The 63,179-nt window shown below is 41.5% G+C and overlaps 1 protein-coding gene across 3 annotated transcripts; it reads left to right on the top strand.

Moving 5' to 3' along the window:
• The first annotated feature begins 3,142 nt into the window (after positions 1-3,142).
• LOC147639931 (ferredoxin C 2, chloroplastic-like) lies at positions 3,143-31,054 on the top strand. Of its 3 annotated transcripts, XR_015262196.1 has the most exons (7): positions 3,148-3,455; positions 4,714-4,777; positions 4,920-5,008; positions 30,043-30,111; positions 30,199-30,243; positions 30,375-30,481; positions 30,624-31,054. XR_015262196.1 is itself a non-coding variant. In XM_086775453.1 (6 exons), exons 1-6 carry the CDS (start codon positions 3,198-3,200, stop codon positions 30,417-30,419), a joined length of 570 nt encoding a protein of 189 aa, XP_086631579.1. In that variant the 5' UTR covers positions 3,148-3,197; the 3' UTR covers positions 30,420-31,054. The 3 variants fall into 3 exon arrangements, 2 of the variants coding, with proteins under 2 accessions (XP_086631573.1, XP_086631579.1); XM_086775453.1 differs by having other exon boundaries at positions 30,375-31,054; XM_086775447.1 differs by lacking the exons at positions 30,043-30,111; positions 30,199-30,243; positions 30,375-30,481; positions 30,624-31,054 and adding exons at positions 9,173-9,334; positions 9,459-10,019 and having other exon boundaries at positions 3,143-3,455.
• Positions 31,055-63,179: the final 32,125 nt, after the last annotated feature.

The following is a 63,179-nucleotide window of genomic DNA, read 5'->3' as shown; positions in this document are numbered from 1 at the left end:
ATACAATATACTCTCCAATTGTGTAATTGAGTCTTGCTCTTGCTAATCTCTCTCCCTAATGCATGCTAGTGAGTGTGTGAGTAAAGTGAGGTGAGAGGAGGGACGAGTACCCATAGTGCAACGGGGCGGTGCGACAACACTCGCGGGAGGCGCGGTGGAATTCGTTCTCAAGGAGTTGTGGAGATTGGAGACCTCAAGGGTTACGAGCTCGGCCATTGGAAAGATCCTCCTCACGACAATTGTGGTTCACCAGGTAATCTCTTTTTGGATGTGTTTCAAGGAGGGTTAGGGTGAGCCATAACATGCACATACCGACAACCATAATGATGCACATACCGATAGCCATACTGACGCTCATACCAACTTTGGATAAAATTTATACCACTGCACATACCGACGACAACCATACTTGTGCACATATTGATAGCCATACTGACGCTCATACCAACTTTGGGTAAAATTTATATTGACATTAATACCGATGGTGGAGAAAGATAAACCCGAGAGCAGTTCTCCTCTTTTCCCCTTTTCAATATTCAATTTTTAAAAAGCACATCTTCTTCCTCTTCTGTTACGTAGACCCTCTCATCATCCTCTCCCTTGCACGTAGGTAAGGGTTTCCTATGTGTTAGGGTTAGGGTTTTTTTAAAAGTTTTACATAGATTTTTGGTCTCTATACATATAAAGAGCATTATGCATAAGACTTTATGCAATAGTCTTATGCATAGAGTCTATATACATAGAAAGAGTGTTATGCATAAGACTCTTTGTGATAGTCCTATGCATAGAGTCTCTATGCATAAGACTCTATGTGATAGTCTTATGTATAGACTTATGCATAAGACTCTATGCATAGAGTCTCTATACATAGAAAGAGTGTTATGCATAAGACTCTTTGTGATAGTCCTATGCATAGAGTCTCTATGCATAAGACTCTATGTGATAGTCCTATGCATAGAGTCTCTATGCATAAGACTCTATGTGATAGTCTTATGTATAGACTTATGCATAAGACTCTATGCATAGTATTATGAATAGTGTATGCGCAATCTTATACATAAGACTATATGCATTTTTTTCATGTAAAGAGTATCATGCATAAGACTCTTAAGACTCTATGCGATAGAGTCTATGCACAATCTTATGCATAAGACTCTATGCATAGTCGTATGTATAGGTTTTTCCTTCATGGTCTCTATGCATGAGTCTATCCACAAGACTATTCATAGGTTTTTCCCCATGGTCTCTATGCATGTAAAGAGTATTATGCATAGAGTATATGCGATAGTATATGCATATAGCAGAAGACTCTATTCACCATAGTCTTATGCATAGAGTCTATGCACAATATTATGCACAAGGCTATATGCATAGTCTTATGCATAGGTTTTTCACTCATGGTCTCTATTCATGTCACACTAAGGAAAGACCATTATTAGAATATATTGCATAGTATTGCTCATGTATCATCTTATTATGGTCTCTATTGATGTCACACTAAGCAAAGACCATTATGAGTAGGCAAAGACCATTATTAGAGTCTATTGCATAGTATTGCTTATTAGAATCTATTGCATAGTATTGCTTATTAGAGTTTATTGCTTATTAGAGTCTCTCTCTCTCTCTCTCTCTCTCTCTCTCTCTCAAAGAAGGGAAGTAATCTCTCCCTTTGTTGCATGAGGATGCCAACAACAGTGTGCGGGAATGTGGAAGAAGCCTGATTATTAATATAAGCATGATAGGTCTCCATTTATAATTCTGGTTGACACGGTCATTTTTAGTAATGGTCTGTTGCATGATGATATTTCAGAATTATTTGTAAATTGTACAAAAATATGTCTTTGTAAATTTTTATTCCATGGGATTTTTTGTCATCATAAATAAAAAATACAAAGAGAAGACTTTAATGACAGCTCGGTGTGGAAAAGGAATGTCTTGAAGAATTCGGTCATGTGTGATCGTGATTTTGTCCCGCTCTCCAAAACACAAAAAGGAAAAGATGTCATATTTATGTAGTGTTCTCATATATATGAACTACTATCTTGACATGCTATGTGGTCCAATATTTTTATGGTCTAGTTTTGATGTCTTATGCTCTTTTATTTTTATCGATCTGTAATTATAATGAATTTTATTTTTGCCAAACTTGTGATTTTATAAATCTATAAATTTATTGATATTTTTTCCAGAATTTTTTTCCCAACTCTTGATTTAAAAGCTAACATCACCCTTTGATTGACCAAAAAAAATCCTACAAGAAAAATTTAGAGAAATTATAAATTCATAAGTTTTTTATAAAATTGCTAATATTATAACCTTACGCACCTCTGAGATTTTTTTTTTGGGACTAATTAATACCATTTGTGTAATAGAGAAGATAATCTTATTACTCAAAAAACAAAAACAAAGATTCAATACGGCACTAAAATGTTTTTTGCATTTCTATTAAATATATTATGTGAGATTTTCAAGAATAAGAGTGGTTTTCTAAGGTTTCATTTTAGTATATGATGATTAGCGATTGAAAAGTCAATGAAATGATGACCCTCTATATCCTCTCTATTCAAGGCAATGAAATGATGACCCCCCCATTTCCTTTCTATTTGCATGCATTCACCCATATGCTTTCTATTTGCATGTATTTACCCATTTTTTTTGTTTTTCGAGCCGAGGTCAGAAGCAAGCAAGTTCTGAGACTCGAATAGAGAAACACTTTTAAGGTCTCACAATTCTCTATGAAAGGCCTCAAAGGGCTCATTCAACCAGTAGAGAGGAGGAGGAGGAGAGGGCCTGGGCAGTGGGGGGGAACTCATGTACTAAGGTTGTATTAATTATGAAGTGGCATTTTTTTGGGATCAATAATAATTATATATATATGAACTTAGAAACTGTCCAGAAACTGCAGTACAACTAAGCAATCCCCTCGTGGATGCACCACAGAAGCGATGATGGAGGCCAACATCCTGCTGGGGTATCAGATATCTTGGGAGCACTCTTGCTTTTTGATGGAGAATTTTTTGTGTAAAATTCTAAATGAAGACAGAAATGACTTGTAAAGATCTAGATCTAATTATGAAGTGGCATTTAATTAATACACCTAAAAAAAAAGTTGTAAGAATATACACCTACAAAATGTAGTGGTAGTTTATCCCCTTGTGGTGAGGTGGTAAAGAACATTTTTTTTTTTGGTTTTTGCCATGGCTGCTGCAACTATGGGCTGTTATGTGCCATTTCGAGGCACGGTGTCTCCCTTTCTCTCATGCAGGTCATCAAATACATCTTGTGGTGTTGGTCCGCCCAAGCTCATGGTGGTCAGAGCAAGCGTGAGGCACAAGGACGAGGGCGAATTCAGGACAACGGCCATCTTCGACCCCAGCTCTATCGATGTCCCTGTGCACACAGTAACCGTACACGACAGGACAACCGGCGCAGTGCACCAAGTTCAAGTCCCTGAGGTATTCCTTAAATTTCTAAGCTCATTCACACCCAGATTTTGATGTGGGTCTTTTTAGGAAGCTCATTCTGACATGGTGCCTGATGTGGGTCTGCCCATGAAGCTCATTTTGATACCAAGCTTGATGTGGGTCTGTCCATAAAATGGAATTTGACATGAAGGCTGATGGGGTCTGTCCATGAAGTTCATTTTGACATGAAACCTTGTGTGGGTGTATCCATGAAGCTCATTTTGACATGAAGCTTGATGTGGGGTCTGTTTCCCAAACTCATATTGACATAAAATCTGTTGTAGGTCTGTTCATCAAGCTCATTTGGACAATAAGATTGATGTGGAACTCGTCATGAAGTTCTTTTTGACATAAAACTTCACGTGGGTCTGTGCATGAAGCTCTGTTTGAGATAAAGACTGATGTGGGTCTGATGATTGATCATGAAGCTCCTGCTAATAAATCTCATATTGACATAAAGCTGGATGTGGTTCTGTTCATGATACTCATAATGACATAAAGCCTGATGTGGGTCTACTCATGAAGCTCATTTTAGTGTAAAGTCTGATGTAGTAGCCTGATGTGGGTCTACTCATGAAGCTCATTTTAGTGTAAAGCCTGACGTAGTAGCCTGATGTGGGTCTACTCATGAAGCTCATTTTAGTGAGCTCATTTTGATGTAAAGCCTGATGTGGGTCTGTTCATGAGAATCATTTCGATATAAAGGCTGATGTGGACGGATGTGAATTTGGATTGCATGGCTCAGTCCTACATTTTGATGTAAAAGATTTTAACTTTTGTGCAGTTAAACCCTATTTTTATGGCGAAACTCTCATGTTGGCAATGTAATGTCGGTTGAGGGTGCAGGAGTTGTGTAAACCTGAATGCAATGGATTCATTTCTCATGAGTCTGTGTGGCCCATTCTGTGAATCTTATCATGTTTCGCGGCACTGGCTCAGCTTCATATGGAAAAGGTTATCTTTTTGTGAGTCTTAGAAGCAGTTATTCACTAATGTGAATCCCTTTTCTGGGCCTCATGTTGGGCCTAATCGTGAGCCTAAAAAAATTTGTCTTCCAATTTGCATAGTAGTGACTCTCTATCCATCTTAAGGATCCCTGCTGTGCGTTTTATAATCAATGGTTTAAACTTAATTTCAGATGCAATAGGTTGTCTTTTGATGATTCTTAGAAGCCCCTAAAAGCAACTCTCTTAATAATGGTATCAATCTTTGATGGTAAAGGATATTTTGATGAAAATGACCAATGCAGGACCAATATATACTCCACACAGCCGAATATCAGAATATAAATCTACCATTTTCTTGTCGGCATGGTAAATAGACTTTTCTTTGTCGAATTAATAATTTCAAATAACTTTGTTGGTATAGATTTTTACTTTGGGTCAATATAATTCAAAAGAAAAAGGAAATGCATCACAAAATAATTAGCTACAGCCTTCATGCCTTATGTGTCAGGTTGCTGTACTGCATGTGCTGTGCGTGTCAAATCTGGGGAGCTTTATCAACCTCAAGCCCTTGGCATTTCTCCTGAGCTGAAGGCACAGGTTTGTTACTCGTCTTTACATGTGTCATGTATGTATCAATATGTCTGAAAGGCCAAACTGGCACATGAGAGTGTCAGAACTGTGCATGGAGATGTTGGTAGCATCAAGAATAAAATCATTCCGAAGTCAATTTCTAAGTGGAAAGGTTGTGATGAGGATAACACTTAAAAATGTTGAATTAGTTCAGCGCTAGTTTCTAGACTTTTCTTTACTAGACTTATTCACATTCAGGGGACAAAGAATGTTACGCTCCCCAGAGATAATGTGAGCCAGCTTAATTAATGAGGTTAAGTTAATCAAGAGTTAGTCCTATTTTTTAACTATGGAAAGATTATAATGGTAATCAAGAGATAATGTGAGCCAGCTTAATTAATGAGGTTAAGCTAATCAAGAGTTAGTCCTATTTTTTAACTATGGAAAGATTATAATGGTAATCAAGAGTTAGTCCTAATTTTTAACTATGGGCAGATTATAATGCTAATGACTTAAGACCTTGGACTACATATGACTTTGAGGCTCATTTATCATTTTGAGATTATTGAGGATTGGGAGTCATCAAGGACTCCCCTTGCCCTCTAGCCACATCTCCCTTACGACACCTTGCTCATTAAATGAAGAAGCAAATTTAGTATGTAAGTTTAATTAGGCAGAATTTGCCAAAAAGTGTAGGGCCAAGAGATGGGGCATTAAAAATGAGGCAAGGGATCCTCTTTGTAGGTGAAAAGTGGATTAAAAAAGGCACATGGTTGAGTCACTCGTGGTTCTACTACTCAATGCACGTGAAGAAACAAGGGTCCTCCCTTCTCATTTTGTCATGTGCACGCTCTCCCAAGTGTGATGTGGACATACTTCTACCCATTGGCCAGCTCAGAGGTCGAGTAATTGTTGGATATGTGTTTGTAAGGGCTATTGTGCTAGATCTTTGTAATATTGTGTAAGCCCAGCGGGGTGTGCCATGACAGATTCCACCACGTATCCAAGAGAGAGAAATATAGAGAGAAGATAGAGAGAGGGGGTTGAGGGAACTTTGCACAGTACACACAGACTGGGCGGGGAATAGGCCTCACCCCCTTTCGAGAATTTATTCAGGAACAATCCACAGGCTCGCAAGCCAGGATCAATACAACAATGAATACAAAAGCAAACAAATATGCCGATGTAGAATATCCGAGTCGAAGTTGATGTCGAGGCACAAGATTTCTGTTGTCGAGTACACCATATGGACGACCCACAAAAATCTCTCACCGAGCTAGTGCCAGGTTCAAGTCTGAGTCAGAGTCTGATGATCTCCAAGCTCGTAAACAAGACACACGGTAGATAAGTGTAGTTGATGAGGTATTTGATGTTTAGTCGTAAGGTAGATGTCGAATCTTGGAGTAGAAAACAATCCCCAACAAAGTTGTATAACAACCGTGAGGTGTTGATGAATGAAAGACGGTGCTGGAAGCTCTGCTAGGCAACGCGCGGGTGGCTGGCGAAGCAGGGTGGTGCACTGGCACTGGCAGCGTTGACTGGAGGCGGGGCTGGACCTCCCTACGCTGGTTGGTTAGTTGGTAGCGACCAGAAGGCGAAGGAGGCACAGGCAACTGAAGCAGCAAAGGAGGCACAGGCAATTGAAGCAGCAAACAACAGCAGTGTTGGTAGAAGATGGCGGCAACCGGAGCAGGTGGTCGCGCACAACAGGTAACAGCAGTGGCGGATGGTAGCAGCGCTTGGCAGAAGGCAGTAGAAACTGACGCAAATAGGCACAGATGGGCGGCAGTTTGGCGGCCGTCGGCGATGGCAACGGACAGCAACCCTAGCGATGATGAAGCTCTTCACACCTTAATGGCCAAGCTTTTGCTTTTCTCTTTTTCACTTTGCTTTTCCTCTTTTAACTTTTAATAATAAAATGTTACTCATCTTTTGTCAAAGTTCTTTTGTTTTTCTTTTTTGGCTTTAGGGCCTTGCTTTTTGGCCCTAGAGTTGCTTTTTGAAAAAGTGGCTTTTAGCTTTTTCGTCTGTCTTAGTCTCCTCTTGCCAGTGGTGCTCCTAGCTCACAGTCAACCCAGTTTGACTTCTTGTTTTTTTCTGCTTTTTGACCAAAATTGGTGCTTTTCCATGTGCCAACTCAATGGTCCCTATTCCAATGCCTTCATCTACTTGTCCAATGTCCGGGCACGGGCTCCATCATGTGAATAGTATCAACAGTCATCTCCTGTCTGTACCATATTACTCAGTAGGGACTGAGGGCCTCTTTTGTGGGTGTGCCCGCCCAGTTAGGAGTATTCTCCATTTTTCCTCATGTTCCATATTTTCCCTATTTTTTCTGGTCATGGGGGCTGTCTGCTGCTGCTGGTCGACATGGTCTGTTTGCTACCCGACTTGATCATGTGTTGGTCGACATGTTGCAAGAGCTGGCCGACTGGATTTTCCCAGTCGTGGGCCTCATTTATGGGCTGTTGGCCTGTTCTATATTGGCCGACCTGCTGCCCATAGTAGTATATATAGCACCTTGTTCCCCCACACCATTCTTGTATCATTTCTATATCGGATCTAGTGTATATAGCAGAGTTTATACAGCTTCTCTCTCTCTACACTTCTGCGTTTTCTCTCTCACAACTGTTTGTCTCATTTCCGTTGTGAATTCCGACATGGTATCAGAGCCCGAGGTGGCTTGAAGCTTGGAGACAGTGAGAACTTGAGGGTTTGTTGTTTTTTGGTGGTGATTGGAGAGTTTCTAGGCTGTTGGGGACTTGGAGAAACAGGTAGAAGGCGGCCTTCATTGCTGGACAGCCACCTTGCATAGTGTTTGTAGCCTTTTCTTCAATTTTTTTCTCACCCACCCTCCCTTTACAAGACCTTGTGAACCCTTGAGATGGCAGATTTGCTTGAGATGGCTGAGAAGCATGTGAAGATCCCTACCCTCCCGACATTCCCGGTGGACCAACAGTTGGACGGGACCAATTATGGCATCTGGAAGGTAATGATGGAATCTGTCCTAGAGTCTTGTGATTTAGCCGATTTCATTGTGGCTGGAGTTCCACGGTCAGAGTTGGAGGAGAGTGAGCTTTTACCTTCTACTAGGAAAGAGTGGGACGCTCGGGCACAATTGTAGGATTGTGTTAATGGCCATGTGCGCTCTTTCATCTTCCTTAATTGCACACCCCAAGTGATCAATCACATCAAACACATGACGCTAACCCGAGGGATTTGGCAGCACTTGGCTTCTTTGTATAACAGGGTATCACCCATGAAGCGAATTTCCTTGGAAGTGCAAATGTGAGTGATGAATCTTGCAAAGTATTCAACGATGTGGGAGCACATCAACAAACTCCAGGCTCTTCAGCAGGAGGTTCTTCAGGCTAGGAAGGAGATAGCTTCAAAGTATATGGCCACCACTTTGCTGTCTCATCTTACCCCTCAGTATTCAGCTTTCTATTCTTCTTTGATCACCAATGGACGGCTCAGCACATCACATGGGAGGAGCTTGTGCCGATGGTTTTGGATTAGGAAGAGCGGTTTACGGACCCTCCACAAGGCGGAGTGTAAACGGAAGGGCAACTGAACACGGAAAATCTAATCAATCATGAAATCTGAAAATACACATAAGCATGCCAAATAAAACAAGATGACAAATCTGCACGGTACACCACACTAGGGGCCAGCAGACGATGGGCTGACCCCCCCCCCCCCCCCCCCCCCCTTTTTTTGGTTAGATTACCAAAAAGGAGTCTGCTTCCAATACAACTTTGCGGGTGCCCAGGGTTCACCACTGGTTGCACCTGTTTCTTCCAATACAATATGAAAATAAGAAAACATAACATAAACTGAATTTGCTGACAATTCTTAGCACAAGTGAGCATTCCCGACATCAAGCACATGTAGGACAACTATGGACAGCCCATAGCACTCCCACATCAGCCCAAGACAACTCAACATTATCGTCTTCTACTAGAGCTCTGGCGTTGAGGCCGGAGGCAACGAAGTTCTCTCTTACATGGTGGCAGAGTTATGGAAGACAAGGTCTTCCAAAGCTCACTCGTATCGCTTTACTTGTCCTCTCACAGGTAAAGTTTTCTATCTTTACATTTTCCATACATGTGTTATGGACCTGGGACCATGGTTCATTGTCCAATGTCCATTGTAATTTGTCACCATTGACACGTCACATGTGACATGCAGGATTGCTCTGCTGGTGGATGCGAGCGCACTTGGAGCGCTTATTCGCTAATTCACACGAAGATCCGTAATCGACTCAGCACTGCACAGCTAGAGAGATTAGTCTACTGCCGAGCAAATATGAAGCTTGTGCGAGATTACCACGCTTTGGGGACACCCAAGCAGGTTAGAAAGTTGAAACTTTGGGCTAGCGTTTATACATATTACAAGCGAATATTTGTAATTACTAATTACTACTTTCTACGCTGTTAATAATGTGAACACTGAATTGCATTTTGTTTTTTAACAGACAGATCCATCAAAATTGAAGTTGGTCTCGGAGGGGAGTGCAGAGGAGACTGAGCAACAGCAACAGCAGCTTGTGAGAAACGATCAGGAGGAGATTATTCGCATGCTGCACAGAGAGCTGGAGAGTGTGGATCGACGTGTGACGAGGTCAGGTGCGCGCGGGCGAGATGCAGATCCAGAAGTTTCACGACGAGAGACCATTCGGCGAGGAAAGCTTCCTGTCCGTACTCCTCGGAGACGGGCAAATGAGGCTATTCCTCTCATTCAGCCTACGGAGGATGATGATCCAAGACAGCAGAGTATGATGGCAGAGCCAAAGTATGATGAAGAGGGCTACGTCCTAACAAATGGGGACTTGCTCTCTTCAAGAGTGTCATCATCCTCATCCGATGAGGAGTTTTGAGATTCAGAGAGTAGAGTCTCGAGAGTCGAGTCGAGACTCTTTGTTATTGCTTAGTGTTTTTTACTTTTGAGTCTTGACTCTTGACATCAGACATTTATGATTTGTTATTTGTATGCTCTAGTATGAGCCTTTTAGGTTGACATCAGACATTTCAAATTTGTTATTTGTATGCTCTAGTATGAGCCTTTCTACGTCTATTTTGTCTTGACAGATATACAATGTGCCATTGTGTCAAGTATATGATGTGTGTTTTGAAATTAGTACATGCAAAGTGGTTTATTTTGATTCTTGAATGTTTTATGTACCTTAAATGTAGAAAGGTGTTGAATGTCCTATTGTTTGCCAATGGTACGTATTTTTACGTACATAAAATTTTTTACTGTACGGAACACTGTACAGTACGTACATATACACAACGTACAGTACGTACACATCAACCTTGGCTTGTGCCAATGGTCTTGGACCAGGAGGAACGTTTCACGAACCCTCCTCACAGCGGCGGTTCGAAGGCCTTAATCAGCCAACGGTCGAAAGGCCAGAATAACAACAAGGGCAAAGGGAAGTCTTCACCAGAGAAGTCTTCTGAGAAGAAGCCTGACTCAGAACGAGAGAAGCTGAAGGCCGAAAGATCCTGCAATGATTGTGGCGAGAAAGGCCACTTCACCAGAGAAGTCTTCTGAGAAGAAGCCTGACTCAGAACGAGAGAAGCTGAAGGCCGAAAGATCCTGCAATGATTGTGGCGAGAAAGGCCACTATTGGAGGAAGTATCCTAAGCGGACTGGGAAGAGTGCTGATTCCTCAGCCTCAGCTGCAAAGACTCTTGCATTTGTGCACTTAGAGATGACGGACTCCGACGCTTCATCGTCTTCAAGCGGGGAGGCAGTTGGCTTCACCGCGAAGGATACCCAGGAATGGATTCTTGACAGTGGTGCTTCCAGGCATATGACTCCGTCCCGTGACTTCTTTTTGGATTTGAAACGGGAGTCAGGTCGCATCTTTATTGGCGACAACTTCACTATTCCGATACATAGTGAGGGCCGGATGGAGATTATTCCCGACGGCAAGGGGGGCAAGCATGCTTCCCGTGTTCTTTATGTTCTTGCTCTGGGTTTTTATCTTCTATCAGTGCATGAAGTATGCAAGACTGGCTTTTGGGTGGAATTTGAGGAGCATTTAGTTGCTCTACGGGAGTGTGAGACTGGCCAGGTTGTTTGGGAAGGCGGGGTGGAGAATGGTATCTACAAGCTCTATGCACTCTCCTCGTTGACAGGTTCTCAGGTCGGAGATTTGTGGCACTTTCGTTTTGGCCACTTAAATGTGGATGCACTTCGGCGAGCTTTCTGAGACTAGATGGTGGTTGGCTTGCCAGATGTTGATAGTAGGCAAGGGCGTTGCAGTTCTTGCATACGTGGTAAGCAGCACAGGGAATCCTTTCCGAAGTAGGCTTCCAGGCGGCGGGCTTCGAAACCATTGGAGTTGATTCACACTGACTTGTGTGGACCTCAGGAGACACCATCTTTGGGAGGATCTCTCTATTGTATGCTGCTTGTTGATGATTGTACTAGATTCACGTGGGTCTACTTTCTTTCCCAGAAGGACCAAGCTTTTGCACGGTTCAAGGATTTGCACGTGATGGTGGAGAAAGAGTCTGGATTTCAGGTAAAGACTCTCAGGGCTGACAAAGGAGATGAATTCTCCTCGACTGTATTTCTCAGATTTTGTGCAGATCATGGCATCAAAAGGGAACTGGCCAATACAGGATCGCCTTCGGAGAATGGAGTTGTAGAACGCAAGAACAGGACTGTGGTGGAGATGGCGAGGACCATGCTGGAACATCGTGATCTTCCTCGTCCACTTTGGGGAGAGGGTGTGGCAACGGTTGTCCATACCCTCAACTGATCTCCGACGACTTCAGTACCTCATATGACTCCATTTGAGGCATACTTTGGCAGGAAACCTGATGTCTCACACTTTCGTGTTTTTGGGAGTGATGCGTATGTACATATTCCGAAGAAGCAGAGGGGGAAGCTTGACTCCAAGTCCCGCAAGCTTGTATTTGTGGGGTATAATTCTCTTTCCAAGGGATACAGTTGTATGATCCAGATAGGAACGAGATTGTTGTCAGCCGGGATGTGGTCTTTGACGAGCATGTTCCAGTATCCACTGTCGAGGAGCCGCCACTTCTTAGAGATCCAGAGGAGTCTGATGATGATTCCCAGACCATTATTCCAGTTGATCAACCTCAGTCAGTACAGGAGGTTGAGCCTGCAGCTGGAGTAGAGCCCCTGCGACCACAGGGGGCTCCACGATCTGTTCGAGTACTTAGGTGGTGGTTGGACACCCTTCGGGAGTCAGGTGTCACGGAGTTACCCTCTGAGTGGACCACAGAGGACGGCCCTTGAAGATCACACAGAGTCTGAGATAAAAGCAGTACAGCGGAGCTTCTCCAGGTAAACTATGCTCTGATGTCTCGTATTATGCGGGACAAGGAGCCCACTTCCGTCAAGGAAGCCCTCTCACAGGATACTTGGAGGAAAGTCATGCAGGTGGAACTTGATGCCATCGAGAAGAACAACACATGGGAGATGGTATCGAGGCCGTCGAAAGGGCCAGTCATTGGTGCCAAGCCAGACTTGTGGCTAAAGGTTATGCTCAGCGGCCAGGCATCGACTACGAGGATACCTTTGCACCGACAGCACGGATGTCCACGATTCGGACCGTTCTTGCCCTTGCTTCTTCGCAGAGGTGGCCCGTGTATCAAATGGATGTAAAATCTGCGTTCCTTAATGGTGACCTGCAGGAGGAGGTGTATGTTGAGTAGCCTCCAGGCTTTATTGTTCCAGGATCAGAAGGGATGGTTTACAGGTTACGTAAGGCCTTGTATGGTCTTAAGCAAGCTCCCAGGGCTTGGAATCAGAAGATTGATTCCTTCTTTGTTCGGACCGATTTCAGAGATCGGTTGCAGAGCCTAACCTGTATCTCTTTTGGGAACACGGCATGGTCACGATTATCATCCTTTATGTGGATGATCTCATTCTCACTTGCGGTCATGTGGAGCACATTGGTGTGACGAAGGCTGCCTTGTCAAAGGAGTTTGAGATGACCAACTTAGGCTTACTCCACTTCTTTTTGGGATTAAAGATCTGGTAGACCCAGAGGGGGTTTTTTGTCTCTTAGCAGCGGTACGTTCATGAGTTGCTTGAGGCCTTTGGGATGGAGGACTGTAAGCCTTTTACTTCGCCGATGGACCCAAACACAAAGTTAACCGTTACTGATCAACTGGCCCTGATATGATGGCATCCTTCAATTTCTGGAAAGCTATCTTTTCGGGTTCCGACCAACGGAATGCTACTTTCTTCTTTGTTAGATCATGTAACGGTGAAGCTAAGAAAGCAAAGTGTCGAATAAATCGACGATAATAAGGGCATAAACCAATAAAGCTCCTAACTTGATGCACATTCTGTAGATCTGGCCAATCCTTGATTGCTTGAATCTTTGCGGAATCCATGCGTACTCCATCTTTGGAAACAATATGCCCTAAATAGTGAATTTTTGACAAGAAGAATTCACTCTTCTTCCCATTGATGAAAAGCTTATGTTTCCTTAGCTCTTCAAAAACAATGGCAAGATGCTCTTTATGTTCAGCCTCACTCTTTGAAAAAAATGATAATATCATCAAAGAAAGTTCTTGTGAACTTGCGGCGAGGTCTAAAAATTCTGTCCGTCATTCTACAGAGCATTCATAAGTCCAATGGCACAACCAAATACTCATATAATCCAAATGATGTTCAAAAAGCCGTTTTGTGCACACATCTTGAGGTAGCACTCGAATCTGATGGTAACCACTCTTAAGATCAATGCGACTGAAACAAGAAGCTCCCTCAAGTTTATCAAGAATATCATCGATTCGAAGAATCGGAAACCTGTTCTTGATAGTAATCTTGTTAAGGGTCCTATAATCAACACACATTCTGTATGTCCCATCCTTTTTCTGCACAAGTAAAACTCGAGAACAATAAGGCGAAGAACTTGGCCTTATCAACCTCTTCTCAAGTAAATCATTTACTTGAGTCATGATTTCCTCCTGTTTGGTAGCACTCACCCTATAAGGAGGTCGGTTAGAAGGAGAGCTTCTAGGGATTATATCAATACAATGATCCTCTGGCCTCTCTGGGGGTAATTGTCTTGGTAGTGAATCAGCAAAACAATCAGCATATTCACTTAAGAAATCAATCTTATCTTGATCTATGGGAGTTACATCATCATACTCAACATTATCACATACAAAGACCAAGTAAGAACAAGCTGATTTCTTTATTGCCTTTGAAATAGATATATGGCATACAACGGGTATGGTACTCCCAGTAGTACCCGCATCAATACAAACTTTCCTACCTCTATGAGTAAACATAACTTTCTTTTCTTTGTGCAAAATCTTAGGATCCAAATGATAATGCCAAGGCATCCCAAGTATGACATCACATCCCGTAAGTGGTGCCACGAGGAAGTCTTCATGATCCAAATATCCCTGTATTTGCATGCGAAGCTTCCCAATGATGTGAGTGACCTTAACTTCCTTGCCCTCAAAGGCAACATCTGCATGAAAGTCCATGTCCAATTCCTCGGGCTTTAACCCAAGAGCAACAGCCATCTGTATGGATATGAAGTTATCTATTTAGCATTATCAAAAAGGAATAAAGCTGTTTGGTCCTTTAACTTGCCCCAAGCTTTGCATAAGATTCTGCTCTTTGGTTCATGTGCAGTGTTACCCTGAACATCGGGTATGACATTCATACTCGGTTTGGCATCTTGCACATTATTCTTTTTGAGATTTTGGGGGCATTAAGCTTTCATGTGATCTTTTCTCCCACATGTGAAGTACCTCCCCTCTCTCATGCGAACAAAGATATGCTGTCTAGACAGCTTAGGATCATCCTTTTTATCCCCTGGCTTCTTTTCTGAGCGCCTTTTTGCATCCTTGGACTCATGAGGTATAAACTTAGGTGACTGTCCACCCTTTTTCTGTTCATTTCCAGCTCTGAATTTTCCCTTGTATGAGCTGAATTCTTGTCTTTTTGGATGGAACTTAGGAGTAGGAACATACCTAGAAGGTGGAGACACCACCGACAATGCATGAAGATCTTCTGCATCTCTCAAATGGGCTGAAAACCCCTCATCATCACCACGAGCTGCATGTCGATGTACATCATCTCCTCGGGTTGCGTGCCCCCTCATGTCTGTTGCATGGGTTGCAAGCCCCCTCAAAACACTTGCTCGGGTAGCATGCCCACTTACATTACTTGCACGGGTTGCATGCCCTCTTACATCACTGGTGCGGTTTGCATGTCCTCTCACATCACTAGTGCGGGCTGCATGCCCTCTCACAACATCATCAAAGTTCCCTTCACGAGATAGCCTGCGAGGCTGCCGTGTGAAGACCCACTTGCTCTCATCATCGGAAACAACTTCGCCACGGCTTTTTAAATAAGCAACATCCAACTCTCGAGGTTTGTCGATTCCCATCTGTTGGGCAATTGCATTAAAAGTGACCACATCAGCCTTGACATGAGACTTTGATTCAATGACCCTCTGGACATCAGGATCTCTTTGCAAAGCACGGAGCTCTTCAAGCTCATTCATCAAGGCATCAATATCATGCTGATCCTCAGCCCCGGCAGACAACGGTGGATTGTTTTCCGCCAAAGCCCCAACATGATCCCTGTCTCTATCTTCTTCCCGCATGTGGCAAGTACGGGTGATAGAGTCCTCCATAAAATGATCTGACTGGCTGGCCATAATGTATCTTTCACCTAAGGTAACCTCTTTCGAGGCGCGACAATAAGACGAGGGCTACCTCAGAATCCCAACCTTCTCTCACAGATAATGACTCCTTATACCCATATCCAACATCATACTAGGCACAACTGTGTAGAAAGCCAGGCTCTGATACCAATGTAAACGGAAGGGCAATTGAACACGGAAAATCTAATCAATCATGAAATCTGAAAATACACATAAGCATGCCAGATAAAACAAGATGACAAATCTACACAGTACACCACACTAGGGGCCAGAAGATGGGCTGCCCCCCCCCCCCCCTCCTCTCCCCCCGCCGCCCTTTATGGTTAGATTACCAAAAAGGAGTTTGCTTCCAATACAACTTTGCGGGTGCCCAGGGTTCACCCACTGGTTGCACTTGTTTCTTCCAATACAATATGAAAACAAGAAAACATAACATAAACTGAATTTGTTGACAATTCTTAGCACAAGTGAGCATTCTTGGCATTAAGCACATGCAGGACAACTATGGATAGCCCATAGCACTTCCACATCAGCTCGGGACAACTCAACATCATCGTCTTCTTCCTGTTTGGCTCATAGAGCAAGTCGACCAGCCCTCAAAGGCTGCTTTTAGCAGTCAACCAGCCCTCAGTAGCCTGTGAAGAAATCGACCAGCAGCTGTACACAAGCTTGCAAGCCCCCGCTCAGAAGGAAAATTGTCCAGATGCCCTCGACCAGCCCTTTCTATCTGTTTTTATCGTCTATCTAGCCTTTGTTCAAGCTGTAAATCAGCCGGCTAGTAGTGGAGAACATGCAGAAGGGGTTGGCCAACAGAAGCAGTCGACCAGCTCCTATGCACCCGGAAAAGCAGGTGTCTCCATAAAACTGGAGTATTTTTCAAGATTAGAGCTCCTCCGCTAGTTTTAGCTCCCACGTGTGCTTTTTAGGCCCAGAAGGGGGGGCGCCTACTTGAAGGAGGCCCAAATAATGTCCAGTGCCCAGCTTTTGGCCGCCACATGTATTAAATAAGTCCTGCTCAATGTGTACTCACTTATAAGTTGTCCGGCCACTTATAAGTGAGTGTGAACCTGCATCAATAATTATTAGCATGTGAACTCATAAAGCTGTAAATTTTGTTTCTGGGAACACTGACCACTTGCAAAACACATGTAGACCACCTGTCAGTCAGGTGTGCACATACACGTCCACAGGGTGCCCAGGCGTCCCTGGCCCCATGGACAACACAGGCAGAAATCTTAGGCATTGTCCAAGAAAACAAGACAAGTCATCCAAAGATAAAATCAAAGTCATGCACACACATGAGTGCAGCTATATTGGAAGAAACACCCATCTGCTCAATTGTATCCGATAAAATGTCCAAGGCTCATGATCCTTCCGGAACCTTCCCAGAACATAAATACAAAAGATCTCCAAGATAGCTAGTCCAAGAGAATTTCATCGTGTCAGGCTCCATGGGCCATACATGTACACCATGTCAGGCCCCACAAGCCACACATGTATTATCATGTCAGGCTACACCAGCCATACATGTACTGTCATGTCAGGCTTCATATGCCACACAGACACACCATGTCAGGCTACACCAGCCATACATGTATGTCATGTCAGGCTCCACATGCCACACATGAACAATAGAAAAATAGAAGCTGTAAGGAATTTTGTGACACGGAGGTTCTGAGGCTCTGACTGGCCAGCGGTCGAAAGGCCACAACAACAACAACAACAAGGGCAAAGGGAAGTCTTTATTGGCGAAGTCTTCTGAGAAGAAGCCTGACTCAGAGCGTGATGCTTTGAAGGCTAAGCGGACTTGTAACCATTGTGGGCAGAAGGGTCACTATTGGAGGAAGTGTCCTCAGCGGAGTAGCGAGAAAAGTCCCGATTCTTCAGCTGCAGAGCTGCAGCTGCAAAGACTCCAGCTTTTGTGCACTTGGAGGTTATGGACACAGATGCTTCATCTTCTTTGAGCAGGGAGGCAGTTGGTCTCACCGCCAGGGATACTCGGGAGTGGATTCTCGACAGTGGTGCTTCCAGGCACATGACTCCTTTCCAAGAGGCAGCAGGCAGGGACGGTCCAGTGCTTGCGTTCATCAGTCAAAGGAGCCTTTACAGGTGAACTATGCTTTGGTGTCTTGTATCATTCGGGACAAAGAGCCCACTTCCATTAAGGAAGCTCTTTCCCGGGAGATTTGGAGGAAAGCCATGCAAGTGGAACTTGAAGCCTAACACTTGGGAGTTGGTTTCGAGCCTGTCAAAATGGTCAGTCATCGGTGTCAAGTGGGTCTACAAGACCAAGTATACGTTTGATGGGTTGGTGGACAAGCACAAGGCCAGACTTGTGGCTAAGGGCTATGCTCAGCGGCCTGGCATCGACTATGAGGACACTTTTGCACCGACAGCTAGGATGACCACGATTCGGACAGCTCTTGCCCTTGCCTCTTCTTAGCGGTGGCTAGTGTATCAGATGGATGTAAAATATGTGTTTCTTAATGATAGTGACTTGCAGGAGGAGGTGTATGTTGAGCAACCTCTAGGCTTTGAGCAACCTCCAGGCTTTGAGGTTTATAGGTTACAGAAGGCCTTGTATGGTCTTAAGCAGGCTATCAGGGCTTGGAATGAGAAGACTGATTCCTTCTTTCTACGGAAGGGTTTCCAGAGATCAGTGCAGATCCGAACTTGTATCTCTTTCAAGAACGCGGTATGGTCACCTTGATTATCCTTTATTTGGATGATCTTATTCTCACTGGCGGTCATGTGGAGCACATAGCTGTGATGAAGGCTGCCTTGTCCAAGGAGTTTGACATGACGGATTTAGGCTTACTCCATTTCTTTTTGGGATTGGAGATTTGGCAGACCCAAAGGGGGTTCTTTGTTTCTCAGTAGTGGTATGTTCATGAGTTGCTAGAGGCCTTTGGGATGGAGAAGTGCAAGCCTATTTCTTCACCGACGGACCTGAATACCAAACTAACAGTACATGATCCTTGTTAGCATGTTGATGCCTCCTTGTATCGGAAGCTCGTTGGTTGATTGATTTGGTTGCTGAACATCAGATTGGACTTGAGTTTTCCAGTGGGGCTGTTGAGCTCATTCATGCAGATACCTTTGAAGACTCATTGGGATGCAAGATTGCGGATCTTGCGGTATCTGCAGGGTACAAAGGATCGTGGACTCTTCTATGACACTGGAGAGGAAACTTTGGTTGCTGAACACCAGATTAGACTTGAGTTTTCCAGTGGGGCTGTGGAGCTCATTCATGCATACACCTTTGAAGACTCATTGGGACACAGGATTGCGGATCTTGCGGTATGTGCAAGGTACAAAGGATTGTGGACTCTTCTCTGACACTGGAGGGGAAACGAAGGACCGAGTCGGACTCTGAGGTTGGAGTGACTCAGATTGGGAAGGAGATCCAGACACAAGAAGATTTACACAGGCTACGGATTTACCCTTGGCTGAAGAGCTATTTCTTGGAGCAGCAAGAGGCTATTGCCTTGTCTTCTCTACAGAGGTAGAGTACCGGGCTACTTGTGGTCCTGCTTGCGAGGTGGTGTGGTTGTGGAGGTTACTTGGTGAGATTGGGTTTCCACAGAATGAACCCACGGTCATCCAGAGTCACTTTGTTCGTGAGAAGATTTTGGCTGATGACATCTTGCTAGAGTTTTGTTTGACGGAGGACAATGCAGCGGACCTCTTCACGAAGTCTCTACCTCAGTCTCTACGGATTTACCCTTGGCTGAAGAGCTATTTCTTGGAGCAGCAAGAGGCTATTGCCTTGTCTTCTCTACAGAGGTAGAGTACCGGGCTACTTGTGGTCCTGCTTGCGAGGTGGTGTGGTTGTGGAGGTTACTTGGTGAGATTGGGTTTCCACAGAATGAACCCACGGTCATCCAGAGTCACTTTGTTCATGAGAAGATTTTGGCTGATGACATCTTGCTAGAGTTTTGTTTGACGGAGGACAATGCAGCGGACCTCTTCACGAAGTCTCTACCTCAGGCGATGCTCCGTGAGCACTCCAGCTCACTGGGGTTGGTTCCACGTCCAGGAGCTGAGAGGGGGTGTTATGTAACACGCGGAAGCTCTGAGAGTCTTCTTTCAGCCCTAAACACCACTTAGAACATGCAGATGCAAAAAAAATGCAAATAGAAGGGAGAGTAGAGAGAGAGAGATAGTTGGAAATTCAGTATTTTCATATGGTACAAAAAGGTACTCTAGATCTACAGCCATAGGGTACCTTTCATAAAAGGTGGAATACACCCAAAATAATCCTAGTCTAAGGACCCAACTCAAAAGGAGTTGAATCAATACAACAATGAGCCTTGAGTGCCTTATATGGACCTTTGGACAAAATAGGGAGCTGGCCGACTGTTGGTCGGCCAGCCGACTGGACACAAAACTGGAAAATCACTTCCCAAACTACCTTGTCAAGCAGCCGATAGCGCATCATGCCACCGAGAGGTTCTTCTAGCATTCCATGCAGCCGACAGGTCATCTGGTCCATTCCTAGTCCAACACTTTCCATGCTTTGCACTCTTTTGCTCCAAAATCTGGTTTTAACTGATTCTTAAGTCCTTCTTTATCTGTTGCCCTTCAGGACTAGCCTCAGAGAATGTCCATGGCAAATCTTGCACATGACATCTCCCTCTGCTAAACTTGATGACGGGATTCCAACCTGTTCTTGGATGACTGTCATCATCCCATTCTGTTCCCTGAGTCCCTCTGTCATCCCATCCATCTTTGGCAACCCTTTTCACTGAAAACCCGGCCCGGTCTCCAAAACCACTCTGACTCTGAATAATATATATGCATCTGTTCCATCCAGTCCCCAATCCGTTCCTGCCCTGACTCTGAACACTGTCTTGGTCTTCATTCCTGAGAAATGAGTCTGGCACTCTCACATCACCCCTTGGAGGATAATCCTATCTTGGGACCGTTGCCCGAAAACCTATCTGGCTCATAGGACTGCCATCCCCTCTGGCTTTGTGGAACACCACCAACAAACCTCTTGGGAGCTCTTCCTAATCTTGTGTTCCTTGCCTTGGGCTTCGTACCCATGCACTTTCCTATACCTTGGACCTGTACACCTTCATATGGGACCGAAACATCGTTTAGCCTTGCTGAGCCTGATGCTCTGATACCAATGTAACACGTGGAAGCTTTGAGAGTCTTCTTTCAGTCCTAAACACCACTTAGAACATGCTGATGCAAAAAAAAAACGTAGACAGAATTGCCCTTCAGGACTAGCCTCAGAGAATGTCCATGGCAAATCTTGCACATGACATGTTAGCATGCATCTCTTGTCTGTACCATATTACTCAGTAGGGAGTGAGGACCTCTGTTGGGTGTGTCCGCCTAGTTAGGAGTATTCTCCATTTTTCCTCATGTTCCATATTTTCCCTGTTTTTTTTGGTCGTGGGGGGCTGTCTTCTGCTGGCCGACATGGTCTGTTTGCTACCCGACTTGATCATGTGCTGGACGACATGTTGCAGGAGCTGGCCGATTGGATTTTCCCAATCATGGGCCTCATTTATGGGCTGTCGGCCTGTTCTATACTGGCCGACTTGCTGCCCATAGTAGTATATATAGGACCTTGTCCCCCCACACCATTCTTGTATCATTTTTTTACTGGATTTAGTGTACATAGTAGAGTTTATACAGCTTCTCTCTCTCTACACTTCTATGTTTTCTCTCTCACAGTTGTTTGTCTCATTTCCGCTGTGCATTCCGACAAATAGAGCTAGGAGGACCAAATAGTTACATTCTCTCTCTCTTATATCGCAAATGTCCTCAACTGCGGAATAGAAATGTTCCAAGTATGTCCATATGTTTCAAGTACTAGCCCCATCTAATGAGCTTATGCATCTGGTTATTCCCATATTTGTGATGTTATCTACTCCTCTGGTAGCATCGCAGTGCCTTATCTTTGACCAATGGCTTTGTTCTTGATGGTACTTCTTCATGACCTGTCACCTGTTAGATAAAATAATTCCATACTTACTTGGTACAAAAACTAGACAGAAGCTAGTCAACAAATAGGTATGTATCATTCATGTCTACGGGGTATTCCAAGTAGTCTGGAGCCCAATGGAATATCACATGCCATAAATCCAAGCATTGTCCACACATCAAAAAACAGCACACAGTCAAAGAAATTCAAACATACATCAGTATGCAATGCACAAGTAATGATCCTCATGTTTGTTAGACATCATCCCCTTGTTGCTGACTTCCTGTGTGGTGTCCTCCTTTTAGCCTTTAGGGCTGACCATGTTAGCTATAGGGGCTGGTCACCCCTCACATCATTTACCCACTTATTTTCCCCTTTTATGGAGTCTTAGGCATTTATCCTAGTCGTGGAGAGCTGGTCGGCTGAGCCTACATGGGCATATATATAGCCAGTCCTTCCCTCACACTTTTTCATTGCATTGCATTGTTTGCTGCAGTCCCTCACATACGAGGCCTTCTTTCCCTCTTGCTCGGGACTTGTATTCTTGTTTGGTGATATTGAGAGCAGGTATACACTTGTGTTTCCTCTCCATCTCTCTCTCACACTCTCTCCTGTGTTTCCACTTTCCATCTTCCGCTGTGCATTCTATCATGGTATCAAAGCGCCGGCGACTTGCAGTGTTGGATGCTCCCTCTTCCTCCTGTGTTTTCCTTCTCAAGTCTGCTGTTGGTCGGCTTGCCTCTTCCAGGTGCTTCTCCATTGCAGTTTTTTGGTCATCCATCTTAGGTTTTGACCCTTGAGATCCTCTCTGCACTTGTCGGCGGCTCTGTTTCAGGGCAGCAGCACTTTGTGTGCTGTGTTTTTTTCTTCTACAGGTGTTCTGCAACAGTTTTGTTTGCTGATCTGAGGCTTGGTGGTACCTTTTCTCTTCTGCGTTTCCAGAATCTGCCCGATCTACTGCCCCTTTTTACCTCTGCGTTTTCAGATTTCTAGCCATGTTGTGCTGCGTTTTCTGGACTGATCTTACTGGTAGCTCTACCTTCACTTGGGCTTCTTCAGTTGGACCCGAAGGTACCTTCTCTTTAGTGTTTTTCCTCATATGAGGTGTGGAAACTGGTGGGCCTGAATTTTCAGGTTTGCCACCCTCTGGTTGGCTGCGTTTTCTTTTCCAGTGGACACATATCACATGCATGAGGGGGTTTTGTGTGGATTGTGGCTTTGGTGGCAGTTTGGTACTTGAGGAGGACACTGAATTTCTGATTTCAGTCAGCGTTTTTCTGATTTTGGAGCATCTATACCTGCGTTTTGTTCTTGGCCTACATAGTTACCCGGTTTCTTCATGTTCCTTGCCTTTTGTTGGCGTTGGGGTGCTGTTTTTTGCTGGACAGTAGTGTTTTGACTGCGTTTTGCTTTCAAAAGGAATTTTCTACACTCAGAGGGGGCCCATCTCCAGCTACTTCACTTGAGGATCAGTTTTCGGGAGCTGTTTTGTATCTGTGGAGACTTTCTTCTGTGACAGGAGTTTACAGATTTTTGAGGAGAGTAGTGCTTTCTTAACAAGAGTAGTGATCTTTTTAGAGACCCTGAGTAGAGTTTATTTTGTCCGAGCTTGTGTTCTTTGCAATGTTTGCAGAGAAAGGAGGGTGTTTTGCCTATGAGGTGTGATCCTTTCACATGGATCACTTGTTTGTTGCTGATTCTTGGGATCCGATTCTACTTATGGAAGAGTCTTTTGCTCTCAGTGATGCTTTTGAGGACTTTGTTACCACTGTAGTTTATATTCTTGCTTCCCTTCCTCATTGTGAGGAGTCTACCTCTACCTCTCTTTGTGATGCTTATGAGGATGCCCCTCCCCTTGTCAGTTCTGCATTGGGTTTGATGCGGTGTGCAGGTTTGTTTTGGAGGATGGAGTTTTGGACCCGGTGGGATGCTTTGGATCTATGGTTGCTAACCATGCCTGGGGCACAGTGGTACTTCCAGAGTTTTTTTGGATTTGGATCAGAATCAGGTTGGGTTTGTACCAGTCCGACAACATCATTTTTCAGAGGGGAATGTGGAGTCCTTTCATCTAGCGATGCCCACCTCAGTGGAGTGTGCTTAGTACAGCATTGGGCAACTCATGGTACGGAGTTTGAGCAGATGGACCCCATCTTTTCTACAAAGTCTTTACATCTTGCGATGCCGACCTTTCTAGAGGATGCTTCTTTTCAGCATTTGTAAACTCTTGTTACAGAGTTTGAGCAGATAGACTCTGAGGATTTCAGTGAGGAGCAGCGTGCTTCTCCCAGGATTGATTATCTACAGGATCTGATCTTGGTTGATTTTGAGGTTTTTCATATCTTCTCCAGGTTGGAAACACGACATACAACTTCGGAGAGTGTTCTTACACTTGGGTTTGGAACCATTATTTGGAACAACACGTCACAACCTACTTGGTTGTTTTCTTCCAGAGGAGCGGTGTACCTGGTAGCTTGTTCTGTTGCTTTTGTAGCTGAGTTGTTGAGGAGATTGCTTGTGGAGCTTTCCTAGTACCTGTTTCTGCAGTCTTTCATCTTTGATTGAGGACGGCGTCTCTGGCTTCTTGGAGTTCACTTGGCATCCGGTGCTGAGAGGGGGTGTTAGACATCATTTCCTTGCTACTGACTTCCTGTGTGGGGTCCTATTTTTACCCTTTAGGGCTGACCATGTTAGCTAGAGGGGCTGGTCACCCCTCACAACCCACTTATTTTTCCCTTTTATGGAGTCTTGGGCATTTATCCTAGTCGTGGAGAGTTGGTCGGCTGACCCTACATGGGCGTATATATAGCCGGTCCTTCCCTCACACTTTTTCATTGCATTGCATTGTTTGCTGCAATCCCTCACGTACGGGGCCTTCTTCCCCTCTTGCTCGGGACTTGTATTCTCGTTTGGTGATAGTGAGAGTAGGTATACACCTGTGTTTCCTCTCCATCTCTCTGTCACTCTCTCTCCTGTGTTTCCACTTTCCATCTTCCGTTGTGCATTCTATCACTGTTCATGGATTGTCCTGTCTGGTCTCATCGGAAACCGGTGCTGAGCTATCTGCCTCCCGAAGGAAACCGCTCAATCAATCCTCAAGGCCATCTGGTCACTAGGACCGCTCGAGTGTTCATCAATAGTCATCTGGGCCATTTGGTCGCATTGACTGCCCGGCTATGAAATCCAACACAGTCATCTAGGCTATCTGGTCACAATTACCGCCCAACTATGAAGTCCAATACAGTCATCTGGGCTATCTGGTCGCAATGACTGCCCGACTATGAAGTCCAAGATATTTACACAAAGGCCGTCCAATGGGTCATCTGGCATCGTTGCCACCCAAATACAAATCTTGCTCCTTGGGCTATTAGGCATCGTTGCTACCCAAACTAGAGCATGCCCAATTAACCATTACGTAAGCATAATAATGATCAATTCCATTCCGATATATATATACAATGAAGAGGGCTAGGGGTATAATCCCTCTCTCTTGACTCTGTCTTGTTCGCAAGATGTCTATGCCTGTACTTCAAATACATTTGGACCAACCGCTTCCTCATAAGCTCGAAGTATCTCTGGATAGTCCTTGAAGTGCTCCTCTGGCATCCATTTTGCATCCAAAGGTGAATAATTCTTGAACTTAAAGAGGAACTTTTTGATCACTGTCTTTTTTCTTTTTCTCACAGAATGAAATACAATCTGTTTTGGTTGCCAAATCTCTTCTTGCTCTTCCACCTTTGGTGGATTCTCCAATATAGGTTCCTCTGGGGGTAGTCTCGTATATGGTTTCAATAAACTGACATGGAAGGCATTATGTATCCTCCAATGATCTGGAATGTCCAACCGATAGCATACAACGTTGCTGTAATCTGAAAAGGTCCATATACCATCATTCCATATCCTGACTTTGGTAATCCAAAGATAAAATCCATAGCAATACTCTCACATAGAGCATTCAGTGGGTGCAATAATCCTGCTAGCTTTTGTCGATCAAACTTGACCTTTTGACAAACCAAACATTCTCGAACATATAGCTCAATGTCAGTTCTCATGCTAGGCCAATAGAAGCAGGCTTAGTTAGTACGAAAGGTACGGTACGATAAAATACGGTACTAATTGGTACCTTAAAATTTTTTGAGGTACGGTACGATATTAGTACGTTTTTTTATAAAAAATACTTCCTAAACTTAAAAATTGTAGACAAGAAGTTACAAAATAGTAGAACCATGAACATAATGTCATCATGCCATTAGAGTACAAAATTGCTACAAAAGGATAGGCCAAAAACTCATGGCATGGGCGACCGCCAACATGCGTACATACATGATACTACATACTACAATACATCATCAATGGGCTAGAAGGAGATAGATGCCCAATGCCTAGAGAGCTATAAGTTATAACATATCAAAAGTCTACATCATCACCAACATCTGCATGATCATCAACATGATCACTACTAGAGTGTCCATCAAGAGAGTTCTCTGAAGAGGACTCTTCGAAGGTGGACGAGACGGGTAGAAAACGGGCAGAAAAACGGCTACTTTCAACGGGCAGAAATAGGGAAAAATCGTACCTGATCGCACGAATACGTACGGTACCGTACGGTACGAATCGTACATACGATCTGATCCGTACGACGTACGGAACTAAGCCTGAATAGAAGTAACTATGCAAAGCTTGAGTTGTAGTCAAGATGCCTCTATGTCCTATGTAAGGTGGAGCATGGCATTTCTTCGATCACTTTTAGCCTCAAATCCTGCACACATAAACGGGTTTGCATCATGAGAAAAACCTTCTTTGATGACATAATAAGTCACCAAATCTTCATTCTACAATTTGTTCCAAAACATCTTTGAAATCCTTGTTGGTAGCATAAAGATCTTTCATCAAAGTAAAATCCATAAACCATAGAAACTGCATGGCTCATGGGTCTCCAAGATAGTGTATCTGCTACCTTGTTGTCTTTGACTTTCATAGGCCACGGCATGGCCCTCATGGTAGAAGATTGCTCCAGTGCAATCGCCTCTTGACAAACTTCTTGGCATGATGTCAATATGATGATCTTCCGATCTCTCTGGCTTCTTGCTCTGGCTTGCTGGGACAATTTGCAGCCAAATGTCCCTTGCTTCCACATTGAAAACACTTTCCTTCTTTGGCATATTCCTCAAGTTGCTTGAGGGACAATCTTCTTCGAAAGAGTGGAGGTTTGTCCCCACTAATATCCTTCTTCTCTTGAGGCTCGACTCTTGATGGGGATCGGTCTTTATACTTCTTCTTTTGAGGTGGATCACGATTATCTTTCTTTGTTTTGTCCTTCATCCAAGGCATGTACAAAGCCTCGGCTTGCAATTCTTTGTCTTGGGCTTCCTCCGAGATTCGATGGATCTTCATAGAGATGAGGAGGACAAGCCTCAGTAGAGGATGGGAGGACAGATTTGCCTTGAGCATCCTGAGAGCTTGGGAGCTGCTGAGACCGGGGCTCTTTCAGCGACCTCCTTCTTGTGTTGAGGAGCGGGCCAGACAGCCGCTCATCTGGAGCCCATCGGTTCGCACAGAGCAGGGTCATATGCTGGGTTCTCGGCCTCGTCTAGCCTGGGGACCTTTGGCGGCAGGCCCAGCACGTAGCTTTGGAGACTGGCAGGCCTTCTGCAGTCTCCCAGAGGAGATCCAGGTGGAGAGGTTGAGTCACTTCAGAGGGGGGTTGATTATGAGGGATGACATTCAAGAGGCACGCACAGAGGAGTGGTTCACGCCTATCGAGCTAGTGGCCCCATGGTGGATGGGAGCCTTTACACAGTTGGAGATCCTGATTGCTGTCAGAGCTTGCACTGAGGATGGCAGATGCCTCTACTATGAGATTCAGGATGAGGGCAGACTTCAGAGAGTGGAGGTGGAGTCGCCTTTGGTCGCAGAGTGCACCTTTCAGAGGATACGGGTAGTGGCCGCCGCTTCTCGAAAGTGGCATATTGACCCAGACCCTGCAGATGTGCTCTCGGATTGGCGCATATGGGCATATGCAGCGCGTCCCTTGGCCCAGCTCCAGTGGGACCCTGGTGAGTACGAGTGGCATGATCCTTATGCATCCCTTGAGGCCACAGAGATAACCTTTTTTCAGTATACTGTTCGGCTGGGGCGGTATATTTTGACGTCGAGGAGGATGGTCTCTCCAGCTGCAACGGGGCACTGGCGGCTACAGGGACTCTCACAAGAGTTTCTGGAGGATTTTTGGGCCCGGCTCTGGGCTAGTCGACAGGCCCGCAAGATCTCGACTTTCCAGTGGCTGGTCGCCCACAGGGGCTCAGCAGTTGGCACCTGGCTTGTCTACAGCGGTCTTCCGGGGGCCTGCGTCTGATGCGGCCACCCTATGGAGACACAGAGACATTGCCTATGGGACTGTCCTCAAGCGCAACAGATTTGGCTGCGGATGCTGCGTATTCTGGCCCCCCTCTCTCCAAAGGGTATGTTTACGTGGGGTGCCGCTGCTTGGTCGACTTCATCAGGGCCTGCTATGGGCTATGAGACGGAGTAGGACAGTCAGGCCATCAGATTCATTAGGGGCCAGCCTCGCCTTGTTCCTTCACCGGATTTCTCGTCCGCAAGCTGGACACAGGAGAGGGATCTACGATGGGAGCTCCTCAGCAGTCTCACCATTTGGTTCACCTGGAGGGCCCGGTGTTTCAGGGCCTTTGAGGGGAGACTGGAGCCACCAGCAGAGACTGTACGGGGGATTTGGCAGGAGTTGATCCACACCCTGCGAGGACAGTATGACCGCATCCGGGGCGACTCGGATGAGGCGATCTTGCGGCGCCAGGCCTTTCACACCACCTGGCGCAGCGGCCCCTTCTATACCCTACACGTGGGGTCCCCCCGTTGGCATTACAGGCCACCTGTTTGGCTTTTCCCTCCTCCTATTGTATGATTTAGCCCCTCAGTTCTATGTACTGATGCTTGTACTTTTCAGCACCTAGGGAGAGTCTCCCGGGCTGCCTTGCTTTGTTCACTGCTCTGTTTTTCTTGTGAGCAGGAGAGGATCTTTTGTAGCCCTACGGGCGTTTTTATATAACTAATGAAAGGATCTTTTCTCGGGGGAAAAAAAAAAAAGAGAGTCTAGGCCTTAGCCATATGCATTCATTGATCAATTAGTTATCATTGAGTCATTGAGAACTCAAGATCAGTGCTACCATTAAGTAACTCTATTCAGGATTGTACATATTTCATGTTAGTAATACATGGTAGATTAGGTCATCTCTCTCTAATATGTATTGAGCATGAAAAAGCAACAGTTTGTACATGGGTTTCAATATCTGATTAGGTGCTAATGGCAATCAATCAATACATAAACATGCTTCCACAAGCACCCATGTTACACATTTTGTCATGAAAGACTTGGGCCTTCATTGCCCAACCAGCTATTGTGTACTATTTTGACATATCTTTATGCATGAACCTGCGCCTACTCTTGGGTGCTGATGATGTGAGTGGGGATGTCATAGATGTTGTGAAATAACTTGGAACTTTCTATTGGTATAAGACTTGAACCTTTAGTTGTAGCAAAGAACAAAGAAAGAAGATTCCACGAATTGTCCAACAAGCTTTCTAAAGTTTGTTAGACCATTTCAAACTCAAGCAAGTCACTTTCCGGGAGGCGTTAGTGCCTCACATAGTGTCACGCGCACACGTTAACCAGTTGCTACATAGACATGGTTATTCCTTGCAGCAGCCGCCTTAGAGGCAAAGTCAGAGGAAGATTATGGGCAAATTGGAGCCATTTTTTGGCAGCCTAATAGGTGCCTGGAGCTGACCAGGACATGCACCAATGGTTGGGACGTATTTTGGCACTGTTGAAAGCCTTGATTCTCAACATATAATCATGAGCACTTTCATGATTCAACCGTTAACTTTGATTGATTTTGAGTCCTAATAGTAAGTATTTGAGATGTATTCTTAGACTCATACATGGTCTAAAGCAATTCTCATGCTTCCTTTGCATTAGTAACATCCTTCACCTCTTTCAAAAGGTCATTTGTCACAGTCATCTTGATCACATGGAGAGCCAACCTTGCTCTCTTCTCATGTCTTGCTTGCTCATTCTGTAGAAGAGGCCTTTGTTTAGTGCCCATAACAGTATTCCAAAGATCATGGATCACTAGCAGTGATTCCATCGTGATCTTCCAAATGGAATAGTTTGGAGTAGTGAGTCTATCGATTAGGTAATTGTGTGTGCTAATTGAGGGTGAACCTATTGTTTCTCATGCTAAATAAGGTGGTTGAGAGTGCGGACTAGATGAGAGGGTACTGACCAGACGAGCCTATTCATGGACGGCTTGACACCATCACGTCAGCGAATGATGTTTGTGCTAGGCCTCAGGACCTATGACTTCTACTCTTTTTGCATATTTATGTGGGCTACAGAATACTTCTTTACTATTGATCATGCAGGGATACGCTCTTCTTTGTGTTGGGTACCCGCTTTCAGACCTGGAAGTAGAGACTCAGGATGAAGATGAGGTAAAACCCATCACCTTCATAATACAGGCATGCTTCTATCCATGTAAATTGTGCATGTACTACTAAAGGAGCTACTATCTATTCCAGGTGTACTGGCTACAATTCGGGCAATATTTTGCTGGAGGTCCAGTGGTGAGTGCTATGTCAGGGGGAAAATTTCATGCTCGTTTCTCCAATAAGATTAAACATGTCTAGTGTACATGTCAAAATTGGTCTTTGTTTCATTTGGACTCACCATTTTGATGGTGCAATTGGAATGTCAGGAGAGAGATGACTATGCATTGGAGCTGGCCGTAGCAGATGAGTAGTTATTAAGAGAGCTGATCAACAAGTGCCATTTGGGATGATTTAAATTTGCAACATGCGTGTGGTCAGTATGTTTATAGCCTTTTTTGTGTGGAAATCTTACACTTGAGGAGAGAGTGGAGTACCAGTGGAAGCTCTTAAGTCAACTGTTGGGACCAAGTACCTGCATGAGGAGCTTACATTGAGCTGCACATTTACTATTGTAGGGGACGTATTCGGGTCTTCTCAGAGGCATATATTTTGCATGAAGGGGTTGGAAATCACTATTTTTTACAGTGCTAGAATTTGGTAGCTTATCAAGATGCAAGCTGTCAAGCAAAAACTGTGTTCTTTGATTGAAATGTTAACTCAAAGACCCAGACAAGATTGGAGAATTGGATACAAATTGTATGGGTACAAATGTGTAAGCTCTTGTGGGGGAAACGAGGTTGAACACACAGCCAGGAAGAGCCCCATGCAGTCAATCTCAACTATGTCTTATCAATCAAGAAATACAGTGTCAATTTTTGTTAGGAAATTGATACTCTTGTTGCAAAACCTAATCCGAACCCTAATCTGCACAAATACTTAAGCTGCTACTTTTTGAAAGAGTCTTGATACACAAAAATAGATGATAAGAATTAGGTATTTTGACCAAGGATGCTTACATAAATTTATAGGCCTCTCAAAGAGCTTGTTTTTTGTATCTTTCTTTGCTTTCCATCAACTTACTTGCATGACTCATAAATGCAATCTACGTTGGGAAAGGTATATATTTTGATATCTTTAATTCTTGGACCTTAGCATGTCACATTCTCTTATGCATGATGAGGATTGACCATTCAAAAATCTTTCTTAACCGCCCCCGTCCAACATGGCCTCACCTATCCTAGTGTAAGCTTATCTTTTGTAAGATGACGTTGGAATAATATATGGAGTGGCTTTACCTTGTGCTTAACGTTGAACGGAAAAGTCATAGGCTTCATGTATATACTTGCTTAAATTTAGAAATAGTGACCATGAACCATTTTGAAGTTATGGCCAACCAAGTATGAGCACTAGCCATTTGTATATAAAGCAATTTTGACATTAAGCAATACACAATCATTCCTATGAGCTCTCCCTCTTCTCCCTACTCTCTTGCTTGCTTGTGTTTTGTTGGATCCTTACATGGACAGGTTTGATTGTCGGCTTCTCTCTCTCATGATTTTCCTTTCTGTCCACCTCTTGTGAGATTGAACCATTGTATAAGAACCTTTTTTGTACCTCCATCTAGGTGGAGAAAGCTCTTCCAAATCCACGGCTATAGAGTCTCTCCAGTGCGACGATGGAGTGGGGATGCAAATGACATGCTAGTACATTTGCTTCTTGTGGTTCTAAGGAAAAGCTCCCAATGCACATGTTTCTGCAAAAGCAAGCTAAGCTCTTGAACATTTTTGAAGGAAAATTTTAGAAAATTGAGCATTTGCTCACTAATCCTATCATAGGCATGGGGTTCTACTTGCAACCTTTGTCACTATACATGTGAGCCTATTTCATACAAAATCGTGTGAGCCTATTTCATCCAAATCCATGTGAGCTAACGTGAGCCACCATACATGATTCCACTAGACATGAGCCACTGAACATTAGTCAACTAGGCGTGATGTGAGCCAAGCTCACTAAATTCACATGAAGTCACATTTTGACGTGATGTGATTTAGCCAGACATGACTTGAACCAAGCTAGACGTGACATGAGCCTACCAAAATCGCATGAACCAAGCTAGTTTCATATATAAATCTCATATAAAAGCTTTAAAAGGCGTAATTATATGCAAAGCCTTTGTAGGACACTTGTTCAAAATATATGTTGAACACATGATTACTTCTAGCCAGAAACCATGAGGTAACTGCTCACTTTTGACCATACAAAGTGCCATCTCCATGAGAGACCTATTTTTACGTTCAGCTTCACCGTTTTGATGAGGTGTATAAGGCACGGTACATTGGTGTTTTATCCCATGATTAGCCATATATGCATGAAACTCCTTAGACATATATACTTCCCCCCTTGATCAACACACAAGGTACCAATCTTACATGTAGAAACATTTTTAACCATAGCAACAAAGTGGTTAAAGCACATAAAAACCGTTGATTTCATGCAAAAACTGTACATAATACCTTTTCTTCAGTGTAGCCACTCAACTTGGAATAAGTTCTCTTTTATAAGTATTTCAATTATAGACACACTTCCTTTTTAGTAGAGGAATATTACTTCCTCATTCATGTGTTCTTAAATTCCCTTTCTACCAGAGAGTATGTTTTTCTTTTAAAAACACCTACTGTCCATGTAAGTGTCATTACACCATACAGATCTGACACGGTGTTGAACTTTATATTACCCTTATAACAATGAGGTTGGCTTTAAGATGAATATTTTGCTCTGGTTGATGCTAAACATGAGGATAAACGAATATGATTATGTCCACCAACCTTGCATATGTCCTTAATCAGAGACTTGTATGCGGTTAATGACTTTTCATTGCTCTTTTTTACTTCTCGAGTGTCATGATCACTGAGAAGCTTTACCTGGTTACCATCAAACCTTCTCCTAGTGCACACTTGTATACACTAACTAGAACCAATCTTACGGATAACCTCCTTTCTGTGAGACACAATTCCCAAATAAGATTGTTCTATTACCTTTTAATACCGTACATACTAGTTGACCGACCTTGCATACCATAAGCAATGAAGAGTAAAGTAACCATTTACTCCCTTGGGCAATTCCTTTTACTTCTTGTCCATTGACTCAATCGAGAAATTATTTTAGATGAGACAACCTCAACCTTGCTCAGTCAACTTCTTTTTATTACTCTCGTACGTTGGCATAGCACACATCACTAGGGGTCCCATTCCACCTAGTTGCTCCCAAGTACCTTAAGTAACCGGTCATTAACACTAGACCCTGCCTTTTTAAAATTTTGGACGTCCTTGAATTTGGATCTAGGTAATAACTTCTTTTTTGTTACACTTCAATAAGTGAAACAATGTCCATATAGACATTTATTTTTATTGGTAGACCTCAAGCAACTTATTTGCTTGATAACTTTTTATGCATATATAGAAACAATTATAAGATTCCTTGTACCGTGTCTACCATTATGGAATCCATAACCACTCATATTAATGCCTCTCTTTAATATGGTCAAATTTTCTTTTCACAAATGAGTACATGTCATTAGTTTCTTTTACAATCACATACTCATACCTTTACTGGCCAAAACAAACATCACTTTATTATATCACCACCATGAGAATGTATAGTCTTTCCTCCTTTCCAAGGATTTAGACTCTTATTTATAGATAGACATGCCGCTTTTACCAAGGCATTAACGATCTTTTTCACTTTTGACCTTTCTTTAAGTGATTCCTTTAAACCACTATCTTTTTAAGTGATACCCTTTTATCACTAGCAGCAATTGTATTTTCCTATTTGAGAGTTATCTCTTTTAATCAAGTAATTCTAAACTACTTGATAGCTAGGTTTATCAGCACATTTTATCACTAGCAGCAATTGTATTTTCCTATTTGAGAGTTATCTCTTTTAATCAAGTAATTCTAAACTACTTGATAGCTAGGTTTATCAGCACATTTTTCTTTTAAGTGAGCCAGCAATACTTTCTAGTGTTGAGTAAAACTCAACTCATTTATCATGGGTGCTCGACTTAGAGTATCTGTCCCACGACCTTAAATTTTCCTTTTCTATATCTGATTTGACAATCAAAGCCCATCTAACCTTCCTACCTTTTAACTTCTTTTGAGTACTTAACCATTTAAGACTTTCATACAATACTTCCAAATTGGCACTATACAAATAATGATTCCACTTTTTAAAAGCATGCACAATTTCAAATAGTTATTTTTCATAAGTTGAATAATTACTTTGAGCTTTACTCAGCTTTTATTTTCAAATAATTTAGATTTTTTGGGATAAATAATTTATTTTTCCTCTATAATTGAAATACTTTTCTAAGGTGCTCAATATGTTCTTGTTCAATTTAACTAAAGACTAATATGTCATCAATAAATACCACCACATATTTTCCTAAATATAGAAATAACAAGAGAATTAGCTAGAACAAAAGGCATAACTAAAAACCCAAAAGATGTCCTAAATGTGCTATTTTTGGCACATGTTCAATTCTAACTTTTACTTGATGATATCCAGACTTTAAATCTATCTCACTAAAATATTTAGCACCATCATATAACTCATCTATTCTAGAAATAAGAATTTTATTTTTTTATTGTGATTGAAATTAATCCGCAATAATATATGCATAAGCGCATATATATGCATCTTTTTTCTTCACCAATAATATTGGTAAAGTCTAGAGAGACTTACTTGGCCTAATAAATCCTTGTTCTAAATATTCAACCAACTTCTTTTGAACTTCTTGTGTTTCAGTCAAACTTATTCTATAAGATGACTTACTAATTGGCTTTGAATCCTTTAAAACTTATATGGGATGATCTATCCCTCTATCTAGAGGTAAACCTTTTCGTAATGTTTTTGGAAAAACATCTTTAAATTCTTCTAATAAATTATTTAAAGAAGAATTAACTACTTCACAAATACTTGAGTCAAAATTTTCACAATGGAAATTGAGACATTGCATAACAGAAACACATTTGCTCTATTCCATTATCTTAATGAAGCTCAAGGAGCTTAATATTATATATCAAAGGAGAAGATGGTACATTGTGCTCTCCTTGCAATGTAATAAATTTTCCTTTATGCTCAAATGTTATTGTATTATGCAAATAGCTTCTCAAGTATTTTTTCCAATAAAAATAATTCAAGTGTGCATTCATTTAGGCTTATCATTACTATTCCGAGTAAGTTCTTATCCTTAGGACTTAGGACAATTCCTTTTATCATGTCCCGGCTCAAGACAAGAGAAACAAAATTTTTCTTTAACCGCTCTCTCAAAATCTTGCGTTTTTAGAAACTTACTAGGATTGGACTTTTGCTTTTTAAGAGGTCTTCTTTTTTAAAGAAAAAACCCTTTCTTTTTTGAGAGTCAAAATTTTCTTCATGAGGCTTATATGATTTTTTTTAAATCATTTTCTTTACAATTACCATTACCCATGGTATCGTCAAATTTTTTTACAAATTTTATAGCCTCATCTAAGTTTTTTGGCTCTTTGGAGCAAACTTCCTTCTTGTACTCCCTTTTTAGGCCTCTAATGAAGCCTCTTAGTTTTTGAACATTGTATATTCCCTTAAGCTTTAAGACAATTTCGCTATAGCAAGCTATATATTGAGTAAGATTTAAATTCTTTTGTTCCATAGAACAATTATCCCACTTCATCTTCTTTAATTTCAGGAAGATATTCCTTTAAGAATAATTCATTGAATGAATCCCAAGAATCGGGTACTTGCCTAGCTTTTGATAAGCTCATCTCCATACTTATTAAAATCTAAATCTTGCATATCTATTTCATTTGTTTTTGTAATATCCTCTTCCATGTGGAAGAGGGCATTGGGTTTTTCCCCTTCTTCCCATTTTCATCCTTCCCACCTTGAGAAGCCATTTACTCTAACAATAAGCAAAATGGAAAGTTTCTTACAAAAGCAAAAAAAGATGCAACACAGCAACCTTACTTGGTTGGGTAATTATGAATTGTCTCTAATGATGTGAAGAACAATTCCGTTGACGACTCCTTGTTGATTGTCATGTACTCCACTTTCTTCATATAGAATCTCTAAAGTATGCCCAACTTATTAGGCAAGAAGTATGCTCAATCAATTAGAGGTATGCCTAATCTATTAAGCAATAGTAGGTATTTGTATGGGGAAGATTTGAGAAGTATAAGCATTAGCTTATGGAAATGAATAGAGAAGAGATTAAGGAGTAGAGATTAGAGTTAGCAATGAGTAGCTCAATGGAAACATGGAAAAGAAAGAACTTAGCTCTGATACTAATGTAATTCTCCTTGCATCAATAGCTTGAGAACTTGTAAGACTAGAACTTTGATTCTCCACCCAACCATATCCTAAATGGATCCTAAACACATGGTTATATAGGCCTAGGTGATGCACGACCTTCCAACTTCAGCCTCTTGACCTTTCAATAGCTAGGCATGGCCCTTTCACTATCTAATGCCTCCTCAACTCCCCGTAGAAGGGGGCGTCTACTTTTGTGGCCTTTGGGCTTCCCTTATGCACCATCTACATCCCTTTTACATTGACCTTAATGCCTATTAAGAACCATTGCTTTAGGTATTTCCAATTTGAAATCCCATGAACCTTATTTATATGCAAACCTTTTACATATAAATAATCTTTTCTAGTGTTACCTTATAGTGTTTCCTATCAATCTCATAACAAAACCTCTACATCAGCTCATAATACCAAAAAGTATAACATTTTTTACACATGGAAAACTAGGTATAATTATGGATGTAACTAATTTATTGGTTTTTCACATGCAGAAAAGAGGGTCAAATGAAGAAACAAGGTAACAAGAGCTTCCTCCAAGGCATAAGCCTCAGCTTCTTCATTAGGTCAAAAGGGAAATAAAGCAAGGTGTTGGGGATATTCATGCTATGACTATCTAAAAAGAGCCAGCAATCAATGGCATGCTGTCAATTGTCGCACACTCACTCTTCCTTAATGAGTTGGCTACCCCTTGCATGAAAATGATTGTCTTTTAAAGATATTCCTTTTTTATTTTTACCATTTTAATTTGTCTTTCATGTCATCATGCACCTGTAAGCTTTGCCTACTACTTGTTGCTCGTACATGCATCCATCATCATCGTGCACTATGAGCTTTTCCTTATACCTACTTGCACATGCATTCATCATTCATCGTTGCATCACATTTAGCTCCTACCCCTTTGTAACACATCACTACTTACCGAGTAGGGGTTAAAGTCCTCGTCTCTATGGTTTCCTTGTTTTACAACTTTTTTAACATCTGTCTTAATGGTAGGCTTAAGACCGGCAATGAATTTATTTCTTTGCTTTCTTTTTGTGACTTTTTTGATCACTTGGGCCTACAAAAAGATATCCCAACATTTGTCAATGTATGCTTGCAAAATTTTTCTTCACTTGGTGTAGATATTACCATCATTGATGAGCTTTAGCCTTGTAATGTGAAGGGAGAAAACATTTCTTCAAAAGCTTTTGAAATTTACTAGGTTGATGCTTGCCCTCAATACTCTTGAAATATCTCGAATTCATGTTGAAACTTATCAAACACTTTGTATGAAGGTAGAGCTCAAGTCTTGCTTCATACAATTTTTCTGACATGGAGACCATACAAGTTTAAGAGTCTTGAGCATAGGTAAAATGGTGGTTGCAAAAAATCCTAAGATTTACGTGAATTTCCAAAAAAAATCACTTGGGTGGACAAAATTACAAAGTGACCAAAATAAATACAAGTATTGGTGCTTGTCACATGTAAAATCTTAGACTACTCCAAAAAATTATTGGTGGGGCTCATTAAAGCCTTCTGCCTAGTCAACCACCATAAATGGGGTTAACATCTCCCCCTACCTGATGTAGGTCCGTCCTTAAACCTATGTAAGTAAATGCAAAGTGAAGGAATTAGTACTCGTGTTGGGGAAGAAAAAGCTGGGAATTTGTAGATAGATTCCACTTATGTGGTTGAAGCTCACCACTATGATCTTCAAGGTTACTTCTTTATTTGTTAGCCTCTAGGATTTCAAATGGTTTAGAAGTGGCTATTGTGCTAATGAGCTTACATATGTCAAGTTCAATGCATGGCATGGGTAAAAATAATTAAGAGTGCCTAATGCATGCACTTGAAAGGTGCAAATGCCTATATGCTTCACATAAAAGAACAACATGATGTGCAAGAAAAGCATATTATAGGGTTATCCAAGTGATGGGTCATACCTTGGGCCAATGATATCACTGCCAAGGTCCCGCCATCCATAAATGTACCTAGATGGTTATTGTTGTCGAGGCATCTACCTTAAAAGATCATTCCTTTGGTGTAGGTGTAGACTTTGACTCTTATGCCATTTTTTTAAAAAATAAATCATGCGGATGCATTTGTACAAAGTATGCTATGCAAGACTCAAGAGAAAGACTATGCCTATTGACTAGAAAGTCTCGAGCAACTTTGACTCTTATGCCAATTTCTAGACCAGCGACCCTCTACATGCTTATGTAAAAATAAGACTATGCCCCCGTCGCCCACGGGTTGGAAAGACCATTGGGCAACTCTATGCATGAAAACTCTTTATGGTATTTTTTATTGGATGTGCATGTGGTGTAAATAAAAGGCTCTTGGGTGAAGCAATGTATGCTATGGCATATTGTTCTTTTGTTAGAGATAGCTATCTCCAGTTTGGTTGTGAAACCCTTGAGAATTCTCAGGCATGTTTTTTGTATAGTATCTAAGCACAGTATATCCACCTCTTTAGGGTTTTTGCACTTCCACCCCTCATATGAGTATTCTATCATGAAGGTCACTACATGCACATCTAATAGATCTACAAGATGAGGGTTACGAAGTTGTGTCTCTTCAGACAAAGGTTGCCACCACTTTCCACCTACTTTGCTCCACATAGTCCTCCATAGGATAAGCCAGGTAAGTTTTCTTCCTTCCTCTTCTCCAGGTACAACTGCCCCTATTGTTGGATCGTATGGACTGTAGGATTAAAAGTGGATACCTGCATTAGTGATTCATATAGTAACTAAGGCATAAGCCAAAGGTTACTTCTTTAATGATTTCCAAGCATTTCTTTAAAAATATTAGCCCGAGAGAACAAGTCAAATATGTTGTTTGGTGTCGAAGGAGGCTGTACTTTGAAAAGATTATATCTGACAGGCATACCTTGATTTTCCTTAGATTAATTGGGAGGATATGAATCTAGCTCTTGCAGTGCTTCATCTATCCAGTTCTCATCATCTAGGAAGTCATAATCCTCATTTCCTCTTGGAAGTATCACATATGGAATTATCTCCATAGAGGGCATATTCATTGGTAGGGAGGATGGTGGCATTGCATGTGGTTTTTGGTCACAAATAAGTAAGTATCAACAATCTCTGATGTTCCTCTATTGAATCCTCTTGGAAGGCATCTTGGATAGTTTTGTCCAGCAAGTTCCTCGACATGTGCTGCCATTGAGGCAATTCTATGGCATCCACTTTAGGATAATTAATAAGATCTGGATAGATTTCATCACACAACATAGTCTTTATCCCATTTTGGATAAATAAATATGCTCCTCCCTTAAGGACATTAATAAGTGTTATGTAAAGGAACTATAAAGTTTGTACATTATGGGATACTGTCCAACCAAGGCTTTAGTTAGTAAGTTTTGGGCGCCCAAGTCTGAATAAGGGCCAGTTGTATATAAGGCAATTTCTCATAATGGAAACGAAAAATCCCCCTTTGTGCTATGAGAGCTCTTGTCTTGTGTATGAGAGAGAGTGTGTGTGTGTGTGTAATCTAGTGCATGTGCCTCTTCTATGCTTGTGTGTGGGAGAGTGAGAGTGTGTGTGTACTCTAGTGCATGTGCCTCTTCTATGCTTGTGTGGGAGAGTGAGAGGACGATTTCCTTGCATTGTGGTGTGAGTGACTCCGCGTGGAGGTGGAGAGATTGGAGCTTCTACAGCGAGCTTGGAGAGCCTCAAGGGACGTGAGCTCAGAGCATTGGTAAGTACCGTACGAGACAGGTGTTATTTATTGCTTGGTGAATGTGTGGAGTTCTCTTGGAAGGTACAGTAGGCCATAACATTTTTGGTGCCGATGTCGGGGAAGCCACTATTGTTTTTTCCATCTTCTTAGAGCTCCAGCCCCACTCTGCAAGATTCACTATTGCATTTGTATTCTAGAAGTGCACTGTGAAAAACTGTGGATAAGGTTTGTGTGGAAGCGAAGGAATTAGATTAGTTGTGAAAATTTGTGTGAGTTGAAGTGTGTGTGAGTACTTGGTAATGCTTGGAGGAAAGCTACACTTGGATTTTCTTTTGATTTTGTTGTTTTTGTCACCAATTTTTGCTATCGTGAGTTAGCAATTGGTGATACTCCTTTTTCTATTTTAAAAAAAATATATATATATAATCGTAAAAATAAGGAGCCATTGGTTATATTTGTGACTTTGCATTACATTCCTTTTGCTAGGCACAACCATTTTGGATTCATTGGTCAGGAAAATCACACTCAAAATCCCTCAAAAAATCATTATGTTAGCTCGACCCTTAGTGCCGAAAATCACGAGATTGCCATACTAAAGTTAGTGCATCTTATCCTGACACGACTAACACAAGGAAACAAAAAAATCTTATCTCATGAAAGTTCAAAGCTGCATCTCATGATGTGAAACACAATTTGCTATTTCATGGCATGAACCACCATCTCACAACATGAAATAGGTTGAGTTCACGGATTGAAGGATTGTCAGCTTAGGGATAAGAGAGAGTCATAAGCACACCATAGTAATCTCCCCAACCAGTTTTTAATGCAATTCTAGCCTGAAATTTCAAAGCGTGAAATACAAGCGGTTTACAACGTGAACTACATACAATTCACAACGTGAGACATGTTTCACGATGTGAAATGTCAGTCCGACAAAAAATCGAGCATAAAAGTTGGAGTAGTGAGTTGGCCTATTGAACTGTATTCTCATGCACTTGAGGTCAAGAAAACTTATTGGAGACGACCCTACCCCTAATGACAGTGCATCTAATTACCCACGATCTTTCTACCAGAAAAGTGTTGGTTCAAGTCACTCGGTGAGCACTCATCGGTGAGCACTCAATTGAATGTTGCAACTTGGAGAAATCTAACCACTAATAGCAAAGAATTCATGGAAGAAGGACTAAGGTTCTTTGGACTTGGAGAGGAAGGGAATCTCTTGTGAATTCCAGTGGAATCTTTGATATGGCCAGGGGATTCTTTGGTCTCCAACCTAGCACAGATGATGAAGCTCAATCTGGCAAGGGTCTGTTAATGTGCGAGCGTGGGACATCGTCCAAAATCGGACTTACCACACCTAAAGCCCTAACATCTGGCCGCCCCAGGAATACTAATACCTTGAGACTTAGTGGAATTACCCCTAGCGTTAGGTAAGACAAGGAGAATGCTGTCAAATGAGGTCAAATCTTCTTCCCCGCATCAAAGGAATGGCGGACGAACAGATGAAAATTGATAATTTACTCCTGTTATGTGGTAAGGAAGTAGAAACATCTAGAGATACCAAAACCAACATGGGGATGGGACTGACAGTAGGAGAGATACCAGCCCTAGAACCCATAAATGAGGAATCCAAGGCTAAGGAAGACCTTGAAATATAATAAGAAGTGGACGATCCACCTAGGGCATCTGCTTCTGCAGGAGAAGAGGATCGGTTGCTCTATACATGGGAGGAGATAAATGAAATGATCAATCTCCACATTCTTACATAGCATGAAACTCTTAATTCAACAAAGGTGGGTTGAGGCCACTAATGAGATGAGCCAAGTGATGAGGAATTTCTCAAACCCAGCTATAGACTTGGATTGGATAGAAGGACCTATGTAGGAAGAGGACAAGGTTTGGGTGGGGGGGGGATAGCTCCTTCAAAGGCCAATAGTGCATCCTCACGTAGATCTAAATACAACCACAAGGGCAGATTTGTTGAATATGTCCACGGAAATAGGCAAAGGTATGGTTAGAGAGCTGGGCACTACTCTTGAATCCAAACCATCTCAGATGAAACCACACAACATTTTGAAACTCGTGCAAAAGTTCTCAAGAGATAGGTGAGTCAACAAGTGAAACCTATGGGGGCCACTAAACGATGTGACCATGATACATGCTTTTTCTCTAACTTTAGAAGGAAAGGCCCACCAGTGGTATTGAACCTTAAAGCTTGAGGACAAAGTCAATTTCACTCGGCTTAAAAGTGTGTTCATACCAAGATTCGCTCGAACTTGTGATAGATGGAGTCATGTGGCTCAGCTCCATAACATCAAGCAAAAAGATTATGAATCTATTAGGGATTATGTTTCTCGACTCAAGCACCTAAACTCAAGATGCAAATTGAGGGAAAGGCTAACTGATGTGATCAGTTATTGCTTTGTTTCTGAAAAGAACTACGGGATCATAAGATGCATAATTATTTGGTGCTAGCCCGACTAACTACTCTGAATACTCGCTGGTAAGTTCGCTATTGAGTATGAAGATAATATGCTTGAGTTGCCACAACCAGAAGATGCCAAGGCAGCTTCGGGTAGTAGCAACATCACGAGTCTCTAGTCATCAAGACGCGACCCAAGAACAAGCAAGTTGGCAACATGATAGTTGAAGAACTCAATAATGCCATCTTAGAGAAGCTAAAAACAAGGGACGGGAGGGAAGCATCAAGGAATGCCCATCTCTACCACAGAGAGAGAGTTAATTTGGTACTTAATCTATAGAAAAAATCATACAAGCACTAAATGTGCTCACCTAAGAGTGAGACAGTTGCTCTATTGTGCTCATTGTCAAAGCCTAGGTAGCCATGATACTGCCATGTGCAGATACTTGAGGGTCGATACCATTGACACTGGCTCCACCCAATCAAAGGAAGGAGGTGATCAATTGCCGAGATCGGGACTCAGCAAAAGCACCAACGACCCCCAAGGGTGTTAGAGAATATCTGAATGCGGAAGAGGAAATAAGAAAGCTCGAAGATGCTAAGGCCCTTGTAGAGGAGTGTCAAAGCAACCATGAAGCCAAATTAAGGGCTAACAAGGCTAGGGACACATTGTATCCATAGAATGAGTTGCAAAGAGAAAGAAACTTAGAGGTGCCTACTCCAATTCCGGAAGAGTCCGAGGAAGGGACTCATAGTGATCTAATGGCAAGGATGTTTTCAGAGGCAGAACAAGAACTGCCGACTCATTCATTCCCTAGGATGGAGTATGAGACAAACACGTGGAAGGATCCTTCACTTGAAGGGAACCCAGAGATATAGGTAATCTCTCAGCAATATTGTCCACAACTACTATCAAAATGCCGCTTGGAAGGTTGCTACACGCAACACACTGGAATTGTGGGAAAATTTCAAGGATTGGGTAGAAGGAAGAATAAACACAATGACCACTACATAGGAGAGCCATACACCTTTGGCGGTTGAGAAAAACCTAGTACCTGAGGAAAGGGAAGCACCCAGATTCATCCAAATACCTATCAACCAATTGGGAAGGTATTATGAGGGTGATGACACAAATGCCACAATTCCAATCCACCATAATAGATACCAAGCACTTGATATCTTAGATGGAGGAGTGGGTATGAGCATTATCACCAAGCGATGTTGGGAAAACTAGGGAAAACCGGAGCAAATCGTTAAAATGGCAGATGGAACATCCTCAAGAGACCAATGGGGTTATTGGAAAATGTTAAGCTTAAGGTCTTTTCATTCCGTTACCATCATGCATTTGTTGTATGGACTTTCTATGCCAACCAGATTCATACGATATTATCTTGGATAGATCCTTCGTGAGGGAAGCCAAGATGGTGCATGATTAGACTTTAGATCAAGTATATATATGAAAGGATTTGTAAAATTTTTTGAAGATCAATCTCTACACGTGGAAGATACACCCCATGGAAGGGAAATTGTTTGGAGATGATTCGGTCACAATCAAACAAACCACATCGTTACAAGTCTGTCAAACCAGTCAAAGAACACTCATGGGAAGAGGAAGAGAATGAGATGTATGCGTTGCTGCCACCTCCGGACTTTAGTGAAAACTAGATGCATGTACTTGCCACCATAGATGTGTTGCCCCCAAAGGTACAAAGTATGTTGAATCAGGAACCATTCCTACTATCTTCGTATGCATGGTGAGTGTGCAACCAAAGGAAGAGGAAACAGAGGATGAAGCCTCAAGCACAGAAGTGCCTAGGCCGCATGGTCGCAACAACAACAGCACTCAATGCCTCAGGAAGTGGTAGAAACAAAAGAGGTATATCGCTTAACAGAATGCCCTGTTTGCGAAGGAAACCCACGAACGCCCATTGGCTAAGATATCTCGAGGTCAGTAAAGGTACACGATGAGTTCTCTAAGAATTGGGGTGATGAGTTGAGTAAGATTATCTTGGAAGGAAAACGAGAAGAGAAAACTACTATTCAAGAGCTTGATCCGCCTAGACTTACTAAGGCTAGAATAAGGAAATGAAATAAGGCTCTGGCTGAAATCGAGTGAGGGGAAAGGAAGGCGATGAACGAGGATGATGAGGATGACAAGCTAGACTTGCTCTTAAAGCCATACCATTTCAAAAATTACACCATTGATGAGTGGAAAGTAGTCCAACTGACGTAGCCAAAAGAGTGAAGGAGAATGGTCGTACTATGGACCAGCATAAGTTAAAAAGGTAGACATCGTTGAGCCAAGGGAGTATCCCAGACCTATCTACATTGCTAATGACTTGACTGCTGCTAAAGAGAAGAAGCTCATTGCTCTTTTACAAGATTTCAAGGATTGTTTTTCTTGGAAATACACTGAAATGAAGGGTGTACCACACCCAAGGTTCAAAACAGTATCCCAATCATGGAGGGATCGAGACCATATAGGCAGAAAACTTACCAAATGAATCCCAAATACGCAGCTATTGTAAAGGAGGAAATTGATAAACTCATAGTAGCTATGGATTTCATCTACGAGATTGAGCACACATATTGACTATCACCAATCGTGATTATGACAAAAAAATAATGGGAAGCTAAGAGTGTGTGTTGATCTCAAAAAGGTCAATGTAGCTACCAGGAAAGACCACTATCCATTACCATATACAGAGCATGTATTAGAACGGTAGCAAGTGAAGAAGCCTACAACTTCTTAGATGGTTTTTCAGGCTAAAACCAAGTTTCCATTGCACCAGATGACCAACACAAGATGGCCTTTAACACAATGTGGGGGACCTATTCTTATAAGGTTATGCCGTTTGGCCTCACTACTAACACCCCTACAACTTTCCAACGAGTGATGTGCACGGCTTCTAAGGACTACTTTTGCAAAAGTGGCTTGAGGTATTCATTGAAAATCTTTGTACACAGCTGAACACCTAGCTTGCTTAAAGAAGGTGTTTAAGAGTTATCGATTATATCGCATATCCTTAAACCCTTTAAAATGCCAATTTTGGGACAAGCACGGTGTTATATTGGGACAAGCACGGTGTTATATTGGGACACATTGTGTCTAAGAATGGTATTTCCTCCGATGAAAGCAAATTAAAGTTGATTATGAAATTACCACCACCAACGAACTAAAGGGTGTACAACATTTTATGGGACATGTTGGGTACTATCAAAGATTCATCATATTCTATGCTGAAATCACCATGCCATTATATAGACTACTCATAGTCATTGAATGGACTGAAGAATGGCAACAAGCATATGATTAGTTTGAAAAAGGCGCTGGCTAGTGCACTAATTTTGAGACCACCCTTATATTCCATGTGCACATTGATGCATCAAATTGTGCTATAGGATGCGTATTGGCTTAACCTGGGGAGTTAAAATTGGATTACCCAGTTTGCTTTGCCAGTCGGCAATTAAATGATGTAGAAATCAACTACACCATAATTGAACGTGAAGGATTTGACATGGTATATGTTGTTAAGAAATACATGCATTACTTGTTGGCCAATAAGTTTGTATTTTTCGTGGACCATCAAGCCCTATTATATCTAGTGAACAAGCCATGCACCACAGGGAGGACCACCCACCGACGGTTACTCTTACTCGTGGAATTTGGCGTTAAGGTAACGGCGGTAAGGAAAGGATCACAAATTATTTGGCAGACCATATGTCAAGGATTCCAAATAGTGAACCTGTAATTGGTGTGGATGACGATCTTCCATATGCATGTCTGTTCAAGATTGATATGGTGCCTAAGTGGAGTGAGGAAATATCTGAATACCTAGCTTATGGTTTTCCATAGGATAGGCCCTTGAACAAGGATAAGATGTGTCGATTTATTAAGCTGGCTGCACCATATCAACTAATTTTGCGGGAGAACTATATAGGCTAGGTAAAGATGTTATCCTTAGAAGATGTGTGCAAGATGATGAATTTGTTTTACAGTATTGGAAGAAGCACACTCGGGAATCACTGGACATTTTGCTGGAGAAGTCACATCTTGGAAGGTTCTTCAAGAAGGACTATGGTGGCCTATGTTGTTTGAAGACACCATAGAATTTGTGAAGAGATGCGAAGAGTGTCAATGGTTTGCTATTCCATAGCAAAAAGACTGTATTCCACTTACCCCCTATAATTGTGAGACAACCTTTTGAGAAATGGGGCATTGATTTTGTTAGACCCATTAGTCCAACAGCGTATCTGTTTATAAGCTTAATATGTGATCATGGCCACATCATATTTCACCAAGTGGGCAAAGGCAAAGGCCTCTAAAAAAGATGATGCGTGGACTATGGCCAAGTTCTTGTATGAACAAATCATTTCTAGATTTGGCTGACCATTAGAATTAGTCAGTGATTGGGGTTCACACTTCATCAATGAGGTGATTGAACATTTACTCTCACGAGATTTCTTGTGGTACATCCTAAATCATCACCTTACTATCCACAAGCAAATGGCCAAGCTAAGAGGACTAACAAAATTCTATGTGCTATCTTGACCAAGACCTTAGAGGCCAATTGAATAGATTGGGAGCACAAGTTGACTACAACTCTATAGGCCTATCATATGTCATATAAGGTAGAGATGATATATACTCCCTTTCATCTAACTTATGGCATTGATGCAGTAATGCCTATGGAATTCCTAGTTCCAAGCCTACGTATTGTTATACAAGAAAGGCTTACGAAGAATGCATTAGATGAGCAGTTGATTGACTTGGAAAAACTTGATGAAACACGGCTAATTGCATCACATGGGCTTATGGTCGAGAAACTACGAAGGAAGCATTGGTTTGACCATAACCTGAAATATAAAGAACTTGAAAAAGGGGACCTTGTCCTAGTATATGGTGTTGGAAGCACCAAAAAAAAGAAATTGAAATACCAAGGGTTAGGACCTTTTAGAGTGTCTGAGATCACCCCGCAAGAATCAGTCGTAATCGAAACTATCGATGGGGTACAAATTGAGGGTTATATCAACGAAAGTAAGCTGAAAAAGTGTTATGAACCCCTGACCCAAGAAATGCTTACCCAAGAGCATCTTTTGAAACAAAAGAAGGAGCTAGAGAAAGATAAAATCAAACAATCTCAAGTTGAAGCCAAGGCTAGGGAAGCCAAAACAAAACAGAGACTCCAGGGGAGAATGGTACATGTAAACATGGCTTCACTCACATTGCTTGAGGATGATGACCTGGATATTGAACCTGCATGCCTAAGTGTAAATGTCTCTACAAAGGGTAGTTAGACAAAGAGCATTGCATTGATTGATATACGGGATCAAGTCACAACTTGATATCCTATGAAACTTGGGTAGCGCTAGACAAACCCCATCTAGAGGCAACTAATGCCCAAGTTCATAGTGTGCATCTGTTAGTTACGCAAACCATGGGGTTTTTGAATGTTAACATCTCCATAAAAAATAATCCCTTGGTTGGGAAGGTATTTGTTATGCCTGCAGGTACAATGAAAGAGGAGATGATAGTCAGAAGATCTTGGATTTGCGCCACCAACTGTATCATACACTGGGAGCAATTGTATCATACACTAGGAGCAACGGAAAGTGAAACTCAACCATGGCAATGAACCCCTGACCATTCCATTATGGATTGCATTGCATTGATTGATATACGGGATCAAGTCACAACTTGATATCCTATGAAACTTGGGTAGCGCTAGACAAACCCCATCTAGAGGCAACTAATGCCCAAGTTCATAGTGTGCATCTGTTAGTTACGCAAAGAGCATTGCATTGCATCTGTTAGACAAAGAGCATTGCATTGATTGATATACGGGATCGAGTCACAACTTGATATCCTATGAAACTTGGGTAGCGCTAGACAAACCCCATCTAGAGGCAACTAATGCCCAAGTTCATAGTGTGCATCTGTTAGTTACGCAAACCATGGGGTTTTTGAATGTTAACATCTCCATAAAAAATAATCCCTTGGTTGGGAAGGTATTTGTTATGCCTGCAGGTACAATGAAAGAGGAGATGATAGTCAGAAGATCTTGGATTTGCGCCACCAACTGTATCATACACTGGGAGCAATTGTATCATACACTAGGAGCAACGGAAAGTGAAACTCAACCATGGCAATGAACCCCTGACCATTCCATTATGGAGTCCCTTGAATAAAGGGACTCCATAATGGCAATGAACCCTTGACCATTCCATTATGGAGTCCCTTGAATAAAGGGAATCAAGCAATTGAATGTGACATGGAGCCGCCAACAACAAGCAAATCAAGAGGATCCGGAAGGAATAGACCAGCTGCTACAACTCCAGCTTCATGAAACATAAGGCTCTGCCTCCACTAGCTCAGATGTATGGTCACAGGAACAACGAGTGTGGCGGTGCATTTGAGGCCATTCCTTGAGGACTAACTGCTGCTCCAATTCCTGTATCCTTCTATCTTTTGCATTGAGGAGCATGGAAATTGTAGCTTCTCTAGTCTCCCGAGCAATTGTGAGCTCCATGTACCTTCTCTCAGTTTCTTCTCTTGGAGTTGTGTGGTTGGTTACTTGGGCTTGAGCCTCCATTAGCTGCTTAAGACGATCTTTTGTCAGTGTTTGGCTGCTAGTTGACATGTTTGAGAACTTGCTAGTGACTCTTTAGCTTCTGTTCCATGGCCTTGGTCTTTGCACTAATATTATCATTCAACTCCCTTATCTTCTCTGCATGGGCTTTGTTGTGCTGTTCATGCTCTATTTTCATGGTCGTTACTTTTTATTGAGCGGCAGCCTTTTCTTCTTTGAGCTCGCTATTTGTCTGGTAAATCCCTCTTCTTTAGCTTGAAAGGTGGCATGAGCTTCCTTGAGTTGGTTCGTGTGTTGCGCTTCCTTTTCTTTGTTATGCTCCACTTCTTTCTGGAGCTACTCTTTAGCCTATTTGAACTGCATGCTGAGTGTCTCATTTTCTTTGTGCCTCCTGACAATTGTCTTGCTTTGTCTTACAAGGCCCTCATCTTTGCCTCTCGCTCCTCTGTGGCCTTTAAACTTTTAACAGTTGTATCTTTGTGTGTGGCCTGGCTGTTCTTTTAAGGCCTATACTACCTAGCTTATGGTGGCTTTGATATTCTTCCATAGGTTGTGTAGTAGATGTGTGGTCATGAGGTGAGACATCCTTATGTCAATAGAATATGAAAGTGGAAGTTTTCCTTTTTTTTTCCTTCTGGTATAGAGTGCTTGGTTTTGGAACTTCCACCAAGAGTGGGTGTGCTCACATGAGAAAACAGATGAGTTACGCCAACTTATCGAGCATGCCTCCGAGAGATAGGTTCCTTGCCGGTGACTCCTCAGGCCCCTCCTCAAACCTTTACTTTGTTTTTGTCTACACTAACCCTCTCACTACTACAATATGAAGGTAACCTAACAGAAGACCTTGGTTTAGGAGATTCAACTCTCATACATCAAAACACAGAGAGGGATGCATACCCTACTTTAGTAATGGGAATACTTAGGGGAGATATGGTGCTTATCCCACTAACATATACTTTTTTCAACTCCATCCCATAGTGCTCAACCTTCATAGTTTTCATAGTTGTTGTTGTCAGGTGTTGTAAGAATCGATCATCCTTGATGATAGTGTTGACAAACTTGACCTATTGATGCTAGATGGCATGCTATCCACACTGGCCAACTACGAGGTTGTTGCTAGAAGCTATGGGTAATTAGCCATGGGTGGGTGGAAGTCTATGATACTCATCAATACCTCAACCTTTCAGAATCTATCTTATATAACCCCTTGGGTATCATAAAACTATATAGAAAAATACATAAAAACCTAGAGGCTATGCTAAAAAATGTCCTTTATGATTTTGAACGGGAACATATAGAATATCCAAATGTAGCCCCAAAAGAAATCACAGATCTCCATAAGTTTATGAAGACTGTGAAACCTTCCCAACCTCCACCTAGCTCAAGAGAGGGGCAAGAAGAAACCCCACAATCTTCCTCCTATATAACTTATCCAGTATTTCCATCTCTCTAGTAAGCTACTAAATCCTTATCCTAGTATATCTCCTACTAGCAAAACCAAGGCAAAGTGTATCTTTTCACGTTACTCTTTACTCCTTGTTGAATTTCCCACTAACCCTCTCGACCCCGAGGAGTTGCCAACAACGAACGTATCTCCACACAAGTAGCTCGATGAGATGCGTATTCCCCACCCCCAAGATGACATTGCACCGTTCACTGATAAAAATGCATTGGATTCTTTGTCAGCTATAGAGTACTAGATTTTGCTAAGGTTTCAAGATGAGAACTCAAGATTAGAAATAGCTTCCAAATCCCTAGTGGGTGATAGGATTCACTTTTTTGGGCCTTGAGGTATAGATCCCATTCATATTAAACCAAGTCAAACTATCTAAGATGAATGTTAGAGGGCATTGTTGATCAAGAGACAGATCTTCACGCATACTAAGGAGGAAAGGTTCATCAACAAATGGAAATTCCTAAGAGTGCATTAAGACCTTGATCCAAGCTCTAAAGTTGAGAACTATAGAGGGAAGGCAAAGACATCATCCGGCTTTCATAATGATATATCTCCATGGAACATAGACATTATAAAGACATGGGCTATTCTTCTAGAGAGTTTTTCTATGATGAATTTCACATTAGTGTGACTAATGGGTACTGTGAAGTAAACCTCCTTATCTATAACTAACATCAACAATGCTGAAGTGAAGAAAAATTGTGTTTGCTCAGGAGTCTTGGGAGAAATAGCTTGTCTTGCTAGTTGTAAGGCATGGGGAAAGAGGGTTTCCATAAATCTACATGTTTGCAAGGACGGGAGCCATGTTCTTCCATGTTAGATAGTATCTGCATTGTCATATCTAGCTATTTTGTTTTCTCCTCTGCCTCCATCCTATACTTTTGTACTTCCTTGAGAGCTTCTTCCATTCTCTAGGATATTTGATCAAAATTTTCCTTTACTCTTTGTTTTGCTACTTTCCCATCTTAGTGGCTTCTCTATAACTATCTTTCGAAATTGTCCTTTGCTTCTTACAGTTGCTTTTCTATTTCTTTGCATTTGTTCCTTGATTGAGCATTCATGTCTTTTTCATTAGAGAGTTCAAGTGTGATGTCATCCTTGTCTTGTTGAATTTGATTGATTTGCTGAGAAAGTACCTTGGTGGTCTCCACCAGCTGTGTTGGTCTTTTTCCTTCTTTGTTACTTCTAAGCTCTTCAACCAGTCTTCACTTCTTTCTTTTAGTCTTTCTAAGTCATGATGTGTCTTATGTGCTTCCACAACCCACTTTGTAGATGTCCTCTTTTCTTCTTCCAATTGTTGCAGCAGTTCTACTATCTGCACTACTTGGTCTTGGGAGGCTTTTGCTTGGTTTTCTAATTCTTGAACCCTTTTGCTCATGTGTTCTAGTTGCTCCTTATGTTTGACAAACCTTTGTTGATGTAGGTTATAAGAAGTATGGATCAAGATTCTGGACACAACGTCGTGAAATTTTCCTCCTAATCATCAAAGTCACCCTCCTATTCCAAACCAAAGATGTTTGACAATTGAGCTCTTGCCTTTTCTATCTTAGATTTCCCTCCCATGTCCTTTTGTTTCTTTGAAGGTTGTTCTTTTGTTCTCAAAGACGGGGTTGTCCAGTGGATATTATCAAAGTTTGACTTTTAGGGATGCTTGATTCTGTAATTGTACCTTCCTTGTCTGGCTCCACATTTCCTTTTAGTCTTTATGGAATAAATAATTCTCCCAGATGTGTCTTTTTTCCCAATACCAGCTCTAACGGTTTTCATGTGGATGTACTTGCTTGTGATGACATGTCCCTTATTATCTCTTTACTAGCCATGCCTTCCACTATTCCAGAATTCTCAATATGGGCTCTGGTGTCAGATTTGGGAATCCCAATGCTTTTCTAGCTCCATACATGAAATTTGGTGTATGATGAATGGATTAGCCAACTATCAAACTATGGTCTCTACAATACGATTTTAGTTCTTTTGTAATTTGATACCGTCCAATCCTCCATTATCCCATTGGCCAAAAAATACAGTTATGTGGGTGCTATCCTGTTTGTCGATCCAATTATTTAACTTGTACTTGCTTGTGATGACATGTCCCTTATTATCTCTTTATTAGCCATGCCTTCCACTATTCCCCAAACTGAATACTCAATATGGGCTCTGGTGTCAACTTTGGGAATCCCAATGCTTTTCTGGCTCCATACATGAAATTTGGTGTATGATGAATGGATTAGCCAACTATCAAACTATGGTCTCTACAATACGATTTTAGTTCTTTTGTAATTTGATACCGCCCAATCCTCCATTATCCCATTGGCCAAAAAATACAGGTATGTGGGTGCCGTCCTGTTGTCGATCCAATTATTTAACTTGTGTTAACATATTCTGTGCTCTACTAGCACCTTCTAAGAAGACTGGATCTATGATGGAGTCAAAGACTATACCCATGTGGCTTTTGTGCTAGTCCCTGATAATCGGCCCTAGATCAATGTCTTCTAAGCTGAGTTTATTTGGTTTTTTTATAACGGGCAGCCCTAGTGCTTCCCCTACTAGCTCCTTTGTGATCTTCACCTCAATTGTTTGGCTTCCCAATTATGTCTTGCCTTTGTCAATGGTAGCATCATAGGATATTAAAAACATGACAATCACATGGGGCTTATAATTGAAATCCATGTTAGATGCCATTGCTCCCAGACCTATCCTATTCAAAATTGAAATCCATGTTAGATGCCATTGCTCCCAGACCTCTGTCATCCTATTCAAAATTTCCATCACCCTCGGTAGGATTTGGTAGCATTCCTAGGCATGATAAACAAAGAGCTAGATTTCTCTATCTTGAACTTGCTTAACTATTTTGACTTTGACTCTTTTACCATTTTCTCTAGATCCACCTAGCGATGTTCTAGAATAGTTGTGGCCCACCCATCCGCATCTAGCATACCTTCATCTGGTACTTCTGGTCTTCTTTTCTTAGGCATTGTTTTGATGATCTTGGTAGAGCTAGCCTGCATTTTGGATGATATTTTCTGTTTTCATAGATTATTGCTAGTATGTGAGTTAAGACAGGAGTGCAAACAATGCAAAATGCATGTATAGTTTTCCCTTTCGAATTTTAGTATCAGAACAGACTCAATTTGAAAAAATATCCCACTTTCGTGGTGAGTTCATGTGGCCCTTGACCTTCACATTGAAGGTGACGTTGATAATGAAGGTTAAAGGCCCTCAGGATACCCCTCCCCTTGCCTAATGTAGACACACTCTGTAGAGAGAGAGAAAGGTTGAAAAGTGAAATGACAGGAGAAATAGTTGAAGAAAGTGTTTGCATTTGGTCAAATTCAATCTCAAAAATGAGTCCCATGGCCCAGCTACCTAGTGTAGCAGCATTCAAATGAAAATATCTAGATGATGAAGTGCATAAGCACGAAGGAACCTAAAAAATTAAAATAAAAATGCAATCAAGATGTTTTATCACCTAGCTCTAAAAAATACCTTACCTATAGATGGTTACAGGACTGTGAAATTGAGCCTCCCTAGGGAGGACCTATGCTCGGGGTCTCAGAAGAGGATTTTCTCTAGTTCCCACACGTAGAAAATGTTAAGAGAAATATTCATCCCAGACGACATAGTCAAATTCAATTTCTAGGTCAAGATAGGTAAATTTGAGTATTTCATGCTAAAAATAGCCTAAAACCCACTTTTTCTCTGAAAACATAGCAAATAGCTTTAGAATCACGTGAGACCTTATAGGATTGTGAAATAGGCCAAAAAATTGACATTATTTCGGCACTATTTCATACATTTTTAAATTAAAATTATGAAAAAAAAAGTAGGGTCGACCTATTTTTTTACTATTTGGTTGAGTTTTTTGTTATAAGAAAACTTGAATTCTGGCTAAATAGGTTTATAAAAACCCAAAAAAATCAAATAATAGCCCAAAAAAGTCATTTAAAAATCCCCAAAAAGTGAAGAGGACATGTCTAAGACATATGTCAAGCTAGGATGAAATAGTTGCTCAAATGGGGTCAACCTGATGTTTACTCTGTGGTTGAGTTTTTTCTTTTTAAAAACTTGAATTTTGGCTAAACATGCTTATTAAAAACAAAAAATTAAAAATAGTCCAAAAATTCATTAAAAAAAGCTTAAAAAAAGTATTCCAAAAATCCCAAAAAGTGAAGAGGACATGTCAGATGCATGGGGGACCATGAATTAAGCATAAAGTATATTATTAACATCATTACCTATGATTAAGATACCTGTTACCCAACTGCAACCCCACTAGGCTTTCGTCATGCTTAGTGTCTGATTGCATTGAAACTTGGTGTGCCTGTAGACCTTGTTGAGGAAATTCCATGTACAAATTTTTAGCCACATCAAAATAGGTTAGGCTTGCTGAAATGTCAGGTGGAGAAACTACCTCTGTCTGCTATCTGGAAGGAAGCGATGTAGCCTATTTGATTGACTGTAGAAATTTCATTATAGATGAGAGAGGTGCAAGTGAGGTACCTTGCCTATAGTGAAGAGGATTGGAAATTTTCATATCAACTATTCAAACTTATGGAGTCTATTTGGTTCTTTTTTACAACCAAGTGGGGAAAGCAAAAAATCATTTTAAGCTTTTATGCTTTAAGAAAGCATAAACTTATTTTTTTAATAAATAGTTGATTGTTCTCTGTGAAAGGATGCAGGGGAGAAGGAAGCTTGAGCTCTTGCAAGCACAGACACTCACACAAACCCTAGAAGAGAACACACAAGATGAGAGGCTGAAAATTGTTCTTCCTCTTCTTCAACAAAAGAGTCCTACCAAAAAGATAAAGTGACTAACACACATACTAAAGTATATACAAGAGGTCCATAATGTGAACACACTAAAGTGGAGTGGATAGATGTGGACTGGTTGATATAGTCTAGTTGTAGAATCTCTAGCAAAGATATGTTGGTGCCAGCTACCAAACCTGCCAATTATGTAAATGTCAAATGGTCATGCAGGCACCTCGTGAGTGTCAGCTCATGTTGAGCTTGACATCTCAACAATCCTCCTCAAGTTCAACTCCAACTCATGAACACCAAGAATATCTCAAAATCTACATAGATTCTCAGCTCCCAAGGCCTTCATGAAGATGTCAGCGACCTTATGTGTTGACGTAGGCCAAGTCAAAGTCGCGTGCCAAGACTCTCTCCCTAATGAAGTGGTAGTGTACCTCAATGTGTTTTGTCCGCGCATGGAAAACTGGGTTCCTGGCCAACTGTATATTGCTAATATTGTCACAATATATGACAACCTTTCTCTCCACATGCAACCCCAAATCAGCAAGTAGCTTGCGTAACCAAGCTACTTCACATGCTGCCACCATAGCTCCTCTGTACTCGACAAGGCAACTGTGGGCTACTCGCAGCACTCCCCAATGAAAACATAAATCCACCAATAGATCTCCTGTCTGAGATACTACTTGCCCAATCTGTGTCTGTGTATCCATATAGCTCCAATGGTACACCTGTTGCATAAAACAATGCATAATCAACAGTGGCCCTCAAATACCAAAGTGTGCATCGCACACACTGTCAAGATGTAGTTTACATCGTGGAACCTACATAAACTATCTCTCTAAGCCAACAGTGTAACTCAAATCTAGCTTGGGCTAATCGTGACATAGATCAAACTCCCGACAATCTTCCTGTACATAGTGGGGTTCTCCAACACATAACCTACATCCACACTAAGCTTTCCATTTTGATCTAATGGCATCGAGATTGGCTTACAAACCAGCCATCCCATACTTGGAAAACATGTCCAATACATATTGTCTCTATGACAACCAGATACCATCAGGTGTGCGAATGACCTCAATTCCTAAAAAGTAGTGCAAATCTCCCAAATCCTTCATGTCAAACTTCCTTTTCAGAAGACTTTTCACATGATCAATCTCTTCCAAGTTGTCACCCCCCCCCCAACAATAAGATCATCTACATAGATGGTGATGATCACAATACCCTTATCACTCTTGTGCACATACAAAGAGTGATCTGCATCTGCCATATGAAAACCAATAGTGACAAGATACTTAGCAATCTTGTCATGCCATGCTCGTGGAGCTTGCTTTAGACCATACAAGGCCTTACAAAGTTTATATACATACTCTAGGTGACAAAACTAGATGGTTGATCCATATATGCTTCTTCTTGCAAAGTTTACATACATACAAGGCCTTACAAAGTTTACATACATACAAGGCCTTACAAAGTTTACATACATACTCTAGGTGACAAAACTAGATGGTTGATCCATATATGCTTCTTCTTGCAAGTCACCATGCAAGAACGCATTTTTTACATCCATCTAATGTAAAAACTAACCTTTAGCTGTAGCCACCACAATCACAACTCTCACAGTTGCCATCTTTGCAACCGAGGCAAACGTCTCCTCAATCCCATGTGTCTGTGCATATCCTTTAACTACCAATCTAGCCTTGTACCTGCTTATGCTACCATCACTATTATGTTTCACCTTATACACCCACTTACATCCAATAGCTTTCTTGCCTTCATGCAATGGCACCAAATCCCAAGTCTCATTTCCATACAATGCATCCATCTCCTCATCCATAGCTTTCTCCCAATACACATTTCTAATAGCCTCATCAAAACATGTGGAATCTACAACCTACACAACTTTTACCATGTAAGCATAGTGATGTGCCACATAACCATCGTAAGTCAACCTCTACACAAGGTTTTTGACTCTTTCATATCTTCATAACTTTGCATTCATGGCTTCCAAAGCTTTCTTTACACCATGTGTCCTCATTGCTAGAATCCCAAGCTCCTTATCAAGGCTCATCTCCGAGCCAGTAGACTCTCCACCAACAACAAGAGAATGCCGTGCATAAATATCAGGCATACTAAGGGGCTCAACCACTTTCTCTTTGCCTTTATGTGATGTACCAACTACATTTCCAAGACTGGTATTATGACGTAGCCTACCACTCCATGGTTTATCAACAAAACCGTTGCATGAGAACTCTCTTAGTCCACTCAATGACTGTGATTGCTGACTTGCATTCTGTGCAACCACATTTCCACTTACATAAGCCCCAACAGCATCTTTTTCAGCAGCATACCAGCTACTCATCTCATCAAATACAATATCACTGCTTACCTTCAATTTACGTGTAGTAGGATTATAACATCTATATCCCTTTTTCTCAAGGGAATACCCAATAAACACACATTTTTTTGCCTTTGGATCCAGCTAGTACGCAACTCATCTAGCACATGCACATATGCAATACATCCAAAAACTTTCAAGTGAGACAAATTCAGTTTCTTGCTAGTAAACTTCTCCTTTGGCGTTACATCATGTATGGTTGCAGTAGGAGTCTTGTTCATGATATAAACTGTTGTAGACACAGCCTCAGCCCAATAGCTATGCGGCATATTCTTCTCTACCATCAATGTGGTGCTATCTCTACAACGTGCCTATTTTTTCGCTCAGCAACTCCATTTTGGTGCAGAGTGTATCTACATGTAAACTGTCTCTGAATGCCATTCTTCCACAAGAAATCAGAGAACTTATTGGAGAAGTATTCTCCCCCTCCGTATGGCCTTAGGCACTTCACATGTTTTTCTAACTGCTTTTCAGCCATCACTCTGAAATTTTGAAAATGAGTGAAAACTTCACTCTTCTCCTTCATGAAATACACCACACTTTCCACACGTGGTCATCAGTGAATGTTACATAGTACCTATAGCCACCCATAGACATAGTCTTCACAGGACCCCATACATCTAAATGCACAACATCTAGTACATTCCTGCTCACATTTCTATCATGTGGAAATACATGCTTTGTTTGCTTTCTAAATTGACATGCTTCATATACTTTCTCCATTCCTTCAATCTTAAACTTAGGCAGCCCTATCACAATTTCTTTAGTCTACATAGACTTCATTCTTTGCACATTTACATGCCTAATTCTCTTATGCCAAAATTCTATATTTACAACAACTCCTGAACCATTAGCAAATATTGCAACACTCACTTCATGTATATTTACATTCAGTGCAAACATTATGCCCACTCTATTCCCTTTTGCAACCAACCTCCACTTATCTTTAAAGTCTTTTACATAATAGCCATCAGGGTTAAACTGCACTTGCAAACCCTGCTCAATCATTTGGCCAACAAAAACCAGATTCTTTGTAATGTTCGAAACATGAAGTACATCTGCAAGGTACTTCACCTTACCATCCTGCATAAACAATGGCACATCTCTAACATGGGCAATCGGATTAGCAATGTCATCAAAAGGCTACCTAGATAGCCCCTATTTACCAAAGCTATAACTTTTGATCCACAACTGTGTTGGGGTGTTCAAGTAGCCTTAAATTATCTGCAGAAAAAAAGCTTTCCATCTATGTAGATAGTTAACTAGGTAGTGTAACAAAAGTTATTCATAGTCAGGTAATTGTAACAATGTATTGCATAGCCAAACTGGTCACCGAAGCACTTATTTGTGGAATCACCATGCGTGGAGAATCCAGTGCTTTTATTTTGATACTTTTACTATTTTTTTACATTCATCCAAGTTGGGGGACAAATGAATAGCAAAAATAGGTACTGACCTAGATGGTAAAGCCTTAATTAGCTCATTTGATGACCTGCAAATCATCCAGTGATAGCACTGTGTCTATGATTCCTTTTCCTTTCTTTTGTACCTATATGGCTTATTTGTTGATGACACTTTATCTACCTTTGCACAAGATTCACTTTTGCGAACCCATTTTAGAATTGTCAGCTTGGCACTTAAGCTTCAACGGGCTAAGGCTATTTTTAGTTAGGCGAAAAAAATCAACAAGTGGGGTCACCAAAAATAGCAAAATTTCAGATTTGCTGTTTGAGAACAAACTTGGTGTGAGGCTAGGTTAAGCAACAAGTAACATAACCCCAAAGTCAGATATCATAAAAAATTATTGGATTGGCCTCTAAAAGAAGGTGTGGAAACCTGCCTGGTTTCTGGGTGTGATCTATATACCGTCATAGTGTAGGATTTTTAGACTTTGACATGATAGGATAAAAGTATGTGCATAGAGTCTCAACCATGCAAAACCCTATCAGATTTTGGTATGTTGTGGTCAAAAATTTTGACCAATTGTGGAAATCCTCTGTTTTCGACTGAAAATCCTTCTTTTTAGACAAAAATTTCAACTAAGACAAAGTACCTCGAAGGGTTTTTTACTCGATTCGTTTAGGAGGCAAACAATGTTCGTTTCATACAAGGCTAAATTTAGTGATTGTTTTTATGGTGTTTATCAATATGGTTACCTCAAACCCCTTTTTCGATCATTACCTATTATTTGTAGCTAGTGGCAAAATCTCATGAGATAGGTCATTAATTTTGGCCAAATACCAATTTTATCCGTTTGTGACCAAATTTGGTGTGCAACTAGTGTAACTAACAGTGTGGCCACTGCCCCACAATTGGTTCTGAGAGAAAAGTCAAAAGGATTGTGAGTTAGAGGCAAGCTTAGAAACCTAGCCTCATAGGCTGGTTTTTTAGTCCAGTCTGCACTCACAACTCGGAACTTTGTTCCAGGCTCTAGCTTGACTATAAAGTAGTCCCGAGGTTATTCCATCATCATGCACATTCTAATGGGATTTAATATCTTACGCGTTCTTTAGGTCATGTGTTTAAAGTCTCCAAAAAGAGAGGTAATCTTTTGATTTTCAGTGTAATGCTTTCAAAAAGCCACAGCTTCTGGTAGACTCAACAATAACACAGGATGGATACCAATGACCAAGGGATTCACTATATTCTAAATTAAGAACAAGTTCATGCATGCAAGTAAAGCGAGTGCTTTTGAAAAGTGCTTTACTAAAGTTTCTCAATATGAAACACCCATGTAAGTCAAGTCTCCAAGGAGAACTTATCAATCGTGCAATATTCGAAAATGTGCTTTAGTTAAGACCCATATGCTTAGACAGAGTTTGACTAGCTACTTACTTATGGCCCACTCTACTATATTATAGATTCCATGGATCTCCCAACACACAGTTGTCATTCGCTTACGCTTATGGAATTACAACTTTCAATAAGATTAGTTCAGCAAAGCAAGCAAAGATGTGAATTCATGTCCGTGCTCAAGGACTTAGTGAGGAATTGCAACAAAGACCGTATGGTATGTTGCTTCTACTAATTAAGTCCTAATTTTGAATGCATTATATGAAATGAGAGCTTATGCAAGGTAGTTTACAATGCTAAAATACTTAATCTTAATTAGTGGCTAAAAATACTTAATCTTAATTAGTGGCTAAAAATAAAAATTTTACAGCCCATATCTCATCAATCTAAAGATATAAGGTTATAGAGATCAATCTCTTGATTCCAACGGTGATCTCGAATTTCCAATCCGAGTCTAGGAACTCAAGTTATGAGCAAAACAATCCTTCTTTATAAACTAATTCAATAGTGACATTTTTTATTAAATCTTAATTGATGCTTAATTATTCTCTAATTAAACAATGCAAGGTGATACTAATAAGCTAATGCTACTCTTAATACATGGTGATTAATCTTAATTAATGCTTAATTATTCTCTTAAACAATACAGTGTGATAATAATAGGCTAATGCTACTCCTAATGTAATGCCTTAAGCTTTTTTTTAAAGATTTAATTAATAATTAATTATTCTCTATATTTTTCCACACAATACTCTATAGAAAGCCACAAAATTGAAGGTTAACACAAAAATTACTCTATAAATCTCTCAAAAAACCAAAAAATAACCACAAAATCAATTCATTAAGTATTTAAACCACACAAAAACAACAAATCTAAGCAAAAACAACAAAAACCCCAAGCAAATCCATGGGTGAACTGAACCTTATCTTCTTTATCTCCTTCCTCACCTCACTATATCTCCACAATGAGCACAGAAAGAGTAGAAAATAACAAGAAGAACACACAGAGGCTATTTCAAGGCTAAGGAAATCATTATTTCCTCGACAGTGATGCCAATGTTAAGCTCTTTTTCTACACACAGAAAGGAGTCACTAGGAAATGTACCCTCTTCAAAGCGTTAAACATTTATAGAGTATAGAATGCTTACACTTGTCATGGGGATGTTGGTGTGACCCATTTAGAGCTTCCCGAGGGAGGCTCTCCAACTGCTTTTGTTTGTAGCTAACCTTCTGAAGCAACTTCTATCGTTGTCACCCATGGTGTTTGATGTGGAACTCCTTAGACAAATCCCTCATAGAAAGGAGCTATGGTGGTATGAGATAATAACCTGCAGGACACACGCACACACTCTCTCTCTCACTCTCACAAGACAAGAAGTAGTGTAGTACACAAGAGCTCTAATCTCATATAAGGGAAGTGTCCATTCTCATTAGAGAAGTTATCTTTTATACAACTTAATAAGTGTCCGGACACCCAGACTTGGGCGGTTGGCCTTAGTCTATGTGTATCCTAGGCTAACTAGAGTACATCCCTTTTATGTTTGTTGGAATTAGAGTTAGGGTTTCAACAATAATGCACACACACAAGATAGAGAAGCTTGAGAGTACACAAACTCACTAGAATAGAATGAACAAATGTGTGCCAGATACAAAAGATAAGTACACACCCCAAAATGATTAGATAAGAGGGTGTACATACGCACGGGGGGAAAAACCTCCTATGAGGGAAAAAATGCCACGGTGGTCCTAAGTGGGTTCACACACATCACTACCATATAATGCTACAAATTCCTCCTGGAGTGATAATGTGAACATGTACAGGGTATGGCTGATCAATCTTGAAAAGGCAGTAAGCCCAAAACTTTACGAAAAGCTTTGAACTTTTCATGTGAGGAAGAGACTTCGTGAATAAATCTACCATGCTGTCATGTGTAGGCACATAGATCAAGTTGATCTCTGCTCTAGAGAGAGTCTTTCCTTGACATAGTGGTAATGCACCTCAATGTGCTTAGTGTGAGCATGAAACAATGGGTTCCTCACAACTGCTAATGCGCTCTGGCTATCAGTGAAAATGGTAGTGCTATAGATGACTATCCAACACCCAAATTAACCATAAGACATCTGAGCCACACACACTCAACTGTAGCTGTAAAAGCTGCTCTGTACTCAACTTCACCAATGGAAGTGGCCACTGTAAGCTACTTCTTATTGAGCCACGATATACATGAATCACCAAGGTGAAAGCAAAACCCACTAGTGGACACTCTCATGTCATAACATCCAGCCCAATCTGAATCACTGAAAGCATATAGCTGTGACTCACCCCCCTTTGGATAAAACAATCCAAAATACTGAGTGCTCTGCAAATAGCAAAAAACCCACTTGACAACCTGCCAATGCTTCGTACCTGGGCTATGCATAAATCTGTTCAACTGTGAGACCGCATACTATATATCTGGCCTCGTGTTGCATACATAAAGAAGGGATGCAACAGCCTCCTGATACAAACTAGCATCAAAAGAGTCTCCTATATCTTGAAGACTAAGTCGAGTACCTGTCTCCATAGGTGTAGCCATAGGTTTACAGTCTTCAAGATTAAACCACTTCAATAGCTTCTGTATATATTTAGACTACAGCATAACAATGCCATCATTGTGCTGCATAAATTGAATCCCCAAGTAATAATGCAAGGGCCCT

Source organism: Cibotium barometz, chromosome 3 (assembly GCF_041138505.1).
Source record: "Cibotium barometz isolate CiBa-2024 chromosome 3, ASM4113850v1, whole genome shotgun sequence".
Taxonomy (NCBI): Eukaryota; Viridiplantae; Streptophyta; class Polypodiopsida; order Cyatheales; family Cibotiaceae; genus Cibotium; species Cibotium barometz.
The sequence above is the reverse complement of the archived record's forward strand: the minus strand, read 5'-3'. Positions and strand labels throughout refer to the sequence as shown.

Coding starts and splice junctions, on each gene's coding strand:
- LOC147639931 (XM_086775447.1), top strand. CDS start 3,198: ATGGCTGCTGCAACTATGGGCTGTTATGTGCCATTTCGAGGCACGGTG. Junction 4,778..4,919: donor ACCATTTTCTTGTCGGCATG/GTAAATAGACTT, acceptor CTTATGTGTCAG/GTTGCTGTACTGCATGTGCT. Junction 9,335..9,458: donor CTTTGGGGACACCCAAGCAG/GTTAGAAAGTTG, acceptor GTTTTTTAACAG/ACAGATCCATCAAAATTGAA.